This window comes from Lates calcarifer, linkage group LG21 (assembly GCF_001640805.2).
Source record: "Lates calcarifer isolate ASB-BC8 linkage group LG21, TLL_Latcal_v3, whole genome shotgun sequence".
In the NCBI taxonomy this organism is placed as follows: Eukaryota; Metazoa; Chordata; class Actinopteri; family Centropomidae; genus Lates; species Lates calcarifer.
In genome coordinates this window covers 10,009,853-10,081,941 of record NC_066853.1, presented here as the reverse complement: position 1 = coordinate 10,081,941, position 72,089 = coordinate 10,009,853, and the positions used below count along the sequence as shown (strand labels likewise).

At 40.2% G+C, this 72,089-nt stretch overlaps 1 protein-coding gene across 1 annotated transcript; it reads left to right on the top strand.

Annotated features, from left to right (window-relative positions):
* Positions 1–11,722: 11,722 nt before the first annotated feature.
* Positions 11,723–63,698, top strand: LOC108888405 (cGMP-inhibited 3',5'-cyclic phosphodiesterase 3A). The gene is made up of 15 exons (XM_051078885.1): positions 11,723–16,086; positions 47,115–47,360; positions 49,932–50,077; positions 50,198–50,320; positions 50,438–50,680; positions 50,906–50,982; positions 51,458–51,654; positions 51,912–52,049; positions 52,603–52,714; positions 53,850–53,957; positions 55,261–55,460; positions 56,437–56,640; positions 56,883–57,044; positions 60,711–60,978; positions 61,877–63,698. Exons 1-15 carry the CDS (start codon positions 15,166–15,168, stop codon positions 62,191–62,193), a joined length of 3,462 nt encoding a protein of 1,153 aa, XP_050934842.1. The 5' UTR covers positions 11,723–15,165; the 3' UTR covers positions 62,194–63,698.
* The last annotated feature ends 8,391 nt before the right edge of the window (positions 63,699–72,089 follow it).

Below are 72,089 nucleotides of genomic sequence, written 5' to 3'. Positions count from 1 at the left end.
TCCAGCCAATTATGCAGGGAGCAGCAATGTCTTAATCCCTAGACCACTATCAGCGACAACACTCAAACATACATACTGTGCTGGATATCTTTGTGTACACACACAATACAGGCATACAAACACACAGTCACCTACCCTTTTTTGGCTTGATAGGAGGGATTAAGCACTAGCCTTAAGAAAAATGTGTTGGATCGAACCATCTGCGCAACAAAGAGATTTAGATGACTGGCGACGACATTTAAGTTTCATATCAACTTTAATGCTGACATATTGAAAAATGCTTCGTTTGTTGTTCATTTGGTCATTCCAGAGCCAACATTTTCAAACATCAAAGACATATATTATGAAAAAAAAAAAAACCCAAACTCCAAAGTGAATACATTTGGTCACAGTCCCATCACATATCCAGTAAACATACCCCAACTTGTGGATGGGGGTATGTGGTGCTCCACAGAAATGCTGGCTGTGACTGTAATTTGAGTCATGAGCAAGCCACACAAAGTGTGTTGATGCTCTCCATTCTTAAAGCTCGCTCTGCAAACTACAAACATAACAGAGAAAACAGCAGAAAGCCACTTGGCAGGGATGGAGCGAAGCTGTTAGATTAAGTGGCCTGCATATGCTCATATCAAATCTACATTAATAAGTCTTGATAATGTTATGAATCATCGTTATTATTATTTTTTGTGCTCATGGTTCCATAACATCTCTGTCAGTAATTGTTTCCAAGGCAAGTGCTCATGAGGAGGAATCAAGATACGACTATAAGCTCAGTGTGACTCAGGAAACAGCAATGAGATAAATTCACAAACTTAGACCAGCACCACCTCTGGGAATTGTGGGAGATTTATGACGTCATGTTAGACTGCTGTGAACCAGCCGTTCTTCTCAAAAGGGAACTAGCAGAGTGAGAGTGAGGCCGGGATGTGGCTAATCGGAGAGGCCTGCCAACTTGTCCGGTTCTGTTCCCACATTGTTGATGCGATGCACAAACAAATGGGCTTTCACTGTTGTTTTCAAATGTTTTTCTGCAAAGATATGAAACAGCCTAAACTTGTGTAACATATGAAACCACTTATGACAAGTATCGACTATCTGCATCCACTGTGAATGACAAAAGCTCTAGATGATAAATGGGCCTTGTCATGTCAATAATATATTAGAAAAAAAAAGTTTTCAACATGGATTTTAAGTGTTGAGAACTGCACATTGACCATCTGTCTATACTTAACACTGGTGAGAACAATGTACATTAAGTACATACCAACTTCAGCATGTAGAATAATGATGTGAATTTTCCATGGGCACTTATTTACACAAGCTGATGTGATTGTAAAAAAAAAATGCCCGTCTATAGAGCAGACCCCTGGGATTTTTACTGTACATTAATCTGCATTTCCATCTACTTTCTTTCTTTCTCACCCTCCCTCTCACTCTCTGTTGCTGTGAGCCCACAGCTCCTATGGGAAGGTGTTGGGACGATAAGAAACAGACAGTCTGGAAAGCAGGGAGAGGCAGGAAGGGAGCGGGGGAGTGCAGTGGTGGGGCCTTCACAGCTGTGTCTAGCGCTTTATTCTCTTTCTATTTATGATTCCCAGATGTTTGTAAGGCAAATCTTGGTTTATTGGAAGTACATGTGCACACGCATACGCACGTCACGTGATGCACGTATCAGTAAATTGTTAAATATACTGTGAATGCAGCTAATTGTAGAGCAAAATCAGGTGGTGCATGTTGTTATATAACATTGACATGATGAGTTGCTCAGGGACTGTTTTACCAAGAAAAGAGGCAGAAGGAATGAAAGAGTGAAAGAGAAACATTAAAGAGAAACAGGATGATGCATATGAGGTAATGACATCACCAGCAGCTTTGCCATATCTTTATTTATCCAGGTCAAAAAAAGTACAAGTTATACATGACCTGGAAGATGCCCAGCACAGCCACATTCTTTTACCATTTAGTCAGTGCCATCGTGACGGTAGCTGTGAGGCAGTGGGGAGTGTTGCTCATTTACTCTCTCTCCTCTGTAGCTTTTAGCTGCTGTTCTGAGTATTCAAAGCAACAACTTTCTGGACACAAGCCCAGCACTTAACCTTGTGTCCGCTTCCACCTCCTACTTTCAAGGGTGTGTGTGTGTGTGTCAGTGTCTGTGTGCGTGAGTGGGTGTTGCAATATTCTTACTTATCATTCTCAGAATTTGTTTCTTTCTTAAGAAATGTGCCACAGGCCTGGCTTAGCTCCAAACTGCTGTCTTGTTTTGTAGATTGTACGTCACATGCTCAGTACCTAACAGCAGACAGACAAAGTTAGTGACTAGCCGGTGAAAGGTAGTGGAAAATGTAACAGCTGAGGAAATATACTTCTCCCTCAGACCATGAATATTAGACTTACATTCAATGGGAGGCCAGAAACATGACCCCAAATGAATGCTAATACTGCTCTGTGTCCAAATAGTAAACTGTTTGCAAACATGTTCACCATAAAAAGTTAATGAATTGATAATATGTAAATGTTGTGTTTACAGTTTGTTCTTCCAGATGGAAAAAAAAAAAAATTAATCCAACTTTAATACATTAGAGAACCACTCTAAATATGATTTTTTTAGTGCTTTTGTTTTTGCCTCTGAGCATCTGAGAGAGAGAGAAAGAGAGAGAGAGAGAGAGAGAGAATCCTGCTACCCTGAGAAGATAGTCTAGATGTTTTTAGATGTTTTTGTTTATGTCATTTATACAAATTACAGCTAAGGCAACTCACTGACAATTTCACTTTTGTGTATTATTGTGCTGTGTGTGTGTATGTATGCTCTCCTTCCATTATATCTTGTTAGATGACTCAAAATGACTTTCATGGGTCTTTCTACTCACCTCTCTGGGTGCCCACTGCTGGGTTTATGGCTTTACAAATAAGACCAATTACATGTGCTTCCGGGTATGCTTGCTCGCTGTGAGCCAGTGTGACACTGGTACAATGGGCCAATAATGGCTCTCTTGCTGGGAAACAAGCCCATAAAGATGATGACTAAATTGACCAGGCTTTTCCTTATGCCTCTCCTCCACTTACTTGCTTTTTTCTGTGTCCTCTTTAATGTTTCTATTCATCTGGCATTGTGCAAACGTATTATTGACCTGTCACTGTTTTAGGAAAAAGGATTACCTGTGATCTACAGACAGGAAGAGCAGTTAGGTTTACATTTTTACTTGAAACCTGCAGCTTTTTGTAAGGTACCATCGGGCAATTGCTAATCTAGCTAGGGAATGCAGTTCATCCATTTTGTCCCGTATCTCCTCCCAAATGGTTATCCCCACTGTATTTCCAGTGAGGAGCTCTGGAGGGGGACCTCTTTGTCAATTGCCTTAAGGACATAAACAGACCAGCCAACCTGCAGAGAAATCTCAGTTGGGCAGCATGTATCCACAAGACCATTCTTTTGGTCACCACCAGGTAATGCTGTAGCCACTGCACTTAATTGGTAATTCATAACAATTAACAACACTTCTCATTGTCTCCTCCAGAGGGGTTGGTTTAGGCTCTAAAAGCACTAGTTTCTAATTTGTCACATCAGACAGCAAAAGTTTTTGTAGCTGCTCCAAGCAGCCACACTGTAAGATTCAGTAAAAAGCTTGCCATCTTAGAGAGAAAGGGGAAGCAGTTCACACTGCTAGACAGCAATTGCTGGAAGGCATACTAATACTACCATACTAATACATGTAGTTGTTCACATGAAAAATGATAAAGATATGTAAAGATGTTTAAACCCAGCCAGCTTCTTTTAAACTTCCCTGGTTTGGTTTCCAAAGCTGTTTGACCATCCAAGCACTTCAGTTTACACACACTGGGCCCTTACAGTTTCTAAGATCCTGAAATCCTCCACTTGGGGTAGATGTCTGGCCTTTACTGGGAGGGGAAAAAACTTCTCATCACAGACTGGCCAAAGCTGGTCTTACTACATCTTAGAGATCTTAGTCAAACATCACTAAAATTAGTCATCTGCAGACCCTCACTACCCCCTGGATATTCTAACAATGAACCTCATAAACAAGAGAGGGCATCTAGTCCTTTCTAAATTATGATCACCTTCAACATATGACATATGATAACATGACTTACAGCAAAGTGCTAAATCTATACAGGTCTGCATCATTAATTTGGAGGTTCAGTATTTGACTAGAGTAAAAATACATTTTTTTAAAATATAATAAAGATGTCAGGCACAGTATCTGTGCTGTAGAGAGTAGTTCCATATTATGACCATTAAAAGATAATTTGGTATATAACAGAATTATGATTCTTCCTCTCTTTTTGTGAAAGTTGGCAGGGTATAACAAATGACTGCAATAAAGGACTGGGTGTATGGAATTTAATTCTCCACACACATGCATTTCAGTGCTCTTATGGGGTAAAATATGGGAAATGTGACAAATAAATTCAATAGAGCAGAAGGGCTGAGTAAACACATTTAGAAAAACAGACTAGTGTTTTCTACCAGACTCACTCATTAGAAATATATTTGCTCAGCGGACTCAGCCAGTGTTGACCGTCAAAGCCATGAGTACTTGTTTCCAAGGAGTAAGCTTTTAACATCATTTATTATAACCAGTGACATACTAGATAAAGTTCCGTCTACTGTGGCAGAATTTCACACTTTTTGTCTAGAAATGAACTAACCTAAAACACAGGACGGTCACGCAGCCGTGTTGTTGGTTGCTGTCCAGAATAGAAAGTGCTGCAGAAACTCAACCACTACACTGTGGTGGCAGTGATTGTCCGGATGTGTGTTAATGTAACTTTTCATTACTTACTAAGTCTCTCTGAAAGTTTGATTCCCTCTGCTTCACTCCATCCAACATACAGGTATAGTAACTGTGGCTGGAGGCAGTGTCAAAGCAACAGTGACAAATTGCAAAGCGAATCTAATTTTGAAAATCTACTTCGCTCGATCTTCTGGGATCAAGCTGAAGCAGTAAACTCCATCCCCCTTACTTTTCTCTATGGACATTGCACTCTGACCTCTGAGTACTAGAATCAATGCCATTCATAGGAAACACCATTTGATGTGGCTGCAAAAGGATTTCCCAGGGAGGCCTGTCATACACCTAAACCTCTGTATTTACAGAGGGATTGAGGCAGCATGATGTGCAGCCATGATTGCATTTTGTGTGTTATGTCTGTCATTCAGGATTTCAGTTCTGGGGTCCTCATTATCACATTAGCAATTGTAATAAAGCTTGGAGTGGGATGGGTTATGGGAATTAGTAATAATGGCTTTTCCTAGAGCTTTTGGCTGTCATTGGTTTGTACTTCAGTGTTTGTATCGTACGAGGATGCATATGTGTATGTTAGGGGTGTCAGTGCAGCACAGAGAGTGATGTGGGTGGGTGAGAACGAGCGGATAACAAAGGGACTTAAGTCAGTGAGGTAGGACAGACGAAGACAGGGAAGGCCCAGCATCACAAAGACGGACAGGAAAGCTTGGCCTGCTGGATCTGCGCTGACCGGAGTTCAACCAGGGACAGCAAGAAGGGAGGGCACAATGTTAAGATGAGGACTGTGCTAAATGGACTGGTTCTGTCACTAACAGTAAGATCAGCAGGGGATGTGAGGTCTGGGCTTTCTCAGTGAGGATGAATGTTGCATGAAAATCCCCCTCCAATACACTTACACAAGAGTACATACAAACAGAGACTGTCTGGAAGAAGCACGCCACCACTCGCTGTAAGAATAATTGTTACGGAAAGACAGACGTTTAGCGTCAATGCCCTTGGCTGTTTCTGACCTTAGAGCAGGAGCTGTTTGTATTGACACTGCGTCTCCATTTTTCTTTTAGCATGTGTGCCTGCGCGTTTGCCTCTGTGTCCACATCTGTGTGTCATCAGCTGAGTATTTTTTGTGTGCCGACTGGTGTTTCTGTTCAAGCTGGTGCAGCCATGCATGCACGTGTACAAGTGTCTTTCCATGTCTGCCTGAGTGCATCTTCATTTGAGCACTTGGTTTTTGTCAGGAAATGCTTCAGAGCCATGCCTGTATGCTGTGATTTCATTGTGTTAGGGGGATTATTTTCAGTGGACATTTTATGGGGAGATTTTTGCCATAAAGGAGGAAAAGGGAAAACAGCTCGTATGGATAATTTCCTGTATTGCTTTTCATAACTGAGCCTATTGGTAATTAGAATATATTACCATCCACTTGCCCCAGTTCTGCTGTGGAGAAAAGACACCAGCAGGAGGGGTGGGAGTCCTGGATCTTACATGAGGTGATCAATGATAGTAATTATCAGTGTGTGTTTATATGTATATATGTGTAAGTGCTTGGGCTCTTTGTAAAGGGGGTGGTCTGAGAAACTGAGCCTGTTTTGATGTTAATCAAGCTTGGCATAGTTACATTAACTTCACTGGCCCCGCAGGCGCTCTCTCCTTCTTTGACTCTCTAGCACCTGTTTCCTTCCACCATCTCTGTCAGTCAGCTTTATACTGATGGGTTAAAGGTTTATATGGCTCTTTAAGCTTTTATGCAGCGTACCATGAAATTCTATCGAGTCTCACACAGTGTCAAACATAATTAGCAAAACAAAAATAGATAAAATGATCATTTTAATAACTTAACACATTTATTACAAGAATGAAGCTGACGCAGTCAGTCCTGCATCTGGCTACTAATCACACTAGTAGGGAAGTCTTTTGCCTGGTATGGAAGGTTTGACAATGCAGTGACTGGTAACCTGCCAACACAGAATCTATACCAACATAGAGATGAACAGGAGAGGCAGCCCATGTACAGTAATATTAGAGAAACTAAATTATATCCCTCAGCACATTTAGTTAAAACAAAGTTCAAGTTTGACATTTTGAGAAACACCTGTTTTTGCTTTCTAGCTGTGAGTTAAATGAGGAGATCAGTACAGTAAATATGAAGCTACCAATTAGCTTAAGTTGGCATAAAGACCAGAAACAGTTAACAGCTCTACAAAGCTATTCAGTCAAATCTAGTTTGTTTAATTTGTACAAAATTATGAACCAAAACCTTTTCCTGGCTCTAAGCATTTGCCAGACACCCAGCAGAGACTCAATTACAGCAATTTACAGCTCCCTGCCAAGAAATAGTCTAGCACATAACGCCCCATAAAATGGCAAATTGTTGATTTTACACGTAGGTTTTCATATGAAATAAACAAACCAGAAATAATCTGTTAATTAGTGAACTTTAGAGGTGCTGGAAGGCATAGTTTATTACCTTTAAGCAGAGCTAGGCTAGCTGCTTCAATAAATTTCCAGGTTTTATTCCAGGCTAAGCTAACCAGCTGCTGGGTTAAAATTGAAAGGACAGACATACAGTAGTATGGATGTTCTTTGTCTCCTCAAGAAAGCTTATCCTTTTACACATAAAGGTAACCTGATTATTATCTCTGATTACTGTGAAACAACACCATTAGATAAGTACTGACAATTATTCAATCAGTGACCCACATAGGCAGATGTATGCTGTAGTGGGACAAACAACAAGCAAAGCATTATTGTGAATAGCAAACAGGTATAAATAGACTATTAGCATAAGGTTCAAAAGCAAAGAACAACTCTCACTGGATGGGACACTTGTCTGGAGGAAAACAAGAGGCCCTTGGAGCAGCACACATAAACACACACAGACACATGGCCTGTGAATAACACTGTTCTGATACATTATCAAGTCCCTCCTCTCTTGCTCTCGCCTTCTTGCCTCGTCTCTTTTTGAACCCAAATTAACCAAATTTGAGATTTTTTTTGTTAGGCCACACAAATGCAAAATTTGCATTTACATATTAATAGAAGAGTATGAGCAGCGTATTGTTCCTTGATTTTGTTTTAGTAATGAATTCATGTGTGGTATGTGCAGTTGCTTGCTCACTGCTCTTTATTTCATGATGCCCATTTGGGCAACTTGGTGACATAATGAGCTGTGTGTCAGTTACTAAACCTGAATTCTGATGAAAGATGTTGTGTGTGTGTGTGTGTGTGTGTGTGTGTGTGTGTGTGTGTAGGACGTGTGGGCACACATGTGGCTTAGGTATACACTTACATGACCATGATTTACATGCTGACATGCATGAATGCATGTTTTGTAGCTTTGAGAAGTACCCAGAGCAGAGTTTGGAACAACAAGCGTGCTCTCTGGTGCTGCCCTGTTCTGTCTAATCATATGGAAGAATAGGAAACCGTCAGTTTCTCTTCTATCATTCTGTTCACTGTGAGGAGCACTCATAAACAGCTGTCTGCATCGGTGTGCTCACACAAATGCACAAAAACATGCACATGTACTGAGCCCTTACAGATCTCCACACCAGTAGCTCTGCTCTTTTGCGATGACAAACTTCAGTATAGTAAGCTCACATAATGCCAAGGCGTCCCAAAATTAAAACATCTGGCCTTTCTATATAATTCATTGGTATTTTCAATAGGTACTCACACCCTGCACCTCCTCATCTCGAACCACTAGTGCACTCACACCGGGTTAGATCTTATATTTGTTCTATTCAAGTGGGATTTGTAAAGCGCAGCAGGATGAGTAGCCCTTCTTTGTATACATGTATGGTTTGCAGGTAGTCAGTCAAACACACAGTGTGAGAAGGTCAGTCAGAGGTGGCGGATGTGAAAAGGAGACACGCAAGAATGGAGAGCCCTTGTTCAAATACAGTAAATTGGACTGAGACCAGTGGTGAAGCACAGGTACAACGCCTGATAACACATCTTTCTTGTTTTTCTCTTTATATGGGGAGGTCTCCCAGCACCATTCATACAAGTAAAGGAGCAGGTGAATACTGATACTCTAACCACAGCTCCTATTCACCTGTAATCCCATCGATACTGCACACACACATGTATAACGCACACCACCAAGTACATACTACATACCTACATGCATGCAAACATACAAACTGTATAAACTAGGCATGGAAGTGGTCTGAATTTTTCACAGTCTGGCCCCTTCCTGTTCCCAGGCCTTTGAGTACCTGAGTTAAAGTCTCTCTCTCTCTCTCTCTCACACACACACACACACATACACTGAGGCTGCTATCACAATCCTGATAAGCAGGTTTTTTATCCATGGATTCCTGAAGGGTTAGCAGTCGCAGCTTATCACGCTGCTGACGCAAGGCCATCCTGTTGCCCAGTAAAGAGACTCTTTCTTGTTCGACCAACAGGGACTGACTGGTTTGGTTGTGTTTCCTGTTCTGATGAGATCAAGAACCAGCACAAGCTCGTATTAAACTGGATGTACGGTTGAGCAGACCATGCTGTGGCTTTTCCACCAGTCACAGATTTATAGCAAATTTTTTCCTCCTTGTAAGACTTGGAAGTAAGATGCAAGAACATTTAAATGCATATTTTACAATCACAATATAAATTTTCCTCCACCACACACACACACACACACATGAATACAAACCTATAAAGATAAGAGTATTTGAGCCTCATGTTCCAAGTCATTACTGGTGCGAACAGGCCACTGTTGGAGATTTATACCCGGTGCAGGGAAACAAACAGGATATGGTACATTTTCTGCCGCACTAACTCATAAACAGCTCCTCATCCATCATGTGGTAACAATTAAGGAGAGACAGCGCTAAACTGAAGAAGGTGTGTGTATGTATGGGGTGTGGGTTGGGGTATTGCATGTGTGTGAATCAGTAGGAATTTTGATATTTTCCTGTTTAGCAAAGCAGCTCCATCAAAATGAAACTGAATCAAATAAAGTCCACATTGCTAGTGATCCCACCAAGCAATCTTAGGTTACATGGCACTTAACAATATTTATGATATCAAATTATTTTAAGGTAGTATTGCATACAATGCCCTAATGGCTGAAAATGCAATTTCTACCATGCATGCCTGTCCATCGTGCTGTCTCTGTGCAGAAAATCAGTGATGCCATGTTCTGTTGTACACTTGTAGCACATTTATGTATTTTGCTTTTCTGTAACAGATTTCAGGCAATATTGATTGGCTCACTCTGAGTTCTGTAGCTTCCTACAGCATTTACAATTCAGTCAATGTTTCTTACTAATGCATAAAACTGTGCTTGTTTCATGTAACGTTAATCAAAGCTTTCATGAAGATCTTCTTTTAAAGGCCTCAGTGCGGATAAGACTTTATTGTCTAGCCTTGCACTGGACTTTCAAATTCACAGGACTGGTTTAATTTTTTATTGTAGTTAAAGATTTAGAGACAATTCAGTCCAAGTCAGTCAGGGTTTTTTTTTTTTTTGAGCTATAGTTAAAAAAACAGTTTTAGTGTGTCTGGCCATCCCAACCATAATAGTATCCCCTCATCATTGTAGCTAATTGGAAAACTTTGAGTTATTCCCGGACTTTTACCCACATTGTCTGACATTTCTGGCTATCGAGACTAACTTTCCTCATGCCGTCAGTTTTGCATCCTGTGCATTTTCAGCTGCTCAGAGATGGCAGATGGTGTGCTACAAGCAAGTGACCAGCATCACAACATATTTTGGTGTAGAGCCAAGAGGAAGATGACATGATAAATTACTGCACTTCTTGCCTAGATGGATCGGTTAGTCACCCTGTCCTGAAGCTTTTATATCTCTTTTCCTTTACCACAAGCAAGGACCAAGTTTTTTTAATTTTATCTTCTTTGGTCCCTAATAAAGATTGAAAGCAATAGCATAGTAATATTGTTGACTTCTAGAACAAAGGAATGCACAAAGACACTGTCTGTGCATGGATTAATTTTACAGTTTTCTCACATACACAGACATAGCTCTTCTTTACTGGCTATGTATGTTTAACTAATGCAGCATTTACAGGTCTTTTACAACCTTTGCGTATGTTGTGTGTTTTAAACCTGTTTGGCCAGAATGTGATGGCTCAGGAATTTGCCCCAAAAGATGCTCTTTCCTTTTTAATTTTAGAACAGCACTTACAGAAATATACAGTATATCGTCTCTAAGGATGTATGTTTTGCTTCCACTTCCACACAAGATTATTGGCCCTACTCCACATACAAAAACAAACAATGAAAATCATTAAAGCTGTACTGTCTTTTCTCCCCTCTGAGGTATTAAAAGCCTTGTGTAAGAGCTGTTTCTTTCTGACCTGCTCATATGATCAAACTCAGCTCTTTTTTTCCTGTGACATCCGTGGGCAATCACTAATTTGGTGTGCATTGTTTAGAGCAATGAGTTGTGTGTCCTTGGAATACAGGCTCTCCCCAGTCGCTGGCGGAGTGTGCCACTGCACCCAAAACTGTAGAGTGCCACAGGCATACGTAAAGAGTCCCCCCTGCACCCTGCCCCACCCCACCACCCCCGACCCCGGAGCAGGAAAAGGGTCAGAGCAGCACCTTCAAATAACATTTCTGGTGTTTAGCAAAACACAGAGAGGCAGAGGGAAGAAGTGAGAGAGAACAGTCATCTCACTGCTGCAGAGCCCTCAGAGACACAGCCCCTCCTCTCTCTTCACATTCACACATGTACACACACTGTGGCACACACATGTGTGTGTGTATATATATATATATATATATATATATATATATATGTTTACACACACACACGGGCAGCAACAAAGCCTGTGTTCTCCTTTAACAGGCACAAGCACAGGCAGCCTGTTGTCTCTGGCAGCCAGACAACTGGCCAATGACGTCTCTCAATGTGTCAGAACATGATGGATAGTTTTATGTGCCATTATCCAAAAAGGTTATGACAACAGAAACACACTCTGTGATGGCGAAAAAAGGAGAAGTTTATTCAAGAATGCTTACTGTGGGACAAGGTTGTAAACTGTACACGTGTGCGTCAGGCGATAAACCAAAGGCAGTGACATGCACAGTCAGTTTTGGTTTACATTTTCACAGCCACAAGGTAAAGCGAAGTGATGTGTCAGTGAAATGCGTAACAATGCAATGTGCATGTGTACATTCAAATGTGTGTGTGGGTGTTATGTGTGAGAGAACTGACGTGTTTAAACATTTTCCTCACAAATGCAGCCATTTAAACTTAAAAGGTTGACTCAAATAACAGAAGAGAAGAGAACCCACTCTAGATGTTCTTAAAATGTGCTGCATCTCTCATTCCTCTCTGTGCGGGTCCAAATATTTAGAGCCCAGAGGTCTAACTTAACCATGACAAAGCTAATTAGTCAACCATAACAAAATTTTAAAAACTGTCATCATTTGAGTCACCACGAAAGTTGGAAACTTGCAGTGTTTCATATCATTTGTGTTCATGATTGTACCTGGTGTACTTTTAATACATGTACACTGTGTTACATCAACTAGAAGCAATGTTGGGGAAAATATTTGAAGTTCTATTTTTGGGGAGGTCTATATCTTGAATGTCATTTACTACACTGAGGTAATGACGTGAAAATTACCACTGTTTTGATCATAACTGAACTGATTTTCGCACTCCACCACTTCAAGTGCCAAAAGTCACATACCCTACCATGCAGATTCGTTGCACATAAGGAAAACATCCTGCTTTCTCTTGTGTGTACGTCTATGATTCTGTTACTAAAGGTGCGGTTAAAGACGAACAACACCAGGCCCAGAGGTAATATATCCCCACCCTCAGCTGAAAGTTTCAAGTCTGTTGCAGATCGGCGAGACGGATTTAAATCAAATCCTTCATATGTGGTTTCATATGACGGGCGGGGTTAGCTAGTCAACCCACCTCACATTTCACCTCAATTTATGAAACTACCCATGAATCAAGATGGGGTATCAAAACTTATTTTTTGACATGATTAGATTGTAATAAATGATAATGCACATGAACAATTAACACAGGGACACAGGCTAGAACTTGGCAAAATGTATTTTTCATTCCAGTGTATGTTAGAAGTTCTCTGTAACTTGATATTAAAATGGGAAATGACTCTACCTCTGTTAATGAATGTAGCACTTCATTCAAAAACTACTTTTCCACTTGAAATACGTGAGTTTGAACGCCGTGCTCCCTGTCACGAAAATAATGGGAAATTTGCTTCCATGCGCATGAAATCATTAGATTACATTCCATGTACATGGACATGGACATGAACTGCCGGTGTCATAGACGTTACACAAGCTTACAGGAACATTTTGTGAAGAAGCGCCATCATCCACTCCGACAGGTCAAAACATAAAGCGGAACATTTACACAGTGTGACAGTATGAATGTGTACTTCAGGATGTATAACTGTGGTTGTGTAAGCAGCCACATACAGATAACTTGATGAAAGCCAATGACGACACACATGCACACACATCCACTTCTCTTTAAGCACTTCACAATGATAGATGACACTGTTACAACACTTCCTCAGTACAACTGGAGGAGTGTGTCTGGACAACGTCTCTAAAAGGGCAAAGGGCAAAGAATGTTATTATCACGGCTACATTTGTCAAAATGTGATTTACAGTGTGTTACTGCCGACAGGGCTGAACCCTGATGGAGCCAGCCTAGACTGAGCCTGTCCCTTCAGTGCACCTAGGGGTTGCCATATGTTGGACCACATCATAGCTCAGTGATTTATTTATTTTTTTGTGTGTCTTTGCAAAGGTTTGCACAGTTGCAGACTGAGTTAACTAAAAATAACAGTGTCTCTGTAAATAAATAAAACAAATCGAAGCAAAAACGAAACTCTTTTCTGCATTACCTTTGTCCGCCCTCAGCCCCTCTGACATCCACAGGTTTCAACGGAGCTTAAATAAAAATGAGCAGTAGGTACTGGCAAATGTCCACCGGCCATTGTGATGGGATGACTTAAACATGAGATTTATGCCCTGATTGCACTGACCCATGTTGTATAACACCACTGTAATAAAACGTTACATCATAACTCAGATGGAAGAGAGAAGTCGCCTCATAAATTTCTGATGCATATATACGCACACAACAAACTGCACCCGATCTATTAGACAGATGTGTTGACAGATGTTTTTGACTGACAATCCAGACGTAATAGAGAATTTGAAATATTTTTCTATTCAGAGAACAAATTTATATAGTTGAATTAGTAAAACGACAGACTTCAAATAGCTTTATGAGATTGCATCGCATCCTTTTAAATCCTCTCATAAAATGTAGGGCAAACAGGTGAAGGCTGCTAACTTGTCCTAGGCCATGCAGCCTGCTGCACGGGAGGCAGAGGATGATATGATTTGGGATTTTAATCCAGAAAAAAAATAAATCGTGGGTAGCAAGATGATTATTACCAGAGCTAAATTCTGCTTTTTGATGTTTGCTGGATTGCACTTTTCTCATTTTTATGGTGTGTCTGACTTTTTCTTGGAAGTACATCCAGAGTACATCCATGAAAATGACTTGTGTAGTAAGTGCATGTCACCAGGCTAAAGGAAAGTGCAATAAATGACTTCCCCAGGCACTGAAGATATTGTGTAAATAAGAAATTCATACAGATTCCCTTTGCAGCATGGTGTGTTTGACATGTGAGTTTGCCGTGACCTTAGACTGATAAATGATATTGTTTAAAGTTGTGCGGTAAAAGTATGATATTCCTTTTTGATCTCCTGTCATATTTATACAGTGGAGAACATCTCCAAAATGTATTACAGGATTACTACAGTTAATTCTTATAATGAGCTGCTCCATCTTGCAGAACAGGCCAGGAAATCTTCACGTAAACATGGCATCCATCCACAGCGAACTGAGTCACATCCAGGGGCCAGACTGTGCAGCCTGCAGAGTGAATAGAAAACACTGGGAAGAGCTAAAAACGTGACGGAGGAATCACCGGAGCGGCACAAAAAAAGGGTTAGTGTCTAGTGGGAGGGGAGAGAACGAGAGAGAGAGAGAGAGACTATGTGGAGGAGTAGAGGCAGTGGCCTAGATGTGTGAAACGCCAGAGGTTGCTTTTTTGGTTCACTGGTTGACTACCAGGGGCAACTCAATGGTAGACCAAATGTAAATGGGGAAGTTCTGAACAACAAAACTGAGAGGAAAAGTTGTGAAGCCCATGATTTGGCAGTTTTTAAATTACTCACTCAAACTTCTTGAATTTTCGTTCTGGGAGGCAAACATCACTGACCAATATTTTAGACACACAACGTCCACTGTCATGGGAATTCACAGGTGGAACATGTAGACTCAGACACTCACACAGAGACTTAAATCTATTATTTTTTCGACCCCCCGTGACGGTCAGCGCAGCATTCCGCTTGACTGATAGCGATGGCCTTGGAGGCAGACAGCGACAGAGGTTCATCAAGAAGCGCTCATGAAAAATATCCCCGGGCAGCGTTGGAGCGCAACGGCTACGTGAAGACATGTGTCACCCCGTTGCACCAGGACGCAGGGAGCCAGTCGTGGGTGAGACTCGCCGTGACATGGACTTGCCGAGGAGTGTCGTCTGCGGTCTGCGTTGCCTCCGTCTCCGTTATTCTCGCTCTGCTGCTCAGATTGGTCGACTGGGATGCAGGCAGCAGCAGCAGCAGCAGCAACGGAAATAGCAGCGACTCCGGCTCTCGTCTTCATTTCGCGGCGGGCTGCGCTGTGGAGCTGCTTTTGACTGCGTGTTACAGCGTCTCTCCGGTTTTTACTCTCGTATGTGCCTTCTTTTGGGTCGGGCTGTATCTGATTCGCTGCGGGGTGCGCGTCCGTTCCGCGTTTTTTTTGTTAGCGGTGTGCCACTTGGGCGAAGCCGCGGCTCAGTCCCTCCTGCGCGGCGGCAGCGAGGAGCAGCTGCTGTCCCTCCCCGCGACCCTGGTAGTCCTCGGCTGCCTGGGCAGCGGGGCTCTGCTGGTCGTCCGGCTGGGTCAAGGAGTGTCGATCCTCGTCTTCATTAGCGTCATCAGGGCCGTCTCCCTCGTCTCTCTGAGCAGAGTCCGGGCCAGCTGGAGACCCTACCTGGCCTACCTGCTGGGACTGCTGGGGGTTTTGCTTGCGAGGTATGCTGACCGGCTCCTGCCGGCCTCAGGGACCAGCGGGACGGGGTGCTGTGGCTCTGTGACCGGGGCGAAGGAGGAGGACATCCCTGTCTTCAAAAGGAGACGGAGGTCCAGCTCCATAGCGGCCTCGGAAATGATGGCTCACAGTCAGAGCAACAGCAAGTCCCACCGCAGGACTTCGCTGCCGTGCATTCCGCGGGACCAGGTAAGACACGTCCAACTTTGGACGTCCGAACCAGAGCGATATCCTAGTGAGTGTTTTGCTCTTGTTTTGCTTATGACCTTTCAACTACCTCGGGCCTGTAACGCTTTTTGGTGTCCTCTCTCTGTCTCTGATGGCATGTGACAGCTTTACGCGCGTTTCCCTTACGATATCGGGCCAACCGGGATAACAGAGCTAGTTGTATCAAGCCTTATTATTATGATTCTAATGATTTGTTTGCTCCATATGCACACAACTACAGTTTCTATGTCACTCTTGTTTTTGTGATTTACGCCTGATAGGGTGTTTTGAATAGCAACATCATCCACACCGCGCACACACCTCTGTTTACCTTCACCCCGACACCGCTGTTAATTTGGTCATCACCGTTGTGCTGTGCGCTATGTTTGTGCTGCTGATAAGCAAATGGATGGTGCACTTAGCATGCCAAGTTACTGTGTGCCCGTGGTGCGTGCGCGTGTCTGTGCGCGTGCACAGGTGTGAGGTCACATCTAAATATTTTGAAAGCCTCTGTTTATCCTGGGCGCTGGCCAGTGCTGTGGTGCACGTGTTCCCAAACTTTGCACATTATGGAGCCAAAATTTGATACAAGCGTGTCCTTATAAGAACCTCATCTTGGTGTGTTCAGATTGTTGATGCAGTGTCAGAGGGAAGAGAGGACGCTGAATAGTCACGGGTGATTTGAACTGAACTGACCGCACCGATCTTAAAGGCCTGTGGACATTTTTGGAAACAACTCCCAGTGTAGTGAATGGGTAGAGGAGATGTTTAATGTGACCATGACAATTAGCTGGATGTGACCAAAAAATCCATGAATGAGGTGGATGCGCTCTGCCTCTGTATACTGGTTCAGTGAGCTAACTTGGAGCTTGAAGCACATCACTGTTATTTGACTTGAGTTGCTCACATCCCAAAATAGCACCGATTTCATCTTATGAACATACTTTCTTAAATTGCGCGAGTTTATGTTTCAATAAATATTTATATTGTTGATTATGACACTGTTGAGGATCATCTTGTTGGAACTGGCATATCATCTTGTTCATGTCCTGATTTAAAATGTGCAGGTGTAAAAATGTGTCTTACAGAGCTGTGATTGACTCCTGGCTGTGCGCTGACATACCATTACATATCTACCTCCATGTTTTACAGAGAGAATTGTGCTTTCATTAATGCAAAGTGCTCTTTTTTAAATGAATGGCATGTATTAAGATGACCAGCAGTTGAAGTAATCAGGAATTTTTTGTATGTTCCCTTTTTTCTACAATGACAACGTTACTTTGAATAAAACAAATAGTGTTCCACATCCCCTATATCTATATAAATATATTTATATGTAGTTCTTCATGCACTAAACCTATCTACAATATTTAGCTTAACTCCAATGCTGTATCTTTACCAAGACGCCAACTAGACTATCTACTTTGCAGTAATGGGTATCACCTGAAACCCACACTTTTTAGAGCTACACTATGACTTGACAGAAAGTTGAGTGTTCACCAAAAAAACTGTGACCCAATTTTAAGCACTTTTCATGCCCTGGCATGCCCTGCAGGATTAGCCTTACATCCACATCAAATCTATATTTTGTGCTTCAGCTGCTGTGTTATATTTATAATCACTGAAGACAATTTTCTATGCTAAAAGTGAGCTGGATACAAATTCAGCCATAATAATCTATTTGGTAACACAAACGTACAGAAGTGAAGTTTATGAATGTAAATGCATCAGAAAAACCAGAGAAGGAAGGAAAGCATGAATAATAATCTGACAACAGCATGATAAACTAACTCGTACGCATGTTCATTGGCTCACTCATTCATTCATTCATTCACTCAGGTCATAACTGGTGCTCTGAGCATCAAATACATCATAATCAACATATCTGGATAAGCTGTTACGTAAGGAGAGGTTGATGTCACAGTGATACCTGAAACTGATCATCCCTTCACACCCACAAATGTCTCCTCTACTGAAGGTTATTCTCCTGCAGTCTTTGCCCCTTAATGTGCCAATGCCCTCTAGTGACAGACTGAGATAAAACAGATACATTTAGGGGGTGGGGGTAAAAGAGTAGCTGGTGATACTGTTGCCACATGAGAGACAGAGATGGGGATCCATACATATCTATGCATGTACAGTGGCGATTCACAGTGATCATCCTGAGTGAATGATCATGTGTCACACTCATCCATGTATGACTTAGATAAAAGGCATGGAAAATATAGAAATAGCTTAGTAGTAGTAATTAAAGGTTCATCAGTTCTCTCCTTTTGATTGGTGTAATTGTAGTTGACAGGGTAAACACTCAGATGTATATACACCTTACACAGTAAATCAATACTTTGTGTGTGCTTATACACTAGCCTCCATATTTTGTATAGGTGTACCATTTTTGGTTAATGCACATTTTACTGGATTTCTTTGTATTGCAGATCAATCTAAAAATGATTTCACATTGATTTTATGTTCTCTTATGTTTTATGTTCTCACTGCAAAGGGGGTTTACAGTTACCATGATTTGGTGATGAGGACAACTAAGAAAAAAATCATTATTGGCGGTTTTAAACCAGATTTTTGTACTGTTGTATCATTGATTTTTACTAAAACTGAAAATAATGACCCCTACCTTTCTAAATAAAGTCACTCTAGTGGTGTTGCTAATCAAGGTGTTAAGCAATCACTCTTATAGCCACTCCCATAGATTTAGCCTTTTATGAGGAAGCCTGAAATTACTGTCTCCATTTGAAGTGTAGTTTACCTGTGATTGTACTCATTCTGTTTGGGTGATGGTGAGCCACCAAGGGCCCCACTGCATCAGACCATCTTCAACTTTCCGACTGCCCTGATCTGGAATCACATACTTTGTCTCATCTCACAAATTTCATTCCCTCATTTATAAAATCAAGCTGATCCCACATCAGCTGTCCAACTCTCAATGCTTGGTTGTTCATTGCTAACTGGTTTCCAGGGAACGCTGAGTTAGTGGACTATCAGAACTATTAGAACAGCTCCATTACCCATTCTACCCCGAAATGTCTGGAACAGCAGTGATGACAAATTGAACTTAAAAAAAAAAAAAAAAAAAAAAAAAAAAAAAAAAAAAAAAGGTTCACAATTGACCAGATGCTGAGGACAGCGTGTCCTCTTGTAGCATCACTGTGTAATCTGTGGGACCAGTGAGAGGAACATGGAGATTGATGTAGGGCACAGAAAGGGATGAACACAAACAAATGGATTGCACTTTGGATGCTACCAAAGTACACCACTTTCTAGATTATTGATTCTTTGTAGTTTTCATAGAAAGTGTGCTTGTATATAAAGAGTTTTACAGTATATATGTATGATAATATTACATTATGATGCTCTGTTCTTTCTGCTCTTTGGTCTCTACCTTCAGAGAGATTCAACTTTCTGCCCCAATTAGTCCACAACTTTGTCTGTCTGATGCTTGCAGTCTAACAATATACAGTACTTTGTCAGCGTTTGTGTGCTAAAAACAGTTGTGTGCTGCAGCTGTAAACAGTTTTGATGAGAGCACTGAGCCTGAACCAAAACAATAAATGTGCCGTCTGTAAGGCCACAACAATTAGCAAATATTACAAGACGCTAAAAAGCCGCAGAGCTGGGTGATAAATCTCTGTTGTCTCTTCACTGTCAGCAACCCCTTCTACATTTCAGTCTCCCTGTCAGTATAAAAATGTCACTTAAATAGGCCTTACAGTTTTAATGGTAGCTGGTTTTACCAAGGGTTAGAATAACCTATAGCCTGCAATTTAATACATCTTACTCTGTGATTTAGAATGGTATTTAAAACACATGCCATCTAGTCAGAAACAAGTATTTAGCAATATTATTATGAAGTCAGTAATAACATATAGTTGTAGCAATATTCTGTGACCCAGCCTGTCTGAAGTCATTCCTTATTTTCTACCTAGTGCACTAGATCTACTTTCCTTTAACATATCTGTGTGTTCAACTTGTAAGTGTAAAGTATATTCTCTGTATATTGTCCTCAAAAGTTTACACGATGGAGTGAAACATCTATTCTATTTGCACTTTCTCTTAAATATGTGAAATCCTTCGCCTTAACTAGAGGTGTGAACACTACACCTGTCTGTCAGTGACAATACATATGGGCTCAGGACCCCAGAGTTAAGAGCTCCTAATTATTCAGTATTTTAAGATTAAATTGTACATTTCCTTACGTCCTGCTACTACTGCGTGTTTTCAAAGTGCCTGACACTACCTTTGCATGAACATACCCACACGCTTCATTTGTGTAGCCTGGTCAGTCATTGGCTACTTCGGAAACCTGCCATTTGTTTGTCCGTTCGCTTTCCGTGTTACAGAACTGACATTTCAAGGCATTTAACAAATTAGTCCAATCAGTTACGGTATTTTCTTTCTCCCCCCTCCCTCACCCTAAAAGTCTCTCCCTGACATGAACACGCACAGTTTGTAGGTACAGTTTATCCATACTGTAGATAATGAAGCTCTCCAGAGTGCAGTTGTACCTGAGAGAAGTGGGGGGTTTTCATCAAGCGTTGGTTGTGCAGTATTTATGAAGCAGGCTGGTGCAGCCTGCCAAGCCAGAGGCAAGACAGGCACTCTGCTGAACTGGAAGCTGGAAAATAGCACTGGCTCGACTCCGTGGCTTTATTTCTGTGTTTTTTTTTCTTTTTAAGGTGAATGGGATTTATTGTTTTGCTGTTGTACTGTTACATAGACCAAATGTGCTTATATTGAGGTAATGACAGGTTTTTACGGTATGAACACGATTCCACGTTGAGTCTTAATATTTGAGAATTTTGACATGAATTTTACTTGGTTATGATCTTTCTGGACTAGCTCCACACAGAGGCCTTGTGTTTTGACAGAAGTTGTTTGTCTTTTAGCCAGGGTCTCAGTGGGATGGGGATTTTCGGGGGAAAGGGCCTCTGCTAGTGGTTTTTGGGTCACATGCAATTGAAAAGCATTTGCTCTACATGAGATAACAACAGCCATAAATAGAATGTCTAAAAAAAAAAAAAATCAGCAATGTTTCCAAGTGTTTTGCTTTTTGATGTTTCACCATGCAGTTTTCTTCTCCTCTCTGTTACACAATGACGATAGTGCATTACTCAAATGCTAGCACAAGTCCAACAAAAAAGTTCAGAGAAGTTGCACTGCATCATCCCATGTTAACGTACAAAGCCTCAGCAGGGTGAAACTAATCGGTCGTCTTGTCATCTTTGGTCATTTGAAGATGGGGGTCAGCCCTTGAATAAAGCTATACTGTACCACATAGCATATTCATCATCTAATCATCATATACAGTATCTATGTCAGATGGGAGAGGGGAGGGGGAGGGAGGGAGACAGATTTTAAAGCAGAAACATGTGCTCTGAAATCTATTTGAGGGAAGGCCCACATTCTTTCATTGACGCACATACATTTCCAGGGAGACACACAACCTGTTCCCGTTGCCAGAGCTATCTCACTTTGAGTGGCATCAGGGCTTTTTATATCTTCCTTGAGATAACAGAGAATATTGTTTTTATGTCTAATAAATAGATAATACAGTGAAGTTTTAACAAGCCTTTTTGCCAGAGATAATATTGTTGCTGGATGATTCTGCAAAACCCAGGATTATGTTCAGTGACCCTCACCCCCATCCCCACCCCATGATGCATTGCAACTACAATATGGTTAGAAAGAAAATAAGAAATAAGATTAGGTAAACACAGTGATTAAGGCAAATGAAGTATGGTGAAGCTATGCAAGTAAGACACTTCATGGAAAGCCAACATTAACTGCCCAGTTGAGCTTCAGTTTCTAGATCATTTTGTACTGCAATTCATTTTTTTTAAACCAGCACAACAAAAATAGACAAAATCAGATCATTTTTGTGTTTTTTTAAAGCAGGTAATTGAACAATTTAGATTTATGTAATTCCCTGTGACCCTCAAAGGATAAGCAGTACAGCTAATGGATGGATGGACGGTTCATGTAATTACTTTCAGATGTGGTTTTTCCGTATTTCTTGCAGACATTACCTCTAAACTTTTCATAAGGCACACACTTAAAAGAGCGTCCTAGATACTGAGAATGATCTGTCAGTGCTGCACCAGTCAAGGAAGTAATCTAGGTACCTCCATAACAAGAGGCCCTTTTTTGTGCCCTGCAGAAAGGGACAGGAAGAAACTAAATGTGAGTAGACCTTAGAGTTTTATTACATCTTGGTTTTAGGGCAGAATTTACAGAGCACTTACAAGATGTATGAGGTAACTAATATTTTGCCATGTTTTATTCACTCTGATACACTTGGTTTGTAAGGTTGTTTATGCTGCTACGTTATCTATTGGAACTGAGGCAAACAACATTTCACATGCTGGACGAAACACAGTACCGGTAATAGTGAAAGTGGATCAAAGAATGTAAGAATGAATTGCAAATGCATACAACACATCATACAAACAACACAAGACATTCCTTGTCTGATTGTGTGTGTCTGTTTCAGACAGGCGTAGAGAAAAAGGTAGAGTGGGAGATTATATATAACAAGTAGCAGGTAATATGTATACACTCCTCTCTGGGAACTTACGTCAGTCTCAGTAGGAAACACAGGAAAAAGGATTATACTTTCATCTAAAATGCATGTAAATCAGTTATAGATAGTACAAAAAGTCAGATGAATGCAAATTCAATCAGAGGCCAAAAGCAGCAGCAGCAGCAGCGCATAATCGGATGAAATATCAGCTGGCCTGCTCTGAGGGACTCCTGATTGTTCATTGCTAGAGGAGGAGAATGAAAATAATGTGAGATAAATAAAGTGAGCCTTCAAAGAGTAATGTGGAGCAGAGAAAATGTGGGGAAGAAGTGGGGTGAGATGTGGAGAAATTAGGCAGAAAAAAAGAGAGAGGAATTAAGTAGACAGGTCTGAGTGGCAGGAGGTGCAGCAGTAGCTTTGTTGAATGGAGCACTTCATTCAAAAGAAACGATGAGAAAAGTAGCAAAGGTGGACAGAGTGACATACATCAAAGATAGTGGAGGACAAATGGAGGGATGGGTTGAAAAAAGAGAAGTGACTGAAAGAAAAGAACACACTGGCATTAGCACAGGCTGCATCCAGCCCCAAGCAGAAGTCAAATAGCCAAATGCGGGTGAGTGAGCGAGCGAGTGAGTGTGTGTGTGTGTGTGTGTGTGTGTGTGTGTGTGTGTGTGTGTGTATGTGAGGGGGGGGCAATCTAGCTTGAGGGAACCTAATGCAGGAGCTACTGCGTGAGAGAGAGAGAGGGAGGGCGGGAGTGAGAGGAGGGGAAAGAGAGAGTGTTGAAAGATTTGCTGGGGAGGGTGAGGAAAAGAGGGGGAGTGAGAGGAGGTTTGCTGCCAAGCACAGCAGAAGTGTTGATGGTAAAAGGACAACTATCTGGTCCCTGTGTTCAGCCTCTCTGCTGCCGTTCTAAACACCCCATCGCTCCGAGCTCTCACACGGACTCACAGACGCACTGCTGAGGCAAGTTTGCGTCCATCGCATATGGCTTGTGCGACGGACACTGCTTGTGTGCGTTTTTGTGTGTTTGTCTCCACGTAATGTGAATATGGCTCCATGCCATATGCTCCCACAGAGAGAGGAGAAGGCCAGGGAAAGAGAGCAAGAGCAACAAAAAAAAAGTGTGTGAGAGTAACCTCCACGGCTTGCTGCTGAAAGGCAGCAGCAAATAATTTTAACCTGGCCCCGGCCACTACTGTATACACGTGCTCACACATTCACACACACACACACACACACACACACACACACACACACACACACACACACATACATACAGTGGCTTCTCTGCTGGCTGTCCACATGAGGTTTGGTGGCCTTGGACAAGGATTGCCTTGTTGCACGATTCAATGGTGTGTTTTAGCTCCAAAATATGCTTGGTGAGAGGTGGGGTTGGGGTTGGCCTGGGCAGGGGGCAACATTGATGTGCAGAATCTAGATCTGTCCATACGTCTGTCTGTCCTTCTCTGGCTCTACAGTAAACACTCTCACATATGTAATGGTCCTTCAGCAAGGTAGAGTTACAAACACTTCTACTCTGACTATTTTGTGTAAGTGCTTTACTTTCATGACATTTGTCAGTTTGAGCTTTTAAGAAAATCTAAAGTGTCAGTCTCAGTTCACAGTGTAATTAGGGACTCCCCGTCTTCACCAGTTGCTTTTCTCTGTGGAGAACAGGCAGTTTGGGAACCCTAGAATGAGTAAGGGAATAAGAGGCAAGATATTTAAACTGTATTTATGCAGGAATGGTTGGCATTTACTCTTCTATGTATTCTTTCACAGCTGGGCCCTTGGTCTGCAGACTTAGTTAACACCTCCTGACATACCTGGGAGCTGGCCAGTAGCACGACAGTGTTGCAGTGTTACTGACTGAGCTAACTGAAGAATATCTCTGGTTTTATTTTATCTTTTTATAATTATTAGCAAAGCCTTGAAAAAGAGACAAACAATGACTTTAACCTGTTAAGAAACAACATCAGCTTGATACCTGCCTCTGAGCCATTATCACCAAAAAGCTATTTGAAACACTTAAAAGAGCCACTCTGCTGCACTGGGTGACATTTTTCCTCATTATAATGGTGCAGTTTATTGTTTTCTGTGTTACATGTATACTCCCTCTACGAACACACTGTAGCTCATATGGCACAACCAGAAATCCAGACTATTCTGTTGTTTGCTGTATACTGAACTCATCATAGTGAGCAGAGTCAGACCCAGATATTTTGCACACTAGTTGTAAAACAAGGGAAAAACATAATAGCAAAGTCCTGTAAGCAGTGAACAACATGTCTGAGCTTAGACAGTAGGTCAGCCCAAAACAGAGAAATACTGTACTTTCCAAGGATAAAAAAATCTGCTGGTAGTGTTGTTTTTCCAGAATAAACTACACTGGTCTTTGTCCTCATAAGGAAAGAATATGTGCCCAAGTGCCAGTAGAAAACAACTGAATGATGTTGTGAATGAGGCTGTATTAGGCTATGGCTACACAGACTAATTAACAAGATTAATTTATTGTTTGTTTTTGGCATTTTCATAAGTTAAGAAAAAACTGCAAGGGAAATTCAGGTGTTACATCAGCTGAGCAAAACTTTTGTTGACAGTAACAAAAAGTTAAAACAACGCCAGCCTCACACTTTAAAAGCAGTAGTAGTTGATCTTGGAGCAGAGGGCATTACTTATTCAGTAATCTTGCACAGTGACACCGTTTCTGGGGACATGTGTAAGAATCCTCATTTAAATGTTTCCTTTGGCCCTCACTACCTTGCCTTTCATGACGTGAGTTTCTCCTAAACCTCTGTTCCCTTACATAGATAACAGAGATTATAGATGCACATCACTTTAGCACTCCCACCTCATAAACTCAGTGATTCAGTAAACCTTATGTGAGTTCAACCTGTCACTGAAAAACCAAGATGACAGAGAAAAAAAACATCTCAAGATGGAGACTGGACTCAAGTGCTGCAGCTCTGGTATCAAGAATTGTAAAGCTGACAAAATAACTAGGAGTGAATGAGACTACTCGCTAAAGTAGCAAGTTACAAGACTGTGAAGACAAGAACAATATATTACAATATATGTTTGGGGTTTTGGAGTGCCAGCTGTTGACATTTTCCCCCAAATACAGATTTGAAGATGATCTGATGTCTTTAAGGAGCACTAAAAAGAGATTTTAACCCTTGCTCTTTTGCGTTAGTCATAAATAGTGATTTTGTGAAAATCTCCAATTTGCACAAACTGTGCCTCAGACGCCCTCATGGCAAGATTAACGTTAAACCTCATTTCTTTTCTTTGGTGGGTAGTCCGCATAGTTAATTATGTGTGCATAACAAGCACTGCATAAAAACACTTGCTGGGACACACACTGTACACAAATGAACACAAACACACACATACGCAGAACTCGTCCTCGGTAAAGCTCCCAGATGTGCTGTGTCCTCATAAAGCAGGACCTCTATTCAGATTGAGTTGAAGTGTCACTATGGATTAGATCACTGACCCAGTCAAGCGATGTCTGCCTTTCTCTCGTTTGTGCACAGACAAGCACACACGCACTTGTTGTCAGCCATATGTATATACTGTAAGTTTGTCACAAGTGTTGCACCACAATAAAGAGCTTGGTTTCCTCAGCTGCTTCCACAATACAAAGCTTGTTTACACACAAACAAACACACACACACACACACACACACACACACACACACACACACACACACACACACAGAGTATATTCTACTATGTGTACAGGAGACAAACAAATACAATTTTTTGTGAAGAATGCAAATCACTGCTGCTTTCATCACAGCTTCTGTTTGGTGTTCACTGTGCATCGTTGAGCACATGCTCAAATACAGGTGTGTGTGTGTGTGTGTGTGTGTGTGTGTGTGTGTGTGTGTGTCCCTCTTAGTGGTTTATGCTCGGTCAACAGTCTGCCGACAGTGTGTTTGTCTTGGACGCCTCCAGCCTGCCTGTAGATTACCCAATCAGATAATCAAGGGTATAATTGCATCACATGCATCTGGGAGTGTTTTTCCCTTCCATTATCCCTCATAATGCACGCATACGTGCCGCGCACACACACATGCACACGCGTGCTACAGAAACACATTGATGACGTACATACAGCAGCTAATTTCCAGGGGTTGTCTGTGCCGAGAGACAATATGTTCACCTGTTGTCTCATCTGGACAGAAAAATGCAAAAGCTGTGTCTTTAGATGCTGCGCTCAGTTTGGACAGGAGAACATTACTGAGAGGTAAAATGATTTCAAGAGACTTTGACGTACCTGCTCCTTTGAAACTGGGTCTGAAGATATTATAATGATGGGGAAGTGGACCATGAAATGATGGATAAGAGACTACAATGTTACCTTGCCTCTGATGTTTAAAATAACTTGCTAGGCATATTTCAGTATGAAGTGGGCCCTCTTTTCCAATGGGTGATCCAGTGGACTCATTTTGTTACATCGTGCTAATGTACTACGTTTCTGCTCAGTTAAAACATTTTTTTTTTTTTTTTTTTTTTTTTTTTACATTTTTAATGATTGGTTTCATACTGAAAACATCTTTTATTGCAGTTGGACTCATGTTTATTTTATCACATATATCATTAAATACCAAATATTTTGCCATTTTATGATGCTGTGCAATTATCTTGAAAGTGTGTTAGTTTGATAACAGTTACAGAATTTTATTTTATTACTTCTCATCTTATATAGGGATTAAAGGAACAGGTCTTCAAGACCCAAATCTTGATCCAAAGGAAAAAAGGGGGAGTTTTGACACCAAAACAAAGGATTGGAGCCTAATTCCCAAATCTGTTGCCTGGTCTATTAATATAGGAGTTATTTTTGGTGCTCACAAAAAACACTTTAGTTGTTATCACACGTATGACACACCACTACAGTACACACTCAGACTTTGATGTCTTAATTTACAAAGGGCAGACATGTCACAGAAATTTTACCTGAGTCTGTGTTGTTCTTATTTAATCCCAACCGCAAACAATGAGGAGAAGACGTTTTCATACACATTTGTTGCTACAAAACCTAAAACCCTTATTCTGGGATGTAACACATTTTTGAAAGCCTGACATCTGAAATCCAGGGCAAAGCTAAACAGCTATTAGGTAAGGCTGCATCAGAGGTCCCTGCGGTATAAAGTGGGATCCATCTGATCTCATGTCTTTAAATTAAGAGGAACATGCAAATTACAACTATGATGAAACACTTAGGACGAGTTGTCTTAAATTCAACAGTAGAATTTCCCCAGTACCTCTTTCTCATATCTGGAGAAATGTACATACCTGAATACATCCAGCCATTTCTGAGCAGTAAATATATAGTTTTTAACTTTATTGCAGATCTATCATCTGTGCATTATAGTTGAAAACTTTTGATGAAAATACACCTCACCTCATGAGTTTACTTAGTTTGTATTTGAGAAGAATTCGCTTTAAGCTTTGAAGGGGTTTCAAATGGTGCATGAAATATAGTCATGTAAAAACTACTTTGGTGCATTATTTCATAGTCTCAAGCTGCATTACATAGTCTATGGGGAAAAGCCTTAGCGACTCTTGATGAAACAGAAAACTGAGAAGACATGAAAATGACTGGACTGCAGCATTAATTTGGGTAATATTTTCCCTCGGGGCATTTTGCCTGAGGCCCTGGGCATCTGTAGTCAAAAAAAAATCTCTCTCCCTTTGTATCTCTTTCCCTCTCTCAGCCTTTCTCTGCCTCTCTCTCGCTCACTTTCTGTCGCTTTTTTGTCTGCCTGTCCCTCTCTGTTTTCTCTCCCACTCACCCGATTTCCTCTCTGTCCAACTTTCACAGGACAAATGCCAAAGGCAGTATTATTGTGTCCTCAGCTGCCATCACTCACTGTGTTATGTAAGACACTGCTGATGTGTGCGTGTGTCCCTGTGCATGTGTGCTTGTGTTGTTGCCTGGCTTCAGTCCTGATATGCCTTCTCTGAATTCACAATCATCCAAGCTGCGGCCAGACCAGTTTCAGCTCTACAGATGTGTGGTTTCTCTCACCCTTGACCTTTTGAGCTAGGGATGTGCTGTGTTTTAAATCTGTGTGGAGTTGGCAGCAGCGCGGTGGAAGGAGTAAAGAGAACCATGTTCATCAGCGTGATCGAGGTTCTGGTCCTTAGCTGAAAAATTACAACATAAACTGTCATCATGCAAAGTAAAAACTGTCAGTCTCTACCTCTAGTTTTCTTAGCTGCTGCTTTAATTCCAGCTCTCTCAGTCCTACAGCTCTTGTCTTACTTCCTGCTCCTGCAACAGCTCACCCTGCTATGCTTGCTCTCCTCCTCTAGACAAGGATGCTCATGAAACACCTCAACACCTTTTCATGTAACATACCCTGCTCAGCCAAAGCATTTATATTGTTTGTAGGAAGTTCATCTTTCCTTGAATTGTACCAAACACCAACACCATACTGGTCTGCTGCAGGTCTGCACCACCACGATGACAGCACAAAATCCAATGCTAACTTATGTGAACAACAAATTAGCATGCAGCCACACTAGCCTATCAAACAAAGCAGTACAATGTGTCACCAAACCACCAATTTCTCAAAAACAAAAAATACTCCAAGATACAAAGATAGTCCAAATCTGCAAAGGGACTACAATGAATTGCAAAAAGCTGCACATCTAGCACCACTTAGACACAGAGGAAAACACAGCTAACAACACCAGCTAGCAACCAAAAACTGGCATACAAATCAAAGTACATTTAGTAGTTTACGTGAACACATGACACTAAATGCCAAATGCTTTTTAACTACAGCTCATACACACACAGAGCAGGCTTCACAGAGATCATTGTGTGCACTGAGCAGGAGTTTGACATGTCTGAACTCCTGCTCTACAACTTACCCAGTACCTACCTACCTAAAATGGTTTGCTACCTTACTTTCCCTATGTATCTTCAGTGTGGTACCCGAGCATGCAAAGGGCCAGACCAGGGCAACCATGCAAAAATAATAAAGTGACACTGCTCTCTTCAGTACCAGCCGGCTCACTCAACTGGGAAAGTTCAAAAACTACCTAATATGGCAACACATAAATGACCTCACTAATCCCAAGCTAAAGGACTAGGTTTAGATCCCAGACTAACCCCCATTATTATGTTCTGGCTGACTCGAGAACCATACACAATAATGGCCACTACACACTAGAAGTTTACTGCACGGATGTTTATTGAAATAGATGAATAAATGAATGAAAAGCATGCACCAAGCACCACAAAGATGCTGCCGCAGCAGGATAGAGAGAGAGAGAGTGAGCAAGACCTGAACAAAAGGACCTGCCTATATAGGCTCAGCACACAGGGCAGCACAGGTGCTTGTCAATCAGGTGATCAAGCTGGAGATGGGAACAGGAAACACCACTAACACCACCCTAAACAAATCAGTCCACTGTCAGAATGATTACAATTAGTTATTCAGCATGCAGGTAGAGCGTTAAAAAAAGGGGGGAATATAGAACACAAAACACTTGTTTTTAAAATGCACCACTTTGCACCAGATAACAACCAGCAGGTTGAAGCATCATGCTTTATCAGGACCTCTCTTTTAGGGTTTGTTTAACCAGGTGAGGAGTAGAGTGTTGATTTCAGGTCAAGTTTCAATATTCAGAAATAATTGGATCCATTCTATAAATGGCACCCTGTTTTCTCTGTGTGCTGAGGTAAAGCATCACAAAGTGAGCGCTTGGTTCTCATCTGAAGAGCAGACGAAGGAGTTGGCCTTGGGCTGTGATGTGTGTACAGAATGGTATACACACACACACACTCTTTCTGTCTCACACACACACATACATGTATGTGTGGCCTGTTTGGTTCCTTTAGGCTTGTGCTAATGTCAACGTGTTCCATTCTTTCATTCAGCTTATTTCCTCCAACATCTTTCTCTCGCTTTATCCTCCTCCTGCTTTTTTTCCCTTCCCTACCCTCTCCTCTCTCTCAAAGCTCATTCAACAAGGAATTCAATGAGTAAGTCCTTATTGGATGAAGCTGCTCTGGTGTGAAACATGCTGAGTGTTTTTGGTATAGCCTGAAGACAAGGCTACCCAGAAGAGCTGCTTTCTTTCTATGGATTTGTTCTCCTTCAAATTTCCTACTCAGTGTCTTTCTTTTTGTTGTCTGTCTCTCAGACCAGTGTTTACTAAGTATTATCTTTTGTGTACACACACACAAGAAACAAACACACTAACAAGAGACACAAGTTTTGTATGGACTATAGATTAGCCTTTGTATGCATCATTGGGTGAGACACCAAGAAGTGATGTAGAGAAATGATCATATCGTCCTCATGTTATTTAGTGGATTCTTCGTATCTACAGGCCTCTTCTAAGGGGTCTGGGTTAATGTTTCCCAGGAGAAACAGCTCAGATAAACAGCCATAAAATGGTTGTTTCCTGTGGGCTTTGCAAATGGCAGTCCTAGAATCTAAAAATAAAAGTGTTTTTGTTGCAAAGAATATTGGTTTAAGTTCTTTATAACTTTGGATATAGACATTATTCCTGCTTATATAGTAATATAAAACCCCCTGTACACCCATAGTTCACCCACACAGCTGCAGGACATGGCTCTGAAATCTGCAACCACCTTGATCAGCATGATACCACAGAAAGATAAACAAAAATGTTTTACCAGCATGGGTTGTATTGAGCCATGCATCGGTGATCAGTTCTAACAACAATTCAACACTCTCTGCTGGGTCCTAATGCCAGCACGGTCTGTATGTCCCATGATTCTGAGCTCCATCCAAAATACATACTAAAAGGGGACTGTAGCCAATTAGGCATACATAATACCCAATTCAGCGTACTTAATTTCCCTAAGTTTAAACAAATATAGGCAAAAATAAATATATAGATAAATAAATAAATAGGGCACAAGTTGTAGCCCACAGTGTAACTCTCTGAATCCATAAGTGAAGACTTACAATTCCTAAATATTTTGTTGCACTTAATGATATTAATATTTAAGGTCATATTCATTATATGGATATATAGGACTGACAAAAAAAAGAAACCACAGCTAATAATAATACCACCCATTATACCACCCATAACCATCTCTCACTGTCTAAAAAAGCAATTTAAATCAGGTAGTGCCCGAATGGCTCTGTCTTTTCACATAGTGATGCTTGACAACAAGATGAGGTCGTCACATTTTTATTTTCTGTGAATGCACTGTGGCCCTGCCATAGGCTGGCAACCTTTCCAGTGGATGAATGGATGAAGGCAATGTGTTTCCATAGAAATATTTGTGCCATAAATCTTAAGTATGGCAGACAGCAGCAGAGAGGTCTGTTATCAGCCATCTTCCTTAAAAAGTGTCATCTGGAATATTTCGGAGTGGAAACATGAAAGAGCAAAACTTCAAGAAGTACAGATGCAAAATGGGATATAAGTCATTATGCATGTAGCTCCAAATGGAAGACCAGTGTCTGGACACTCGTGGTGTTCCCATGGGACTCAGCCCGAGATACTAACGCCTGGCAACGTCAGTGTCAATCAGCGAGAGCAGAAAGCTGACAGAGAGAAGTGAGTTGTGGGAGCTGTGATGCACTCCCCTCTCACAGTAATAGGAGTAGAGAATGACAAGCTGGCGTCAGTAGCCTAACATGGGTACAACAACACGAGGGAAAAGCATTCCACTTAGCCACGGAGCCTTGGAGAGAGGAAGGGATGGGAGGAGGAAGACTAGGATGAAATGGTGTGTGTGTGCATTTCAGATGAGATTTGTGTATGCATGAGGGCCCGTTTGCGTGTGATGCAGCTCACTTAGTGAAGTAATGATGACAAGGAGATGGTTCAACAGTATGAATGCACGCTGCTACGATTCTAACAGTTTTGAATGGTATGAATTTAAACTTGTATGTTTTGTTAGTATTATTATTACTCTTATGCTATCATCATTACTCTTCGCATCATCATTCATCCATTCACTCACCCCTTCATTCATTGCAATACAATCATGTGAACAGCTGATTTTCAATGAGGGACACACGGCTCTAGGTTTTAGTTGTTTTGGAGATTAGCGATGTGCTGTTGTGCTGTTTCTACCAATTATGATTAGTTTGCCATGGTAATCTTTTATAGTGTAAATGTCCAACACAAAGAGAGGCAGAGATGTTTTTCAGTTAACAGGAAGGTTTGATATTTCCAAAGCAATACACAGTGTATAATAATATAGTTCATCTGGAAAGTTAATCTGGAAGTTAATTGTGAAACCACTTACAGATTAAAATTCCCTAATTTGCAACATTGCCTTCCTAATACAGCTAGATACAGCACTGGGATATCAGTGGAAATGGTGAAGCAAAATCACTTAACTGGTTTACATATCTCTATATTCTCAATTTTCAAAGGTCAAACATATCCAACAATATGTAAATGTGCTAGATAAGTGTTTAGATGCAGGGCTGTCCCTGTGGTCTGTTTATGACTATATTTATACTAGCCACATTTGCTGTCACAGACTGGATAAAATTACTTTCTCTGAACATACATATCTAAAAACATATGTCTGGTTATGACTCTCAACCAAACCTTAATACCTTTTGAGTATGAAACCATCTTTTATATAAATGTTAGTGGCTAGATGCCTGTAAACATGGATTTGAGAAGTTAAGCTAATTTTGTGAAATTGAAAAATGAGGAAAAGCAAAGTAAAGTACTGAAAAAGGTACTGGTATCACTACCAAAGCAAGTGCTCTTGGGCTCCGGTGAATGCAATGTCTTTTATTTACTGGTGATTTGTCCTAGTTTTGGTCTGTCAACTCCTGTCAAAAATATCTGTCTTTGGCTCACTTAATGTTCAGCTGCCTCCATTGGTCACTGTGGTGTTACACAGGTATCATACTGTGCAGTTGGCTTGAGGTGGCTCCTGTTCTTTTCCTATGCTGGGAATGCGAGGTTTTATACTGTGCAGCATTATTTTGTTCATTACAAAAATACTACATCATATCTATCATCAGTGACTACAGTATTAAGTGAAGGTGAAAGAACCTTGGGCATAGTTTTAGTGCAGCATTATGATTAAAGTACTTCATAAGATCAACAGCCAAAACATAGATCATGAACTTGAGGCCACATCAGGCAAATATTAGCTTTACTGCCATTGATCTCTAATTACTAATTTTGCCTCTTGGCAGATGACACTGGTGTGTCATTTTCTGTCCATGTGTCTTCAGGTCCTTTTTAATGCCCATGTGGTTTCATTAATTTACAGTGTTGTTCTTCAGAGCGTGTTGTCTTATTACTCATGGTGCAGCTTTATTAAGCTTTAAACACATTAATGTATACAAGGCATCATGCCATGGGACACATGATCAGATGCTACAGCTAATGAAAGAATGCAATGTACAAATCTCAATTTGCTGACAGATGCATGAATGCATTTACTTGACAACACATGCAAAGCCTTGGTCATGCAACTGCACTGTGAAACACACACACATGCTTGCCTGAGTCTATGTTGGTGGCTGCCATCAGCATAATCCATTCACATGGTAGAGATACAAATGAAATGATGAAAATAATGTTATTGCTTTTCTACAATTCAAAACTGTATATTTTCTGTCAGCATTTAGTCATTTTTCATTTTAGCACATACATTATATTGTATATATACTACATAGTGAGAGAGAGACTTTCAAAAGCTGTGTTTCCCCCAGCTTTCTAGCTTGCTTTACTTATTAATAGCTACTGTGAACTGTGTCATCTTACTGGGAACCTTTAGGGAACCTCACACTAGTTATTAATGATATATGACAAATGTAAATCTCTTGTAATTAAGATTGTAAGACATATGCAAAATTTCTCTCTCATCTTGTTGTGTCATTCCAGTTTTAACTAAGTGTATAAGTGATAAGTGTCTAGATGTTACCCATCTGACCTTTGTGCTGTATGTACGCTAGTAGTTGTGGTTGTTGAGTTTCAGCAATTCTATGCTGCCTGCATCACTGCAAATATAGTCTTACTTTTGTTTGACTGATATTTTCAAATATGTTAAAGAATAAGAAATGTTTTGAGCAGTGAAAGTCAATTTAAATTTGTAGCCTGCATTGGGGAAACTACTTCTAAACTGTAAAAGAACCTGGATTGCCTTTTATGGTCAAATATAATAAGTAGAACAGTTTTACTAATCTAAAAAAGTATGTTTAAATTAACTTTTTTAGCCATGTACCCTTTTAGCATGGCAATGTGTGTCCAATTATACATTCCCATCAGTCTCTGTTGTGCTGTATGTTTAATGCTAATTAGCACATGTTAACATGATAACATGGTGACAAGGGTAAACTGTAAAACTGCTAAATATCAGCATGTTAGCATTTAGCTCACATGCTAAGCGCTAGCATGGCTGTAGAATCGTAGTCGTGATTCTGTAAATAAAATGGACATGTTTCCACATGTTTTGTATTGATTACATGCTTAGATCATTCATTTTAAATAAATAGTTATGGTGTTGTTGGCTCAGGTGTAGAGATCTGATGGATATTTCAATCTGCACCTCACACGTGCACACAAATGCTCGCTTGACAGGGTGACGTGAGCATGTAATGAGATCAATAAGCAATCGCTGGTGTGGTCTGGTTTCACAGTACATTGACAGGACCACTGATACCGTGATTGGGAACAATTAGCATCAGTGAGCAGCGCTAACATGGTTTTGAGTGATGACGATGATGAGTGCATGTCTGAATTCACGTGTGTGAGTGTGTGTGGGTGGGTGAGTCATCATCATCCAGCCCAGGAGTCCCATCTCTCCATCTCTCTCTCTCTCTCTCTCTCTCTCTCTCTCACACACACACACACACACACACAGAGTCTCATAAACACACACAGGCCAACCATGCAAACACGGGCAAGCCAAATCCATGTGGCAAGCTCGCTGTGTTGAGTGGGTAAACGGTGATTGTTGAGGTCACTATGAATCAGTTTGTATATAAAGCATTATTTGGTGTACCATGAATGAAACGATCTGCTTTAACTGATCTGTGGATGCTGAGCAACAACACGACACAACGACAAGCCTTTGTCAGAAGCCTGACAAAAGTCTGTGAGGTGCTCTCTCAGATCATCGTACATTATCTTATCACAGTAGTACTGAGCAATAATTAAAAATCATCGCACAGTTGACTGTTGGTATAATTTGATCATATCATTTTATAATTTTACAATTATGTTGTCCAAATGACTAATTCCAAGCAAACATTATAGAAAAAACTGGAAAACTGTTTTGTCTAATTTAATGCATAATTGTGGAGCACAGTTTATTGCACTAAACATCAATTAGATTTTTGAAACTGTCATTTTGCACATCATATTAATATCAGAAAACATATTTACCCAGTCATCACAGTCACAAGTGATAATCAAATATTGCTCATCAAAATATTAATCACTTGCATCCATTAGAGTAAAGAAGAGCAGCAGCATTTTTTTTTTTTTTTTTTTTTTTTTTTGCCCTTTACTGCTACGAATACCACTATATCACCAGAAGAGATGGAGAGAGTAGTGAGATTAGATAAGGTGAGATGATGTAATGATATATCTGCTCACATACATTATATACTCCTTTTGTGTCTCTCATTGTTTTCATGTCATTCACATTATACAGGAATTCAGTAAGGTAACATAATGATAGAGGAACTATATCTGCTATAAATTCTCACTCTATAAATCTCTCTCTCTCTTTCTCTCTTTATACATGTGTTATACTCGCCCCCACCCCCACCCCCTTTCTGCCTCAACTGGGATCTAGTAAGAACAGTTGCTGGCCAGTAGGGGTTTGGGTCTGGCTTGCTGCGTTCTTCAGGAGTGGAGTCTCTGTGTCGTGACAAACAGAGAGCGTGTGTGTGTGTTAACGTGCATGTTGTTGCACGCTTGTGCACTTGCGTGTGCTTGTGCCTTCGCATGTGTGCTAGTGCGTGGGTGTGCATGTGTGAAGACTCACAGACGTTCATCCAGGCAGATCTTTTGTCCCTTTAGCAGCCCTTACATGGCTTTATCATAGGATGTCATAACTTGCACAGTTACACACACACAGACACACACACACACACACAGCTGTCAGTTTTAAATAAAAACCTAGGGTTAAGGTCGGGCCACACAGTATGAGCAAGATCTGCAGCTCCTGTAAATAATCCCAAATGGCTTCATATTGTCAGAGTGGATTTCATGTTAAGTATTTAAAAGCAGTTCAAGGAAAAACATGGAGGTTGTCAAAACAGACACAAATACATTGTATTTCCATGTTGTACCTGTGGTGGATTAAATTTGTAATTTTTACAATGCAAAACAAGGATGTTTTCTTTAAGCCTACGAGGCTGCCAAAGAAAATTCTCTTTTTATTTTTAGCTTACGGGCAGATTTTTTTTTAATAATAAGAAGTAGGTCACAACATCTGAAAAGCTTCATAATTATGGTTTGGAATGGTGTTTATCTTGTAATAATGAGATTGATGAAGGATATATGCATCACTTGACTTTATTTAGTGTTCGTTTAGGACTAGTTAATTAACATACAGTAACTAATATGTATTGTATAATAGACTGCGATATTTCATACATTTGTGTTTAACTGAGAGCATCTGATTTTTAATCTCTCCTTAGGACAAAACTCTAATTTGTAACTGGTGACAACTGTTCTGCAGTTGTAGCTTGACCAGTGGTTCTTATTTTCAGTTCCAAATGCATGCATGTCAGGTGAAACTAAACATACTAAGGTATATCTGTGTTAGCACTGTGACTCCAACCTCCTTTGAACCTAACAGATTCTGAGGGAAAGTGAACATAAAAAGATGTTTTCAGATTTTCCTGTCACATGTCCAGAAATGTGGTAACTGTTATGAATTCAGAGAGAATTTGTGTCCATTTGGTATATGCATCAAAAAATTGACCTACAATTCATTTACAGTTGTTTAAAATCATGGCTGTTTTTAAATGCTTTCTGGTGTCCATTTAGCGTTTAGTTTTTAAGTTCCTGTCAAATATTTTTCTTTAGCACATAAGGGAGTTTGTCCCTGTGAACAGATTTAAGTTCTGCATACCACAAAAGCACCTCTGAGACTAGCAGTGTTCATGTAAACAAAAAGAGCTCCCCCTGCAGCATGCAGTGTGTTCATGCATGTGTGGGATATCCCAGCAATATAACACAGAGGTGTGTTGGTTAAAATAAACCATCTCTACTTGCACATGATGTTGACATCTACTTATGTGAGTATACTGATAAGCTATGCTTTTATTTGCACGAGTGAAATTAGTAGCAGTCTACTTAAGACTGAATGATGGAGCTGTCAAAGATTATGTGGCTCTGAAGTGCATTAGGCCTCTGTGATTTCCCAGCCTCTTATAGACTTGACATGAGAAGTGCATTTGAGGCGTAATGGAAGCAATCAAGGGACAGCATAGCACAGAGAAGGATAGAAATGATAGAAGCTGAAATGTGTGTGTAAATTGTAATAGAGAGAAAATGGACTCATTTGGTTTCTGATTTCTGCCACGGTGCAGCACCGTAACAGCATCTTTACTTTACCACCTTGTTTACTAACCTGACTCTTAAACAAGCATTATAAGCAAAAGAGCTACAGACAGAATATTTAAAAATGAAACATGTTTTACATGATCAAGGAGTACAGTGATTCAGCATTACAGTGCTTTTATACTTCCAAACAACCTCCCTCCCATCCTGAGGGGCTCAAATAAAACATGAATCCACTGTATTAGGCAGATTATCTCATCTGCCATTCAAGACGCAAAGTCATCTCCAGTGGATGACAGTTGCACTGTCAGGTCATCTCATTTTATGACATCAGCCTATGAACTATGACAGCTAGGGCAGTCCAGACGCATCACACACTCACAGACACACACAGACATGCACACTACAGGCCTGGGACCAGTAATTAAATAATAATAATTATTAGAGAAAATTAAGCAATATCTATCATTAAAGTTTAAGTTTCTTTTTGGACAAGAAACATTCTGCGCACTGACCTTATGCAGTCAGTTAAATGGAAGATACAGCCATAGCTATATTTGAACATTAAAAGTAAATATGTCAGTCCCTCACATGAATATCATTGAGAGTTTTATTCAAAGTTTGTTTGAACAACAGTTTACAGTGCTTGTTGTGACCACATTCATAATATTACAAATGAGCTAAATGCCCAGCTGAAGCTAATTAACAAAATTCTGTGCGTTGTCAAAGCTACAGAACAAAAGTCTTAGCTTTTGTCTGGTAAATTTGCAGTCTAGTGTCTCTGAACAGGGCTCTTTACCATTTTAATATTTTAAAAGAGGATTGTGTCTTTTGCTGTTCATTCAAAGGTACCAGCAAAGGGGTGTCTTTCTGAGGAACCTAGCTAATTGCTCACGCCATTTTCAAGCAGCTAGCTAGGTACCAATCAAGTGTATAGGACGCCACTTTCTAACAAGAAGCTAGTGTCGGTGTAACATTGTATGTTTAAGGAGAGTTTATCAAATCTCCACTCTGTATCATTTTGATATTTTAAAATATAGGAGTGTGTTGTTTTGCTGTTTAAAAGGATCAAGGGATCTAGGGGATCTACTTGATGGTTCAGCATTTTCAAATTAGCTACTAGCTTGTTAGCATAATGGATAACACCACCAACACCAGATATCATCATCATCATCATAGCAATCTACCAGTAGCATAGCTAAAATGATTTCCACAACCACTTTTAAATGCAACAGTGATTGGTTTTGAATATAGTTATTACCTCAAGTATGCTACAAATGCACTATGCAACTGCTAAGGGAATTTGTGGGAGGGCATTATCATGTATGATGCACTCTCATTCATTTGCATGTAATTTTGAAGTGATACCTGGTTTTCAGCTACAAAAATCACTACAGAAAATTATTGAAAATTTGTCTAAAAAAATATTGCCTGGAGTCTTAGCTCTGATGCACACACACAAGCACACTCAGATGCACTGATCTGAGTTCTTCAGTTTCCCTCCTTCAGTTGTTCAATCTCCTGCTCAGGTTCACCCACAAAAAAACACAATACTTGGCATTGGCTTTGTTATTTAGTTGCAATTTTAAATCCAGTGACAGAACGTTAAAAAGGTCACATGCCGGTGATTATTATGTCAACATTTGTTCTTAGTTGTGGTGACAGGCCCTGTGAGGCAAGGAACAAAAATAATTTAATGCAGTGCGGTGTAAAGCTACACTGCTCAGAATTTTTTAAAAAAAATGCAAAAATAAACTCATTTTTTCTGTCCCAGTCACGCAGTGGGGATGCAACAGAGAAGAGCATCTTGTTGAGCCCAACTGAGATGCCATTGCTTCCAAATTAAACTCAGCTGTCAGGTATGGTTACGAGGACAAGGCCCTCTCTTTATACATGAAATTATCATACAGAACTTAAAGGCAAAATGCTCCACTTGCTCCAACAAAGCAGCTGTTAGCTCTCCAGTCAGTCTAAGTAGGATTTCTGTATCCCCACTATACCAGCTGTTAGTAAAATGAAATGTAGGTCAGAGGAATGCACACTTTATTGATATCACATTCCATGATTTCTGCATTGTCTTCAAGCGTTTCAAACAGTTGCCTTTTGCTGCCATTTGGGGCCACTAGTTGTCTGCTGCAGCTTTAAATGAACTCCTTCTTTTTGGAAATACCCTTGCTGGCTGTCTTATCAGTTAAGACTATCCCTATCTGTTTCATCCTTGTGTGTCCGTAGATCAGTCTGGGATTTGTTGTGTTTAGTCTAGCTCAGCACAAAAACTGGAACCAGGAGGAAACAGTTCTGTTAAAGGTGTCTTCCAGAAAACTTCAAAGCAACCATATTTGGGGAAAGCCACTCAGGAACTCATCGTCTGTCTGTGAAATTGAATTACACTTTTCTCATATTGACGAAAAATGAAAAATCATTGCAGTGAGAGGAGAGCTAGAGGGTGGTGATGGGCAAGGGGTGCGTGGAGCCTTATGTAGATCAGCCCTCCAGCATTCAGGGTGATGTGTCCTTTTCTTTTTCCTCATCACCAACGTCTGCTCTTGTTTCATTTTTAGATGGGCTGACGGAGAGAGGGATGTAGGGAGGAGTAAGTAAAGGAGGGACAGAAGAGAAAAGAGGTTCTGTGTTCAGATAGTACTCTATAGTGTCTCGGAGTGGGCAGGGTGCTAACAGCAGTGTGTTTTTACTCTTCTGTCTCTAGATTATGTGCCAGCCAGAATGGGACTACAAGAGAGCTCTGAGCAGATCCAAGGTCAGTGCAGCCAAGAGGGAAAGGGGAGGAAGGATTTGTGTGATGTGTGCAAGATGTGTTTTTCTCAGCCTGATCAGCTTGTCATAGAATAGCACTTTACTTGTTACTGTGGGACATTTTTAAGAGAGAGAAAAATGTGTTCATATTTGAAGATTGGTCGACTGCCTGAGTGACTGTAAAGTAGATTTTTGTTGTGGTAGCATTAAGTGAGTGAGCTTTTTAGTGGCCATTGTGAAGGTTCCTGCTCTTCTAAACCAGGTTAATTTGTCAATCTTTACCTAAAACTCTTTGTTTCCTCAAATGGGGGATGAGAAAGTGGTTAGTGAAATGGCTTTTTTAAACATTCATATAAACATATGGATGTTGTGGTAATCTTGAAAGTCTTGAAAGATTTTTTTGATACACCCAACATATTGTAACTGCAGGAAATAACACTAAAAGCGGCTTTATGTATTTTTAGTGGCAGAAAAACACCACAAGTAACAGAAGTGTGCATTTACAATAGAAATGGAGGTTTCAAGCAAAAATGGCATTTGTTATTTGCTATATACTATTCTACATACTATACTACAGCAGTTCTTCAAAGTTTGACTTGCTGTCTTCATTGTCACAAAAGTAACTCATGTCAGGATAAAATGAAACGTGCAGTTCAACTTTGTGTCCGTGTCAGCTAGTTACATGTTACTTAAAAATGTTCCTGCATCCAAAAGGGGGAAAGAAAATGATTAAAGGGAAAGTGGGTGATCATTAGTTCATGTTTGTTATTCTGATGGCATCTATTACTTACTTATTTTCAGCAGCATTGTAGATTAAGTTTTCCCTGTTTTTAAACTCTAATAATGCTCACAACTCCCGCTCTATTAATTTGGGTAGGGCAAATTAATATAATTGTCATAAGCATGTAATGCAAAGCAAATACAATTCATATTTTTTATGTATTACAGTGTAGATTTAATATCTATATTGTCCAGAGTTTTCTCTGTACTGGACATGCAGCTTCAGCCTCAGCCAACAACAAACCTAACATCTTAATAGACTTTTAATGAATCAATATGTACCTCAGTTTCCTGATATAGAAAGCCCTGTTGTGATAATACACAGTTTTCGCTGCTCGGTTGTCATGCATCACCTGCTATCACAGGAAACACTTGACAAGTAGTGGGCGTAGTATGACTGTGGCCAACTGAGCCCCGAACAACTATTTTATGGTCCGTAGACGAGTCACTTTGATCTTTGTCCCGATGTCTCCTAGCAACCAGGTATTTTCAATACAGCTGATTTCTGTGTGCTGCAGGTCTTCCCATCACTGAACCACTGGTGAACATTTGCAATTGGCAGATGCAGAGGCAGGGGCGGGTGAGAGGACAGAGGGAGGTTCATGAAACAGCGGAGGAGAGGAGAGCTGAGGAGAGGAGAGTGCGAGGAAGTGTTTGTGGGTTACATTATTGAAATGTCAGTTGCTTTGGATTGTGACTCTTAAAGCTGTGACATTTGAACTACAGTTGAAGGAAGGAAAGAGAGCGTTAAGCTTCTGTATCATCTATAGGAATCTAGATAGCAAGATCGGGGTTTGAGAGGTTGTGTTCAAACTGAACACGAATGATGCAGAGGAGGCACTCAGCAAGTATCATGGGACGCCATCAGGACAACACACATCCTCCTAAACAGGTTCAGTATTGGTTTGATTGGGAGTCTCTCGGCTTCGGTCTGGGTGTATGCTGTTTAATGCGCTGTATGTGCATCTACGTGTGCTTTGTGTGAACGTGAGTGTGCGCACGTGTGCAGAAAAAGGACAGCCATTTAATCAGCGATGATGAGATGGTTTAAATAGGACATCTTGAAGCAATGTCTAAATTAAGCTTCTTGAAACAGCCTAGTTTTTAGGTCAGTTACACATGTGAGAGACTGGTGTTCATAAGCAAGAGAGTGAAGCTGCTGTTGAAAAATTTAGTGCCACTATTGTTCTTTGATGGATACCATTTGTTAAGCAGCATGTCTTGTAAGGGTGGATGTGTTATCAGAAGACAACACGATGGTCTGCATATTTTCACTATCTTCAACTCAAACTTAAAGAACAATGGCATCAATATCTATTGATTTTTTTTCTATTGATTTTAAACACATTGTGAATATGGGAGAAAGGTAGATCTGTCGCAAAATGACAGCTACAAACGAATGTAGTTTTGGCCACCACAGAAACCTCAAGTAACACATCTCAGCTTTCTTGTAAACCTTCCAAAACACGTACTTTGCTAGTCATTATTGACAAATCAATAGATACATTTGATGAGGATTAATAGCCTTGTAACTGTGAGGCGCTCCTGCTCTTGGATCCTGCAACTGTTTGCAATTCTGTAATCATCCGTCTGTATCCAGAGCATGAACTTGGCCTCTGGCTTGGCTGGCCACTACTGCTTCAGCATTACTTCTTAAAGCGAGAGAGGTATAAAGGCATTCTACATATTTGACACTTTTTCTGTACTATTGGTGTAGTGGCACAGAAACAATGGGCAGCCCCTCACTGTATCGCTGTATTTACAGTTGTTGTAGATGAGACTGTGGAGGAGCTCAGCTGGCCTGCTAGAGTGAGCTGTTCTCTTTTTCACTTGACTGGCCATGGCCTGCCTGTGGACTCAGCTCCTCTTTTGCTCTGTGTCTATCACTCTTTCTCTCGCTCTATCTCTCCCTCAGTCTTTTTTTCTCTTTATCTCTCTCTCTCTCTCTGCTTTCACCATCTGCCTTTATGCCTGATCTGCCTACATATCTCCCTAACTGCCTCCCAGGAGAGGGCTGGGGGATGGTGGTAGAGAGGGAAAACTGAAACAGTGGGAAATAGCAGATATGTGAGAGGAAAAAAGAGGAAGAGGACAAGAAAAAGGAAACTTGAGGAAAAATAATAGAGCGTGGGAGAGAGAGTGAGAGAGAGAAGAACGCCATCATTTTTCAGAACCAGCGTCAGCAGTGAAAATTTGGTTCAATATCTGAATTGTTGCCATTTCTTTGGAATTGGCTTCAAACTTGAGTGTGATGATAATGTACATTCCCATGATAATAACATAGGCATGCATGTGTGCTCAAAGGGAATCGTCACACAGTGTGTGTGGTTCAGGCATGTTAATTGAAATCAAAACTGCAGGGGCTATCTTCCTACAGATTTCAAATCCAGTTACCTGATTTTGTGTGTGGACTTCTTTGTTCAAGCTCCTTGCATTAGGCCACCCTCTTAAATGATCAAAGATAATGAGTTAAGAAAAATTACCAAGGGGATTTCAGGTGGTGTAGGATTTAATTCACTGCTGCTTTCTTACTTTTCTTGGTTAAAAAAACAAACATGCAAACAAAAATAAAATAATATAATGTGATTGAATTCAATAAATAATTCAGCAATAACTCTTATAAAGCTGGTTTTGTTGATGCTGTATTGACTCAATGTCATGATCATTTTTAATGTAATTTTAAAGTGTGACTACACATTGTATGTATCCATCTAAATGCCCAACCCCACTCTGAATAGATATTGGTTTACCTTTTAACATTGATGATGTCACGTGGCCGGGATAGTGATCCAAATCAGTTGTGCTATTCTTAGGAGCTTGATGTACACAGACCTTATTTTACTTATCTGTGTACATCATCACAGACCAGTGTTTAATATAGTCTTCTGTTACAGTGCACTGCATTTGTTGGGGGTTATGACTCATCTTTCTGTGTGCTGCATGTACTGTATTACCCTGAAAGCCTGACAGACTGATCCCAAGGGGCAATTCTGGTACATGCATGCCTGCGTGTGTGTATGTGCATATACACACATATGCGTGTGCCCACTGTTGATTTACTCATTGACCATCGCTCCCCCTGCTGTCTCCTGTGGGCCTTTATGCTGGGAGGAATCGATAACCTTCTCCCTCGCCTTCTCCCAGAACAGCGCTCTGTAGCACTCGATCAGCTGAAAATGCTTATGCATGTTGCACTGAATGCACTTGCTAATGCACACACATGCTGGAGGTTGTTGTTGTTTTTTTAAACTCTAAGGAAAAATGCTAAAATCTGCAAAGTCAAATATCAGTATTCAAACAGAGAAAGTGCTATAAAAACAGCTGCAACAGCACGCACACACACACACACACACAGACACAGACACACACATCCAAGCTCCCCCTATCTCACTCTCTCCCTGACATTAGCTGAACAGAGTCCATTACTGCCAGGTAATGGGTGAATGTCACAATAGCAGGATGTCATAAAGCTCTGGAGTGGTCTAATGGGTTTTGTTCAGGTTGAGGTGACACATGCACACTCACACATGCACACATACAGACATGTGGTCTTCCAGGAAACTATCTTCCTATGTGCTTGATGCATTTACTCATCACATCACAGCCCTGAGCCCTGACATGTTTGAAGAGCTAATACAATCTGTTTAAGGAAGCAAATTATGAGAATCATCTGTCACTTTGTTTGAATACAGAGGGGTGGTTCTGCTCTTGTTACCTTTTATGTTCCCCCTTTACCTCACCAGCACATCTTTATCTTTGTCCTCATAAGATTAAGCTCTTCTGCAGACAAACATACGTATGTGAGCTGGAGAAAAAGTGAGTTAACTGAGGACCCAAGCAGGTCAAAGTGTATAAGTATAAAACTCTGAGGCTCAGGATGTGAAAAACCACAACCGAAGTGAAAAAAGTTTGGCACAGATACAAGCAGAGTGGCAAAATCAGAGGTTATTGCCAGTCGCTAAACCTACAGTAGTAGCCTCAGGGGGCAGGCAGATGGGAGAGTGAAGGCTTCTGGATGGAGCGATCATGTGTTGCCACAGTGGGGGAGAGAGGGATGCATTAGGAGGGCAGGAGAGGAACACAAGAAAACATCAGGGCCAGTTTGAATGTCTAGATTCACGTACAGCCATTGTTCCATTGGCTAGCCTTTTATTTCCATTTCAGAACTTTTTAAATTGTACATAAACAGCACTTTATGTTTGGTTGTGATTTGCTCAAGTTGTCAATAGTAGAGACAGCAACATAGTAGAAATTTAGTCTTGATTTTTGTTTTTCACAGTTTCCATAGACGTTGCAGCAGTAGTATGTTTTGTATATGTGCTCTTGCAAGGTTTTGGGGGATTCCCTATTAACACACGTCTACTTATAGTTGACTAGTCGTTTAGCATGTTGCCCACTGCACCTAACCTTACTCCCTCTTTCTGGCTAAAAAGTCTTATCTTTATAGTTAGAGTAATATTTAGCTCTGTTCTCAGCTTTATGTGTTCAACCACAGTGAGTCAATCAATGGTCAGTGACATTTCCACATTACTGATAAGTAAATAACACACTATACATCCTACAAACACAATTTAACTCATCGCTGATAACTTCAAATATTCATTGTATAATTTTAATTGTGAAAAATAAAAAATGAATAGTATCTTCTTTTGGAAACAGATACACATACAAACACATCCACATTCTACAATATCAAGTCCCTCTTTTTCATGTACAAATTGTGTCCCTAGCTTCCTCCAGACTCATTTATATGGATAGACTTTGCTCACTACAGATGCAAAATTTTGCATGCATGTACTTATACATACTGTACACGTATAAATGTGTGTGTGCGGAGTGGGGGTACATGTGTTTCAGAGTGTGAGGAAATTGATTATAAGCTAAAGAGGAGCTGATTAGCACATGTTGACATTAACGGTGGAATCCATTAGTGAAACCACACATAGTTGACCTTTGACATCGATGAGCCCTTGGGCTTACCAGTCAATAGGTTGAATCGTTGACAGCTAAATTTAGGCTGGAGTGGGTTTGGTAGGAGTGAGGTGGCTTATTCTTTATTTGGATATTGTAAGATGTCTATAAATGACATTTACTTAGCTATCATATGTTTAACAGTGTTAGTACTCCTTACTAATCTACTGTGTTCAACCTAAATAGCTGTCCCAACATGTTACCAGCATTATTTTCAGCTGTAAGATGTTAAATAATTTTGTATAAAGGCAGATGCACACACATATAACGTGCTGTCTCCACTACACAGACAAACATATCCTCTTCCTCTCTATCCTCTCTCACGTATAGAGATTTAGAGGCTGTGTGCGTCAGTGTGGTGTGACGCTTGTTCACAGCATCATCATTGCATTATACCAGAAAAGATGAACAAAGAATGATTATCTCCCTGTCTTTCTCTTCCCTCCCCCACGCTCTGTTCTAGTCCTCAGGCACCAGTGTGGTGGTGGACATCGCGGTGATGGGTGAGGCCCATGGTTTGATCTCAGACCTGCTGGCAGACCCGTCACTGCCCCCTAACACCTGCAGCTCTCTGAAGGCCGTCAGCAACCTCCTAAGCACCCAGATCAGCCTCCAGCCGCTCCACCGGCCTCGCATCCCCGCGGACACACACACCTGCTCTGACTCCGAGGAGGGGCCCGAAAAAACAGAGAGACTGGCCATTCCAAAGGTAAATGTTTGTCTTTTGAAAGATGTTTTTGTTTTTGTTCATTCTTGTGTTTTTCCATTGGGTGTTTGAGATACTATCCAGTGTGTGAACCACATTTTGAAACTCAGAAGACTAAGGATGTAAAGGATGGAAGTTCACTCACCAGCTAACAGGGAAAAATTAATTGGTGGCCCAGAATGAGTGAGAAGCCTTAAGACTCATTGTAATTACATAAATAGTGCTCAAACACAGCTGTAGTCTGTTGTCCAGAGCTGATAAATACCAATCAGGAAAATCAACAGCTCAGTAGTTCCCTACCTGAGGGTTGAGGCCTAGTAAAGGATCCCCAAATAAATCTGAGGAGTCACAACATGTGTTATGCCAGTAGCAGCTAATGAAGCCTCAAGCCACTAACCTCGAGCTGAGATGAGGACTGAGCTACAGAGATCTGCTAACCTCATTTCTTTCTAAGTCTTAAGCACCAGATTTTTTTTCATTTTCATACTTGCAGTCCAAACTAGTGCAACCTATCAGACTCCCTGTGGAGCTCAAAAGGGAGGCAACTTCATTTTTTTTTTACATATATAGTAGTGCAGGACTCCCCAAGTCCTGTAAGTAGACTGATGTGTAAAATCGGTGAAGTTCCCCTTTAAAGTTAAGAATGTTCCCCAATAGAAAGCAAACATCACAATCAGCAAAGGAAAATACAAAATTATAGACATCAGATGTATTGTGTATATCAAAGTATACTATATGAAAGTTACTATACACACACCCACACACGGCGAGTTACACCTCTTCCTGCACAAATCACCCCCATTTCCTCCCTCAGTGCTGGTGTAGTTTGGGGCTCTAATGTAGCTAACAATGACGCACAGGCTTCCAGCCGCAGCTTTTTAATGTTTTACAAGGCCGGTGCTTCAAAATATATGCAGGCACTTAAGGCGGCAAGGAAACTAAATAAAGCGTGTGATGCAATGCAGGATAGCCTACCAGGAGAGTGACTAGCAGCTTTAACGCTGCCTGAGTGCACTCAAACGCTCGACCCATGTAGTGGAACTCAATGAGATGCTGCCTCGTTTTAGCTCATTGGGGATTTGTGAGTCTGCATGTGGCAGCGGGTTAAAGTTGGTGATTCAGCTCAGTTGTGCTGCCCTGTTGTCGTACAGCTCTGAAAGTAAGGACAGAAATAGCAGTTACATAAAGGTAATCAGAAGTGTTGGTGACTGGGGGCCATTTCTTACTCAGGTTTTGGCTTAGCTTGACGGGGACAGCAAAACACTTTGTTTCATTTCTTGTTAAAAGCTCAGAAACAATTTGTAACTTTTGCTTGTTCAACTCCAGCAGTTCTGGCTATTTGTCTAGCACGTTCCAGTCAACCACAGTGTGGTAACATATTAATCTCACTATAGCATGGAAATAAAGCAACACAGACTTATTGTAAGATGCCATGTAGCAATCCATCATCGTGAACATGATGATTACTTTTATTTTTGTCAGCTACATTATTGTTGCATAATAATGCGGTGCAGAATGTTTCAGATCTGCCCTTAAAACCACATCACCACACAATAACAAAATTCATAATAGCAAAAGCAGGCAGTGATTGATAACCACCATTTACTCTTTCTCTCTCACTCCTATGTCTCCATTTTACTCTCTTTCTTCCTCTGTCATTCTTTTACACACTATTAGAGATCTTTCTTCTGCTGTAGGAGACAAGCATACCACAGAGCAATGATGCTTGTGTGTATAGCTAGTTGTCTGCCTAAGAAGTGAACAGAGAAAGAGATGATATTTTTTCCTCCGTAGTGTGTGAATTTTGATCCTCTGCTGCCCTCTATATTCTTCTCTCACTCTGTGATGTGTGTGTGTGTTTTTTGGGAGAGAGAGAGAGAGAGAGAAGGAGAAGGAGTGAGGGAGAGAGCCTTTTAGAAAAATATATCAACTGTACAAAGATACAAGCTGACAAATAACTGAGTTTCGCTCGTGGCTTTACAACAAAATTTACAACATCGGATAGATTGACACCACAGGGGAAACGAACATGTCTCCTTTCCACTTACTATTCTGTCTTCCATATGCTTTGAAAAAAAAAAAAACAGGAATGGGCTGGATGAACAAATATGGCATCCTTCTAGTTTGATGTCTTTACTTTTTTGATGGAGGAGAAAGGGAGGAACAACAGTTGCTCTCGAAAAAAATAGCTCTATTTGTTGGTTTAAACATAGACCTAAGGCTGAAATGTCCAATAGTCACAGCTGCATTCTACTTGAATATTTCTGATTATTGAGGGTTGTAATTATTAAATTTAAGTGGATATGGAGAGATTTGAGCAAAGGTAAAAAGACAGAAAGAAAGAATTTGATGCAAAATGCACCCTAGGTGTCAAGCCAATTAGACATGCCATGCAGTGAGCGTGTATTAGTTGGTCTAGAAAAGCCATATCTCTGACGTTTCTGTAGAGGACCCATCCTTTAGCTAACCTGTAGCTCCTGTCCAGTGCCTAAGAACACTAACAGCGGCCTACTTGCCTCATTCATATCTGTGAAAACTTTGTGGATACATGTGTTTTGTGCATCTGTGTTACAGCGTCTAAGGCGGAGTCTGCCCCCAGGGTTGCTGAGGAGAATCTCATCAACGTGGACCACAACCACCTCAGCTACGGGGCTGCCCACCATCGAGCCGGGCCCCGTACGCCGAGACCGCTCAGCCAGCATCAAACACACCACAGAAAGGTAATTTTATTCACTGACTGACTCACTCCCTCACCACAACACAGTAACTTTGAATAGTAACAAATCAAGATGACATTTTATTGTTACAGTAACTTAATTATCCGTTTTCTTTCATCAAAGCAGTGAATCGTGGAACAACTCGGTGATGATGACCATCTCAAAGAGCCGCTCCATGTCTGCCTCCTGTGCTGCCTCTGTCACCTCCAACCACCTCTACAGCAAACCACTGGGAAGACCAGGTGTGTGTGTACTACTTCACACACTGGGTAAAAGTTGAGTATACTAAGTAATGTATAAGGATAAAGAGGACTTTGTTTACATAACATTTTATTTTCTAAAATTGAAAACAATCTTTTTCAGGTTTCCCCCTTCCAACGTATCACCTCTGGGCTCTCCGTGCCCGTCTCCTCCCGTCCAGGGCACACCTGTCTCCAGTCCTACGATAAAGACATGTTCAGTGCAGCTTCCTGAGCCGGTTGGGCCACTAACGGAGCGGGCCCCTGGCTCTGTGGCCCCCAAGAGCCATCACAGAGCCTTAACTCACAGCCAGAGCGCCCCAAGCTCCACCACCCCTCACTGGCGGCCTCCATCACTCTGCGGCAGGTAACACACGATTATACACTAGAGGACCCCCTAAAAATTAAATTCACAAATATTGGAAGAAGACTTTGAAAGCATCCGTGTTTGTGTGTCCATTTGTGTGAAAATGAGTCACTTCATTAGTCTCTACTGAGAGGACAGGAGCCGTCCTCAATAGAGAATGAACAGGATGGAACAGAATTTGCTCTTTGAACATGTCAGTGTGTTTCTCTACTCTGTCTCTATCAGCTGTGGCAGGCCGTTCAACAATCGACTAAACCACGGGGTAGAATCTGTCGACAAAGGAGATAGAATACCCCATCCAGGTAAACAGCAGAGTGCAGACTGAAAGCTCTCTTCAATATTACACATACCTATCCACTTCAACTGGAAAACATGATGATGATAAAAATGATACCCAGCTATTTTCAGGGTTTAAAACTGCCTGTTCCATAGAGTCCAGTAAAAGCAGTGTCCTGGGAGAGATTTGGTCATAGCAGTGTTTCAACTAGTATTCCACATACAAAACACACAATTGAAGCAGAAGTTTCCAGTCTGACAGAAACATCTGTAAACCTTAATAAGGAGAACAATATATTGTACTACCTAGAATGTAATAAACTTTCAGACTTTAACCTGATTGATAAACATAGATTTTTCTCCCAACTTATAATTTATTTCACTCATACTGACCTTCTCCACACTTGCCCTCATTATAACTTTGGATAATCACCATAATAGTTAATTAATTATAATTAATTTTCACATGCTGCCAGTCTAAAATGTGTAATGTTTCCCCAGATGAGCGTGTGGTAGCGTCATCAGATTATGACAGCACCTATGACAGCACCTACGAGACCAACCACAGTGACAGCAGCGACTTTGCACAGAATGAAGAGGAGGGAGAAGGAGGCAAGAAGCCACCTGAAGCAAGGGAAGGTTGCAGGGAGTATCCAACAGAGGGCATTGTTCTTCACCCACTCCTGCCATCACCAGAGGTAGACAATCAAGCAGGCTCAAATTTGTCATTGAGAAAACAAGTCTCAGTTTTCTATTATGAGCTCTAATGTGCTTCAAATCCCTCCAAAGAAAATAGAGATGATGGATTTCTGCAGAAAGAAGATGCTTTTATTTCTCATTAAGAGAAAATGAGGAATGATTTATTCACTGTCATTAGGTAGACATACTGCTTGATAATCAACAGAAACTCTCCTCTGTATCCCCCCCGCCCCCCGACCGACCTTTAACTTGACAGGACAAGCCAATCTTACCCCAGGAGGCTCTAGTGATGCCAGGACTGGAGCCTCTGATGAGTCAACTCAACAATTGGAACTTTCCCATTTTTAGTCTGGTGGAGAAGACTCACAGCAAGACAGGCTGCATCCTCAGTCAGGTAAAACACTAATTAGCAATGTTGCAACCCATATGGCATTTATTCTATGATAATATATCGATACTGATTCAAAAAAAGGAACACAAATTGACAGAAACTTGGGAGTGGTAGTGACATTAGCGGTCGGTGCAGGCAGTGGAAAGAGTAAAGTTGCTTCTTAAGCTTGCAACAACAACACCACTAGAAAATGAAAGGAAGAATCAGTGATAGATGAGACGACTACTGACTATAGTAAGGACTGGGTGTCCAATCAGTACATGATTTAGGTATACGAGCAGATTTGATTCTTTTGCTACTACCATGAAATACAGCTCTGATAGAATAGTCAAGTATACAGGAGATCTACCTGACAATGCCTGAAAACATAAGAAGCTGCTCAGAGTCACTCAGTACTGTGGCACTTAAAAGTGTTACTGCAAAATATGTATGTTGATGCGATAGCTTAGTGTTAAAATAATTTAAGAATAGGTTTCTTATTGACCAGGACTATACATTTAAACCTCTGTAGTAGGTGATTCTCCTTAATGATTCCGCTCTCTTTGTCACATCACAGGTTTCCTATAGGCTCTTTGAGGACACAGGTCTGTTTGAGACCTTCAGGATTCCTGTACAAGAGTTCATGAACTACTTCCACGCTTTGGAGAATGGATACAGGGACATCCCTTGTGAGTAAAAGATCTCCTGTGTTTATTCAATTGTTCAAGTGACTTATTGCTATCCAGCATTACCTTTACCTGCCACAAGGTGGATGTATTGCTTTGTCAGTGAAATAAATAACCACTAACACAAACAGTCCTACTCTCTGCTTTAGTTATTTGTGGCATGTTCATACTGTTCACAGTTGACAGGAATATCAAGTTTACTAATAAATTTTGGAGAGGATGTAGCTGACAGTTAGCATAAGGTGAGCTAGCATGAGATGTCACAGCATCTAAAATCCTTGTGTTTCTTATTAAAGAGATTTGAATGACAGTATGTGACCAAAGTGAGATTAATTAGTAGTAGTGTTTTAGTTAAGTAGTAAGTAGTTCAGTTAAGTACATTTTGAGTGAAATATTAATAACTCATTACACTGTAGCTGTTGTGGCCAAGTTTATACTTATAGTTTCAGGCTATAAGAGCCAACTATATTTATGCTTTGTGCAATTATTGTGTATATTTTATGGCCCATCATGTTACCTTCCTATGAAAGCAGAAAAAATTGTCCCTGCTCAGCATGCTATTTTTTCCGTCGTGTACCACGTACATTTTTACCAATCTCCTGTATAAGAGTGTGAGTTTGAGACACATCCTGTTTACCACTCAATTTCAGTTTTCAATTTTAACATAACAACAGACCACTATCGATATCGGCCCCCTTCAAAAATACAATTTAAGCCATAAGTGCTCGGCTATTTTTACCTGTTGCCATTATGTTTGAAAAAGACTCTGCACTGCAGCACCTTGAGGAGATATGACTATGAAAAGACATTTGAGAGCTACACGAGCCACACATCTGCCTGAACACTGATGTCATGCCAAAATTACAGAACGGGTGAAATGACAAGTAAACAGTCTCTCATCCTGTCCATTTAACATAATGTGCTGGATGCCCTTTAACACGGAAGCATGGTCTCCATCATGTTTGAACAGTGTTAATATGGAACTTTTCCGTATAAGACACCTTTACTTTAAGTGTGTTACAGATTCATGTCTGAATGGTTAAAGCTGCTCCAGCTGAGCAGCAATGTATGTGATTTGATCACAGTGGTCTTACTGCCCTCTGCTGGTGCAAGTTACCATTTATTTTCCTCTTCCTAGATCACAACCGGATCCATGCCACTGATGTGCTGCATGCTGTTTGGTACCTAACCACTCAGCCTGTGCCAGGCCTGCCCACCCTGCTGACTGAGAATGGGATACACACTGGTAAGGACTTTTAATACATACAGTTAAGTATTTTGATTGGTTTTAGTGGTGTAACTCAACAAGCTATTCATTTTCAAGCACAGTTCTCTGTCAAAGCAAATCCAACCTCTGTGCAGCCCTGTCACTTAAGGGTTAAGATGCAAATCATAAACCACAGAGGTCAGATCCGGCCTTTATTTATTATGTCACACACATTTCCTGTTATCTCTTTCTATTTTCCCTTTCTAATAAAGTCTTAAAATAGGTCAAAAATAACTTAATAAAATAAAACCAAATCCAAGCTAATGTTTGATGGCGATTTGTCAAATTTGTTATAATAATACTTACTTATAGGTAATGTAGCAGTCATGAGTGTCACATATTCACTGAGGCAGGCTTTCAAAGCAAACAGAAACTGTCTCAAAAGACAGGTGAATAAAAGAGTGTACATATACAGAGGAGAAGTAAGCACACTATGAGTTACTGCTGTATGGCGGGCCGTGCATTTCACATCTAGGCCTTCACTGGTGTCCTGCCTGAATTAACCCACCTCTTGATATCGTCATTATAATGTCACGGATATAGAAACCGTCAACAACTGAAGCAATGCTATAAAGACCCAATTAACACAATTCAATAGGTCTCCAAACACTGCAGCCACAGCTGCTCCACACACATAATCTCCAGCATAAGAATCAGTATTAATTAATAAAATGACAAGAACGTAAACAACAAAATATAGGTAAAATGCATTTTACTCAGCGAAACTGCTGATTATTTGTAGACAAGTAAAAAACTGCTTCTGTCAAGCAGACATTCTCAGCCCTAAAGTGAATCAGAAATACGACTTGACTTTGAGCATTAGCCTCCATATTGATAGAAAAGGACTTATTGTTGGATCTGAGATGCACAGATAACCTCTACAGCAAGGCCATTGAACAGCTTTTAAATCTATACTAACATGTTTTAGCTTGCGCTAGTAGCTAGCTCTGACCAGTACGCTCTCTGACCATCCAATCAAATGACATAGAAATGTTGTTGATTAGCGAAGGCCTGCTATGGCCCTGGCCTTGCCAACTCAAAATCTGAGTCAGTAGAGAAGGCTTTGCTGGCCCCCGATGGCCCACCACTGTGTATATTTGACTGCCTCCACAAGACAGCTGAATAATTAAGGGTTACATTTAGTTTTCCTTCTTAACACAGAATCAGCACTGCTAACTTAATGAAGTGAAGATAGGTGAAGCAGAAACATTCACTTAGGTATTTTTAACAAATTCACCATTAGTGACTCAGAACTGGTTTGTGTTCCCTTTTTGCCCCTTAGACTCAGAGAATGGCATTACACCTGGTACCACAGGCTTCCTGGTGTCCAAGATGAACTCCATGCTGGAGGACGGTTATGGCTCCCTGGCTGGCCTTATCCCTGGCCTGGAGCTCATGGCCCTGTATGTAGCTGCGGCCATGCACGACTATGACCATCCCGGAAGAACCAATGCCTTTCTAGTAGCTACCAGTGCACCACAGGTAAATTACTGAATGAGCTGATGTCTTGTAATCAGCTCATTCATTTTTTAGTAAGTTCAATTAACCTAAAACCACTACTGCAGCTGCAGTCGGCCAACACACAAGAAATAAATGTATTCATGTGAATCATCCCACAAGCAAATGCCAGGCTCAAACATTAATAATTCATTACTTCATTACTCATTATATATTATCTAATGAGTTGAAATGGATACATCTAAATTCAGAAATCTGGCTTATATGCATTACCAGACCAAGACTGCAATCTTCAACTATGGAGCAGATAATTATTAATTCAAGCACATCGAACTTGCAAAATTTCATGCCCTGAAGAAGACAGTTTCTGTTCATGAAATGTTCTGTAGGATCAATACACAGCAGATCACTATTACTTCCCTGGTGTGAGCTTAAGGTGTAGCCCCAGCATAAACCCCTAGAATAGTCTAGATGTTACGATGTGAAGATTAGTAAAGCAAGCTGTCAAGTAAAATATTTTTGTAATACCTTGCTGAATATAAAAAGTATGGATAAATGTGTTAAAGCAGTATTTATAATATTCAAACATCAGTATTCATATTTCACTACAGCTTAGAAGAACTTAAAATGATGATAACGCGATACCAACCAACAATCAAAAGAAAAATTAGGCCAACCATTACAAGAAAATAATTTACAAGTAATACCAAAATACGGCACATACTTTACAGGGGAGAGTCATAGAGTAAAAAAGAAGCAGCAGAATCCACACCTCACACAATCAGACCTGTAGGAGAGTAGTCTGTATGCAGGTCAGGGTTTAAGGTCTTTATACTTTGATTTAGACCTTGGATGATTTTATTTTTTTATTTTAATTTCCTTCCTTTAATTACATTCCAAAAAATAGCATGACATAATAAATACATCCAAGTAAGCTCCTGTGGGTTTCCCCTTTAATTTCCTAATTGTTAATTTGTTAACTTTCTCCCTTCCACTTTAGGCCCTTCTATACAATGACCGATCTGTCTTGGAAAACCATCATGCAGCTTCAGCTTGGAACCTATTCATGTCTCGTCCCGAGTATAACTTCCTGGTTAACCTTGAACACGTGGAGTTCAAGCGCTTCCGCTTCCTAGTCATTGAGGCCATCCTGGCCACGGACCTCAAAAAGCACTTTGACTTCCTCGCAGAGTTTAATGCAAAGGTAAACATTCAAATGTGCTGCATAAATGCTAGAATATGTGACCATCCATCATCCAGCTGTAACTAGTGTTGCTATCTCTTCTCAGCTCTTGTTTTCTTGTTTATATTTTTTATATGTTCCTTTGATAAAAACAGCCTTTTCTCTCAGACTGTCCTAAATGTATGTCAACAACCAATCCGTAGGGAATCCTTTATAATCCATAACTCTTTTTTACACATATCTCTCTGTGCACATCTCCCCAGGTGGGTGATGAAGGAGTGTCTGGTATTGATTGGACCAACGAGAATGACCGATTGCTAGTGTGCCAGATGTGCATCAAGCTGGCTGATGTCAATGGACCGCTGAAGTGTAAGGAGCTACACCTGCAGTGGACAGAGGGGATCGTCAACGAGTTCTACGAACAAGTATGCCTATAAACACTAATAATCTGATGGGAAATAGTCGTTGGGTGGTCTTGCAATAAAAGGAATATTACTTTTAAAGTTAGTAACTTTAATAGATAGACCGTGATTTATAAATGGATTGGAGTGCACTGTACTGAAAACAGTAAGAAGTGAATTATGTTCACTAAAAAAAACTTGCTAACAGAGGTGATAAAATATACACTCTGCTAGCATTTTATTAGGTACACCTGTAATCATCAAAATTCACTGCTGTAATAAATCCTAACTTCATGAAGATTATAGAGAGGTGCTGGTTCAATTTCATAATAATTTTGGAGGATGCAGTCTGTACTGCTGTTTAAACTATGAAGTTGGGATTTATTGCGTGATCACTATGCATATTAGACTGCATTAGTTTTAGCTAGGTGTTCTTAATAAACCTAATGATTGTATATCAAAGGGTAAAAAACCTGAACAAAGTTAAAGGTACAGAAAGGAAAAGAAAAATTAAGCAAATTTATATCTTACCTATTGTACTGTTGTGTGTGCAAATTAGAAGCCCCTTATCTTCTATCCCCTCCTCCCTCCTCCTCTATTATTAATGCTCCATTGTTCCCAATAGGTATTGTACCCTTTTGCTTCCTTTCTCAATCAAAAGGTCATAGGTCAGTCAGCTGTGTAACCGCATCTCTGCAGATGATAGAGATTTAGTTTCCTGCTCAAGGACTCTTCAGCAGGATTTTACGCATGTATTTGCATGCTCCCTGTGAAACAGAAATAGAATATTCAACTTACACACTAGCTCATGAATTTATTAGAGACTACTGTGGATGGATGCCTGGCAACAAATCCTGCTCTTAACTAACAATGCCTATGATTGGTCAGTTCAAGTCGATACAGATAAAATCTGATTAGCCAGAGAGATGCGATTACTTGCCTAGCAACGACATGCTGTATGACGAATAGCACTAATTTGAGACTTTTAAGTCATAATTGAAGCTAGTGTAGATTTTTTCTCTGTATATTCTTCTCAAAATTTAAAATATTTGTATTTGTACACAGATGTACAAGCTGTAACAGAAGTTTGTTTTGTTTATTTAGTTTTTTCAGTCAATTTTTAATGAAGGGGGCTTGTGCACCAACTACATCAGACCACTGTTTGTATCCAGTAGAAACCTCTAATCAGAACTGCACTGATTGCCAAAGAGAATGCCCTTCCTCTGATCTGTGTCTGATGCTTAGTATTCTGCTATTCCTCTCAAACCTTCTGTTCAGTTCTCATAATAGCTTTGAGAATTATGTATGTCCTATGAGCGGGAACATCAGGGGGCTTGGTGAAGAGAGAGTGAGCGGGTGAGAGACAGAGAGTGTGCATGTGTTTTCCTCTTCAGAGGGGAGACGGATGACCTAAATGTGTCATTCTTGACAGCGCTCATTCACAGTCACACAGAGGAAGATCACAAGGATGGAAGTAGGGCTCTCAGTACAGTTGTGTACAAACACACATGCCGTGATTTTCTTTACGCTCTGCAATGCACCATTTTAATATTCTAAATATGAGCAATTTTGTTTATGTTAAACAAATCCCCCTCTCACCCCTCTCATGCTCTTACTATACATACAGTATACACAAACACACACAGACACACACACACACACACACACACACACACACACACACACACACACACACACATCTCACACGAACCAATAGTGCAGTACACTGACGCCATTCAGGTTTCTGGTTGCCATAGCAACTGAAGCCCTTGCCCCTCTGTCCTCCTACTGAATTGCTCTGAAAGCCCTGACATTAGACAACAAACACAAAACCTCAATACAATAATGTCACAATGTAAGTACAACACAAACAGACATTGTGCAACATAAACCACAACCACATGGAACTGCCTGTATTATCAAAGTGGTCAAAATAATGGAAAATATCTGAAAGCTCCTTTGTTCGGACAACTTCTATAGATTTTATGCATTTGTATTCTATTGAGAAAAACAATTCACACGATTCCATATTTCTTTTTTTCCATCAAGAGCAATGATGGAACCAGCATTGAACAGGTACATTGTGAAGGTTACTGTAAATATGTCCCCAGTTTGTGGGAAGATGAACAGTACTACCAAGAAAGATGAGATTGAGAAACTGTCTCAGCTGTCTGAGACACATATTCATCACAGCTCACTCTATGTGGGCACAAAAATGGAGAAAAATGGAAAAAAGAATCCCAAGGACAAGAAAGGACCAGCACTGCTCTACTATGACCTCTGATAAATTGTGGGGAGTCTGACTTTTGCGGTTGTCATGCTCAGCCTATGCATATTTGGTGGCAAAAGATAATTAGTGAGAATATTTGTCAGCATTTATTAATGGTGACCTTTTGGGTACAAAGATTCCATTCACAATTACTGTGGCAAATCTCTGCAGACAGTCTCATTTATGTGATTGATACCTACAGATCAGCCACTGGTGTTTTTCTATTTGTAGTCTTGTTGACCTACTTTCAGGAGGCTGTACCCAGAGGCAGTGTGGGACTTTCTTTGCTTGCTAGTGGTGTTGTAAAGGAGACAAACTGTACATTTGATTTTAAACAACTTGAATGATTGGGAGTTTATCCTATGTGTGCTAGCCTGAGAAATTGTTTATGTCATATATTAATGTATAATTTAATTTATATTTGGCACAGTGGCAATGTAAAGCCAGCAGATTTTAAAAGGAGGCATATGTAAATTTTGCTATTGCTACCTAGCCAACACCATTAGCATTACCATCCATTTACTTACCAGTCTAGAAGAGACGTTGTGAGTTCAACATCAAACTTCTTTCCATTACACGCCAAGAGCTGCCTCCAGCTGCTGTGGAAAGCAAAATCATTGTTAACTGTTTTGCTTCCAGTTCTGTCACTTCTTTTCATCTACTGAAGTTAGCATGCTAGCCAGCTAACCACAGTCTGTCTCATCACCTTCCGATAGCAACTCACTGTAGCATCCAGACTGCCCTGAAGTAGTAGTGCTCCTCAGAGGACGTAATCTAACCTCTTGTATTATAAACAGAATGATGGCTGAAGCGACCAGCAATGTTCAGTGGTAGAGAAAGTTTATATTTAGCCCCTTTAAATGTAAAGGCTGTTAGTGATGTATTAAGTTAATTCAGCAGCCTATGTTTGACAGGTAATTGTACAGTATTAGGTTTTATTTTGTAAACAGCAACACAAAAGCAAAAAGAAAAGACTGACCTATGTTTGTACTATTTTTTGATACATTTTTCAGGGGTGATAAATGGGGTTGTGGGTAAATCTCCTCTTTGTTATCATCTATCACTCATAAAGTGAAAAGCTTTGGACACCAGTAAAAAAAAAAAAATCTTTTGGCTGTTTATAGTAACTTTAAGTGGACTGAAACCAAAGCCTAAAAACCCTGTCTACTAATTTCAAGACCGTTTGATTTGAAATATCCCAGGAATTCTTGAGAGCTGATGGAAGAAGTGACTTCAGGTCTGATTCATTTCCAGCCAATAACTATGTGCTGTCCTGAAGCTATAAAAATATGGGGCAGTGGAGAAAAATGTTCTCTCTTGATATCTCATCACTGTATAATGCAAATGTTCCATTTTCAGGTACATTTATATTTGATCATTTTTATGCACCTGACATACCTGCCATGTTTGTGCCCTTCTAGGGTGATGAAGAAGCAAGTCTGGGCCTTCCCATCAGCCCATTCATGGACCGGTCCGCTCCGCAGCTCGCTAAACTACAGGAGTCATTCATCACTCATATAGTAGGACCTCTGTGCTCCTCCTACGACTCTGCTGCTCTCATGCCAGGACGCTGGGTTGACCTGCCTGAGGGAGAGATGGAGCCAGAAGAGGCGAAGGAACAAGAGGACACAGAAGAGGAAGAGGAAGATATGGCAGATGAGGATGCATCAACAAGTTCTGACACCTCCCGTATGTCAACCTCTTAATTATTCATGATTATATTGAGTTGTGTGTGGCCTCTAATAGTATCTGTCTTAGTAAGCCTATATCACTTTGTTAAAACAGTGAGATTACCCTGGGACCTTGGGAGATTTAATTGGACTTGAAGAGTTTTTCTGATTTTGCTTTTACTCGTCTCTTGGGATAAAGTTAAATTTGAGTAAAGATTCAAAATTAGCACTGTTGGTGAAGCTGTTTTTGGGTCGAGTCACAAAAGGAAATCAATTACTGGCCTTAGTCTGAGACTTTTACTGATGGATTTGGAGATGAAGAAGTCTTAAGCCCACGTGAAACCACATCCAAGTAATGCCCTGTTTTTGCTTTGTTCACCATGTGCAAAATTAATTTCTAAATGGGATGTGGAGGGGTATTGTCTCTTAATTAATATGTAAAGGTGGTTTCAAAGCATTCATGTGCAAGAGCGCACCAGATATCCATACACACTCATTATTTATAACGCAGTACATTGTGTATAGATACAACTAATTGTATTGTATCTTATGGTACTTGGCCCGGTCAAATTAGTTTAAAGATGAGCTGTAGATTTCTGCTGCTATGTAAGTTTTATTCTTACAGACTGTTACTGTTCATTTTTAAATAGATTTTGTTTTATTAACCTTTATTGGAAGGCAGTTGTACTACAGGAGCCCTTTCCTTCAGATGTGATACCTTTGGATGCCAGCAGAGACTGCCTTGGTTGTCATATAGCTAACATACTAAATGGCCCATTTACAGACATATATAATATCAAGCCTTCCATTTAACTCTAAGAAAGCAAACAAATATATTTCCAACAATGTCTAACCATTTATTTCAGGTCATGTACTTTCTCAGGAGCTTGTCTAACTGTTGGTTTTGTGTTTGACAGAGCGGCAAGAAACCAAAAAGGCAAGGAGGAGGAAGGTGTTTTGCCAGATCACACAGCATCTTTTGGAAAACCATGAAATGTGGAAAAGAGTGATTGCTGCAGAAACCCAGGAGGAGGCCCAGAAAGAGGAGCCAAACTGCATCAGCAGCCCCAACGACCCAATCACAGCCATTCACGAGGAAGAGGAAGAGCAAGCGAGCAAAGAGGAGGAGTCGGCTGACCGCCTTGATGAAAGGGAAGAGGTGCCGGCTTTAGAGGAAGTGGAAATCCTTCCGCAATCAGAGACTTCAGGGGAAAAAGAGGAAGAGCCAGAGTGATATTATGAACTTTGACCTCCTCTTAAACCAGGAATCTGAACGTTGTCTAAAAATGTTTGTTTCTTTCCTAACTAAACTGTTGATATGGTAGCCAGCACATCACTTTGACACAACACTGTAGAAGATGTTTTGGGTAATATGTGCCTAACAAAAACAGGGTTTGAGGACAGGGATGATGCATGCCCAGTGCATCTGACAAAGGGAGAGAGGTGAGATGAGCAAAAGATGAAGTGACGAGGCAGAAAAAGAAGCTGAAACAGAAAAAGAGAATGAATGGGACTGTATTTGTTTTTGTTGTAGTATTTGTTTTAGTCTGGATCTGGTGCCCTGCCCTCACCCAGGCTGCCCATCCTGCACTATGAGCCAACCATGCTGATTCACTCATTCACTCTACCAGTGAGCAATACACTGTCACAAGCCCCCCCTTCTTGTTGCTCCCATGCTATCAGCACACTGCGGAGCCCCCGGCTGGTTTAGGATGTGCAACAAGCCCCTTCTCCTTGAAAACAATGGGATGAAAGCCAGGGAAAAAGCTGTGTCCACTGAGGCTCAGCTGTCGTACATTGTGTGTACATACATACACGCACAGGAACTTCACACACACACACAATACTACAGTAGAGACGCATTCCTAACACAGAGCTGATAGGAAGTTTAACAAAGAACCCTGTTGTTCAAAAAGCTTTATTCTTGCTCAAGGAAAAACATACAAAACAATGTTTTGTTCATGTCAAACAATGTTTGCTCTTAGTCACATGTTCTCTCCCTGTCTTTTGTTACTCAGAGTAAGTCCAGCACACCTACACAACTCAGGAAGGCAGAGACCCAAGGAGATAAAAAAAAAACCCCAAGAAATTAGGTATTTTATTAAGCGTCCTTGTCTTTTTACTTAACACTGCTTCAAGAAGTTCTTTCTATGAGGTTTGAGATGCTATCGATTTGCTAATGTCCCCAGATTCCCAGTTCCCTTTGTGCATGACAAAGGAGCTGCAAGGTAAATAAGATTATTGATCACATCAACACGGCTCGTCACAATTGATGAAGATTTCATATTGTCCCTAATCTATAACACTTACTGTTATAGATCTCGCTGTTGACCACACATGTTAACATACGAGACACAAAAGTAAACTAATAAGGTAATATGTTTTGTTAAGTAAATGCAATTTGCATCCAAATTTTAAGTCAGTTCCCAACTTGTTTCCTTAATCTTTACTGTAATGTACCCACTAATGACAGAATTCTTTATAATTTCTAACCTGGTATGTAGGCCAAATGCTTCAGAAAGTGAGTAATCCAGTAAGCCATAGTGGCCCAGGCCAGAGCTGACTCATAGCTCCAAACCACCCGAGAGGATTAACGTCAATAAGACATAAAAAAAAAAAGAAAGAAAAAACACCCTGTGGTGCTTATTGCCATGCAGGAGGTGTTGTGTGCAAGAAACTACATAGAAGTCCCAGTCAGATCCAAATGATTCAGTCTGTCATTATTTTGTTGCACGAAAAGGTAAAAAAAAGTCATATGAAAGAAGTAATGTATCCTGCTAACTCTAAAAACATAGAATAAGAGCCACAACAGCACAAATGTATAATAATTAACAACATATATCAATGAATTTGTTAAGTCTAATTTAGGATTAATGAAACCCCATAGTCTCAGATGCTCCAGTTTTTTGTGACATTGTGAGTTTTTTTTTTACCTTTACTAAGGAAATCTAAATATTTTCTATACTCTATGTAGTCAGTCCTCCCGTCTACACATTGGAGATGATGGTCTGCATAGTTTCACTGGGCCAGCAGATTCAACCACACCTTTGGATGATTTTTTTTTTTTTTTCTTCATTTGGCTTAACAAGTGGTGTCATGCTCTCCTTTGATGTCTTCAGAGATTCAGATTGGTGGTGATGGAGGTAAAGAGTGAACAAGGAGAACAGACTTAGTCATGAGGTTTAGTAATGACAGAGGAAGGGGGAGAAGAAGAAACCTTTTAGCTTAACTTGTAGCTGCTCATGAAAGGCCAGGGTGGGATGGGGTGGGGGTCTCAGATTTTTTTCACATCTCAGCAGATTCCTCTAGATGTAACTCTTTGAAGATGAGCCAGTTTGGTTGGACTAAAAATCATGTGATGGTTTATGTTTCCAAGTCTGCAAAATGTATTACAGGGATATGCAGTACAGTGTATTTGATCTGGCATTGGAAAAGCAACAGGGGCACTTTTTGGATTCAGGTCCTGAGATCTGTAGCAGGTACTTCATGTCAAAAGTGCAAAGTGAACAAGGGCGCATCAACATTTGAAAGAGTGTCTTGGATTTTGGCTGCATTTTTTTAGGAGAAGCTGTCTGAGACTTAAGGCTGGCTCAAGAGGTGAGGTGGACTTGGATTGGTAAAGCAGAGTAGGGTGTGGTTATATCTGCAGTGGCACTCATTGTCAAGAGGCGTTCAAGCAGCATTGACCTGCGAATTTGCTTGCAACACTGTGGCTGGAAAATCCACTGAAAAGACGAACTGACATGCACATGAGATAACAGAAGATGCCCAGGAGAATTGAGATGTGTTAAGTCTCCCTAAATAATTCACAAACAAAATAGCAGGCAGACAGTTTGAATCCATGTAAGTTTAGTAGCAGGTGAGCTCCTGGGTGAAGGTTGATCACTCTGATCAGGTGCACCAGGGAGGGAAACGGGTTTAGAATTGAAACTGCAGTGACAAGAAAATAGCAACCAAATGACCATAATAATAGAAATACATACATCCACTAAGGGTACAAGACACTTAATGCAACCATTCCATTAGACGCTGTTCACATACACTGGATAAAAACTGACTGAGCAACCGATTAAGAAGGCGTGTTAGCAGACACTAAGTTTTTATTGGCTGAACTTGCCCTGCTGTGACCCAATTTCTTAACTCAATTAGAGTTTTGCTAATGTTAATACTGTCTAAATCCTTAGCTGTATCCATTGCACTGTTATCAAAATGCCTATTGTGCAAAGGAAGGCTAAACTGTGCAACGTAATGCCCTTGATTGCTTATTCCTGGTACTTACAAAAGGGTGCAGTGGTTGAGCTTGTTTTCTCTGCTATGGAAGAGAAAGCCTCTGCTAACCAAAGCCTGAGCTTATTGTTCATGTTTCAGCTCAAGTTGACAGCTCATAATAGGTGTTGAAAATCTTTTCTTTTTTTTTCAATTATGGTATACACAATTAAACCATAATGTTGCACACAAAAGAAAAATGGAAAAAGTCCCCTCCTGGACCTAAATGTCTTCCAGTAGCCACCCTTTGCTTTGGCTTGTCATAATAAGCCTGTAGCAGTAAAAATGATCTGTAAACATCAGCTGATACAAGACAGAGCTATACAGCTGTGGGTCACAGAAGGCGTCGAGGTGGGGTGTTACAATTGAGTGTTTTTGAAGCTCTGTACAGCAACATAACTTTCAAACGTCAGTTATTCTAAAAATAACCAAGACTGTAAAAAGCTCTGCAAGCCTCCCGCCTCCCAAAAGGCATTTGAGCAGACATGAATGAACTTGAGCTCCATGCACTGTAAATACCCTACCCACTATACAGTATATCAATGCCTCACTTGCAATCTAATGTGCATACTATTGATATGGGTTTTTTCCTCATATCTCACACGTGTACTATCCCATGCTCCACCTCTGTTTTTAGAAATATGTAGACTTTCTCAGACTCTCCGTATTTTTATTTTATTTTTTTTTAATTTTTTAAAAGAGAAATCAAAGCTCACCAGGGATCAAGTTCATCAAAATAGTCACTTCCCACCTCTGATCTCCCCTGTGTAGCCCTGCCTCACTGACTTTGTTCTCTACAGTGCAGCAATCAAAGAGACTTAATCAAAGCTGTGATAGAATTTGCAGGTTGCTATTTTTGTCATAAACAATCTAAAATATTAGAGCTTAGATTGTGTAGCTATTAAGGGATTTTTGAGTGAGCTATATGGGAGTGGTCAACTGTTTCCTTTAATCCTTTAAGAACAGGTTTCAGGCATTTTTGCAAATTAACAATTACACAGGAAGTTTAAGCTTCTCAAGTACACATCATGTATACTTAGCACAGTTACTGACAACTTTCAAATGCAGGCTTTAAAAGTTTAGATATTTTAAAAGTACATCTCCAGGCAGCCATTGGTTTCTTATCATTTCTGTGCAGTATGGAAAACTGTCAGCACACATATTACTGCAGACTTGGTGTTCACTGGGATGGATTACATGAAAATATTGTACATAAGTTAATGGAAACCAGTGGATGGCTGGAATGGCCTACATTGTTTGCAAAACAGTTATACAGTATGTGATGTAAAGTATACAGTAATTGATTTATAGTAAATGGGCCAACACAGTAAAACCACTGGAGTGGTTTCATAAACTCTCTTTCGAGAAGTTGGATTAAATTTTTGTGATTACGTTATTTTTTAAAAATCTTAAATACTATAGATTAGATTAAGGTACTTGACCATCACAGCATTAAAACTCATGCCATCTGTTTGTTTTTTCGGTCTTGGTCAACATAGGTACAATGGCCAATGGTTTGCACTAAGCAATTGCAAGGCATTCATAACAAGACATTCATTAACTTGTTTTACAAAATGTTCATATAGAATATTGGTGAGAAAATGACAAAAGTCCAGGGTCTACAACTACAACTTTCAGTTTATCAAAGCCAATATCAGTGGTTTGTTGTAAAGAACGAGAAGAAGGGGATTGCTGCACACTGGATTAACTTGTGCAAACCAAAGAAACTTTTTGACCTTGTGGTTTTTTGTGATTTGCACAAAATGAGCCCTAAAAAAGGAGCATGTTTCTTGCATCTTCTTTTCTATCAGTGTTATCCAGACTCTGATGAGAATGTCTGGATATGCATACACTTTGTTCTCATGCAAAGACAGGACAGATTAAAGCAACATAAGAACCATCTTAGCGTTCATCTAACAGACCAGAGCTCATGGTGTTGTCCACACGTCTTTACTGTCTGTTATTTCACTGCCGTGTCAATAGGCAGCAGTAGCACTACAATGGAACTGACCAACTGTTCTGTTCTCAGACTGAAGCCCTTGTAGTTTCTTTTTGATGGTTTGAACCAAAAACATTCCTTTTTGTATTGTTTGTTGTTCCAGCCATTTTAAAAAGGGAGCTACGCTCCTGTGCCATAACATTTTCACATATATGTATGTATGTATGTATACATTGTTTGAATGCTATATTCATCAGCTTTCCTTGTTTGTCACAAAGGAAACCAAAACAAACTTTTTTTTTCCACCACCTTTAAAGCAAGACAAACAAGGCTGGTATGTTTTTAATCTACTATAGCAGGCACTTCACAGACTCAGTTCTTTTCTTCTCTCCAGTATCTTGCACTTAACACATGTAGCAATACCTACAGGATGGGGAAATTGTGTGTTTCACCAGTATTTGTTTAAGTGGAATATGACATTTTATTTCTAGATATTGTTTGACTTTGTATAAAAAAATATATACTGTACAGATTCGAAAGTATATTATAACAAAAAACTTTTAGAAAAATATTTATTTTTACTGTTTTGTAATTTAGACACAATACTGTAGCTCCTCTATTGCCAGACTTACTGGAAGTGCCTCTCGATAATGTATTACAAAGTAACTATACAATATATTGGGATTATTAGAACCTGTCACTAGCAGAGCAGTGTTGATGTTGTAATGTGAATATTGTTGAATAATAAGATTTATAAATGCTGCACATGTGTCTATCTTCTTCTTATTTCTCCAGCAACCCATGGGAGGACTTCTAGTTAGACTTCACTACATATTATGACAGATTTTTAAATTACTGAGTTCAAATTGTAATTAGATAACACTGTAACATACCAGTTTGACTTCATATGAGTTGTTCACACTGATCATATATTCTCAGCTGGTAATGAGTAATATACTTGCTTCATTAAAATATCTCTTCCAGACTCATTAGTCATTGTGATACTATAGCCAGTCCTAACTAACATACAGCACAGCTCTATGCCTTTAGCTTATTTCATTGTAGCTCTGACCATATGTGGTTATAATTAACTGTCTCACAATATGTGCAATAGACATATAGCCACCAAGTGCAATACATTCACACTGTTCTACATACTGTTAAGAGAGCAGTGGGTGTCAACAAAAACAAACCATTTATTTTCTTCAAGGTTTTACTCATAATTCTCAGTAGGAGCAGCTTAACACATTAATACACATGGAGAATTTATAATCTCCAGTCTAACAGACTAGCATTTCACTAGGAGCGTCAGAAGAAAGCCATAACACAGAAAGAACATGTAAACTTCCCACCACCTCTGGGAACCGACACCTGCCACCACTGAGCCTTTGTGACTATGATAACAAATCTGTTTTTACAGGTTGAGTTTGGAGGAAAGTCAGACAGGGAGCTACAAAAGGTCATCTGATACAGTGGAGGGCTTACACACACTAACATGGCAGACATGCAAAATGGCTTGGACATTACAGTTAGACATTATACATTTATCATTATTAGCACTGATGTGTTGATGGTTTGGGACTCAGATGTGCTATTGTTCGTGCTATTGCTGTTTCTCTCTGCCTTCAACCCCATGCTTCAATCAGCACAAGTCATAAGCATATAAATATTAGAAATTATCTGATACAGGCCTAAATTTGCTGAAAAGAGTACTCCAGCCAATTTAGCATTGCTCTCTTATCAGAAGCAATGTGGCAGAATCAGATCAGTGATATTGTTTTATTTATTCAACGCATTCTTCGTTCTTGTCATAGCCTGGCATCTATATAACCCACAATACAAATGCTCCCCAAGACCTGGAAACAGACTTTGATGTATAGAATTGGTGGAGTTGCCCTTTAATCTTTCCATTTTTAAACAGATGTGTAAATGGCAGCAGTGGGCAATCGAGAGTTGAATTCGTGTGATATCTGCATCTTATAACACTGATAGTCAGTAGGTGAATTGGCTGGCAATTTGATATTGAGAATTACTCTCTGTAAAGTACATTTTACAACATGTTCTACAATTCCAGTAATTTGATTTCTGATTACTCCTTTTTGGCCACAGCATCTTCTCTGTGCAGATTGTTGTTTTGTACAATGACATTTTCTTTGGTTCTTTGTTTGTTACCTACTGTGCACTATTGAAATATGTCAATATAGTCAATATTTCCAGAGCTTCGATGTGTGCATAGGCTGTCCCTGGAGTTCTTTGTCTTCACTGATAATATTTTTAAACTTTAAGTGACAATATCATAAAATGAGATCTTTGAAGTATGAGTCCTTAGTAATTCAGCTGTAGAGGATTTGATAAATTGACTACTTTCTGTCTAGTACAGATTAAAAATAATCGCTCTGCTAATCTTGTTTTCATTGAAGCTGCTGTCCCTTTGAAGTGCTCCTTGTCCGATCAATCTTGCCTCAGCCTTTGGAATTTACCAGTGAGTGTGTTTAATATCAAGACATCTTTTTCTTGAAGTAAGAATATGTAAGTGCTGGGTTCATACTTTGATATCAATGTATTGCCCTTTATCTTTATGAAGTATTAAGTTTCAGTAACATGGTTTATGATATGCAACTGTATGACACTGATTATTCTGAAAGGATCATATGTACACACACACACATTCACACTCTGCAGGGAGACTCTAGCCTTTCTCTGCACCATCTCTCCTCTTCCCCTGATCCTCCAAGATGTTACTGCTCATTCTGTGCGCTCTCTTCCTCCCTTCCACCATCTTTTACAATCTCCACAGCCATCTCAGATTTTCACTTCTTCCCCTTCATTCATTCCTCTCTCTTGACAATCTGTACCCTTCCTAGGTCTAACCCTGGGATCTCTGTGGATAAAGAGCATGGGGGGAGTCCTCTCACCAAATGATGCACTGTAATGTCCATTTGCTCTATTTTGTTGTCTACCAGAGGAAAAGAGGAAGAAGAATTTAGTCAATAATCTATTGTTTTAGAAATTCAGTGTGGACAGAGAACTTCAAAACCTGCTTGAAAATATTAATTTGATGTCCAAGTCATTTTTACATGTACATAGTCTGTGGTATTGTCAGATATAGCTACTTTTGGCCTACCTCAGTCCTATAAATCCCTGTTAAGTTCTGACCACAGAATGAAAGAAAGAAGTTAGTCATTTAAAACCAGAGCCCTCTGATCACACACAGGATTCCTATCATCTTGCACGAAATAGAGTTGTTCTGATTGTCTGGCCAGTGAATAATAAAATAGATCTAGAGGTAAAGATGGTTAAGTGATGCTGACAACAATAGACACTGAAGATTTTGTCAAGCAAGAGTTCTGATTCTGATATCATGATTGTTTAAACATATAGTGTAATATTCTACAGTAGCCCTCAATTTACACACAAACACTGACTCCAGAAATTTTTTACTCAATGTGGCCAATGTAAGTCCTCAGAAAACGACAGGTGAGGGGTCCTCAGTTGTTCCCAATCTGCAAACTCACCACTAGATGCCACTAAATCTTACACACTCTGCCTTTAATTAACAAGAACACTTGACTAGGAGGCTATAGCCACGTAGCTCTGTGAGGCTGTACTTAGGCACATTGGTGCTTTGAGCTATATGCTAATATCAGTATGCTAACATGCTGATGTTCACTATGTTCACCATCTTAATTTAGTATGTTAGCATGCTAATATTAAAAATTACAGGATACATTTCACAGGATAAGTGAAAACCTTGACCTGCCGGTGTTGCTGAAGGAGACGTTAGGGGATTACTAAAAAATCAGATGTTCATACTTGGCACACGAATGTCGGTACAAAACGGAACGGTAATTCATAGAGCCATGCTGCTAGCATGGCTAAAAATAAAGCCAAAGATTTGAAGTAATTAAAGTATGCATCCTCTCATATCCTTATGCAACTACTTTGAAACAAATGTGGCATCTAGTATTAAATTCTTCTTCTCAAGTGTCAAGGAGCATCAAGCAGTTAACCTGATGCATGAAGGAAAAAGTATATTTCAAGCCCACAAAAATTGTGTGAAAAAACTGCAAAAAAACACACAGATGCACACTATTTACATAAAACACACCCACTCAGAAACAGGCACTCACTGACACACACATACACACACAGTAATAAGGCTTTGTTTGACATTACACAGATACAGAATCCTTGACTTGCTATCACTGACGCAAACATGATTGTGCTTTGTGGATATGGGTCATATCAATTATTTGTCATGTGCACGTTGTACCCTCCATGCTTTCATCAGAATTAACTCCTCAGATTCCAAACACCCTTGAACCATCCAGTGTGTGTCCACAAACATGCCGAAACAGCAGTGTAGAGTAATCATTATTCTTGCAACACAGGACAATGACTTGTTTACATTACTGTAAACCAGTAGTCTATTCATCATATATTACAAATCAGCTGTAATCCCTATCTAACCACATGACATTGCTACTTATAGTCCAAAGCCATGGTCACACCACAGAATTCCACAGAGGCATTGCAAAAAGCAGTTCAAGCAAAATCGCCTTGATCCTTTCTGAGTCATGCTTACTGGCAACAACATTTGACATGGAGTATGTTTGCTCAGAGTATCGCAGCTTTATTATTTGTGTCAGTGAAATGCTTTTATAGGCCTCATAATTGACTGTACAGCAATGGTCTTTTAGGTAACATTAATCTAATATTGTGCAATGTAGAATAACTGGAACATGTCATTTTAATGATGCAAATAGAATACAGACATAAGTGCACTCAAACTCAAATGCAGCTAAGGATCCTGCATTTGTGTAACACTACAACTTTAGTATTGTAATATATGCACAGTACAACCTACTCCTGCCTGGCTTTATACAAGCTCTTCATGCTTCATGGACTCCAAAGCAACAGAGAAA

Coding starts and splice junctions, on each gene's coding strand:
- LOC108888405 (XM_051078885.1), top strand. CDS start 15,166: ATGGCCTTGGAGGCAGACAGCGACAGAGGTTCATCAAGAAGCGCTCAT. Junction 50,681..50,905: donor CCTCCATCACTCTGCGGCAG/GTAACACACGAT, acceptor TGTCTCTATCAG/CTGTGGCAGGCCGTTCAACA. Junction 60,979..61,876: donor AACAAGTTCTGACACCTCCC/GTATGTCAACCT, acceptor TGTGTTTGACAG/AGCGGCAAGAAACCAAAAAG.